Raw genomic sequence first — 72089 nt, forward strand, 5'->3', positions numbered from 1 at the left:
TCAGTGACCCATTGATTGTTTAGTAGTAGCACTTTGTTTAGCTTCTATGTGTTTGTGTTTTTGAAGTTTTTTTCCTGTAGTTGATTTCTAGTCTCACAGTTTTGTGTTCAGAAAAGATGCTTGATATGATTTCAATTTTCTTAAATTTACTGAGGCTTGTTTTGTGTCCTAGCACGTGATCTATCCTGGAGAATGTTCCATGTGCACTTGAAAAGAATGTGTATTCTGCTGCTTTGGGATGGAATGTTCTATATGTATCTATTAAATTCATCTGCTCTAATGTGTTGTTTAAGGCCAGGGTTGCCTTATTAATTTTATGTCTGGATGATCTGTCCATTGATATAAGTGGGGCGTTAAAGTCCCTTATTATATTGTGTTACTGTCAGTTTCTCCTTTTATGTCTGTAAATATTTGCTTTATGTATTTAGAAGTTTCTATGTTGGGTGCATATATATTTACAATTGTTATTTCTTCTTCTTGGATTGATCCCTTGATAATTATGAAATGTCCTTCTTTGTCTCTTGTTACAGTCTTTGTTTTAAAGTCTACTTTGTCTGAGATAAGTATTGCTATCCCATCTTTATTTTTGTTGCCATTTGCATGGAATACCTTTTTCCATCCCCTTCCTCACTTTCAGTCTTTGTGTGTCTTTAGATCTGAAGTGACTCTCTTGCAGACAACATATAGATGGATCTTGGTTTTGTATCCATTCAGCCACTCTATGCCTTTTTATTGTAGCATTTAGTTCATTTACATTTAAAGTTATCATTGATAGATATATACTTCTTGCCATTTTGTTATTTGTTTTGAGGTGGTTTTTGTAGTTCTTTTCTGTTTCTTCATCTTTTGCTCTCTTCCCTTTAGATTTGATTACTATCTTTAGCTTTATGTTTGGATTCTTTTCTCTTTTTTGTCTGTGTATCTATTATAGATTTTTGATTTGTGTTACCATGAGGTGTGTGTGTGTGTGTGTGTGTGTGTGTGTGTGTTTTAAGTTGTTGATCTCTTAAGTTTGAACACATTTTAACAACCTTGCATTTTCACTCCCCTCACCCCCACATGTAATGTTTTTGATATCATATTTTACATATTTTGTGTGTGTGTATCCCTTAACTACTTATTGTGGATATAGATGATTTTACTACTTTTGCCTTTTAACCTGCCTACTAGCTTTATAAGTGGTTTGTCTACTACCTTTACTGTATATTTGCCTTTACCAATGAGATTTTTCCTTTTGTAATTTTCATATATCTAGTTGTGGCTTTTTCTTTTCTCCTTAGAGAAATCCCTTTAACACTTCTTGTAAAGCTGATTTGGTGGTGCTGAACTCTTTTAAATTTTGCTTGTCTGTAAAACTTGATCTTTCCATAAAATCTGAATGATAGCCTTGCCGGGTAGAGTATTTTTAGTTGCAGGTTTTTTTTCCTTTCATCACTATAAATATATTGTGCCACTCCCTTCTGGCCTGCAGAGTTTCTGCTGAAAAGCCAGCTAGCTGATAGTGTTATGGGAGTTCCCTTATACATAACTAGTTACTTTTCCCTTGCTGCTTTTAAGATTCTCTCTTTCATTTTTCTCATTTTAATTACAATGCATCTTGGTGTGGTCCTCTTTGGGTTGATCCTGTTTGGGATTCTCTGTGCTCCCTGGACATGGATGTCTGTTTCCTTTCCCAGGTGAGGGAACTTTTCAACTATTATGTCTTCAAATTTGTTCTCTTCCCTTTTTCTCTCTTATCCTTCTGGAGACCCCTATAATGTGAATGTTAGTATGCTTGATGTTGTCCCAGAGGTCTCATAAACTGTTCAAATTTTTTAAAATTCTTTTTTCTTTTTGCTGTTCAGCTTGAGTGATTTCCACTACTCTCACTTCCAGTTTTCTGATTTGTTCCTCTGTATTCTACTGTTGATTCCTTCTAGTGTATTTTTATTTGTTGCTGTATGCTTCAGCTCTGTTTGGTTCTTCTGTATATTTTCTTTTTGTTAAACTTGTCACTGGGTTCATCCATTCTTCTCCCAAGTTTGTAAAGCATCTTTATGATTGTTACCTTGAACTCTATTGGGAAGATTGCTTATCTCCACTTCACTTAGTTCTTCTTCTGTGATTTTATCTTGTTCCTCGATTTGGAACATATTCAGCTGTTGCCTCATTTTGCCTAATTCTCTGTTTTTATTTCTATGTATTTGGTAGGTTGGTTACACTTCATAATCTTGGAGAAGTGGCTTTATGTAGAAGATATTTTATGGGACCCATCCATGCGCTCCCCTTTGGTCACCAGAGCCATATGCACTAAGAATGCCCTCTAAGTGGACTGCATGACCCTTCTGTTGTGGTGGACTGACTACTGTGGGCATGCTGGTAGGTGTGACTGGCCCCTGGTCTGGCTGGTTGCTAGTCCCTGCCTAATGCAGAGGCTGCCTGCTTCTGATGGGTTGGGCCAAGTCCTGGCACAGCTGGCTGCATGGCCCTGGGAGTCCTGGTCCTGAGGCCAGCTCATTGTTGGGCAGGTCTGTGGAGCACTAGGGGTCTTGGGGCTAGTTTTGGCCCGCTGATAGGCAGAGCCAGGTCCTGGGGTAGCTGGCTGCAAGTCTGGGGTTCCTGAAGCTAGTATCATCCTGCTGGTATGCGGGGCCAATTCCTGACATGCTGACTGTGGGGTCCTGAGCGTCCTGGAGCTGGTGTCAGCCCACTGGTTGGTGAGGCCATGTCCCCGGGGTTGTTGGGGGCTCAGGGGTCCTATGGAAACTGGCCTGCTCATGGATGGGACTGTTTCCCTGCCTGGCTAGCTGCTTGGCCTGGGGTGTCTCAAGACTTGTGCCTACTGGCTGGTGGGCAAGGCCAGGTCCTAGTGCTAATAAGCTACAGGGAGGATTCCAAAATGGTGCTTACCAGTACTAGTGTTCTCACTAAAATGAACTCTCAAAAATGGCTGCTGCCAGCATCCATGTCCCCAGTGGGAGTCCCAGTTGCCTCCTACCCCTTCTTGAGGCTCCCCAAGATCAGCAGGTCAGTCTGACCAAGGCTCCTTTCAAATTACTTCTGCCCTTGGTTTCAGAGCATGTCAGATTTTGTGTGTGCCCTTTAACAGTGGAGTCTGTTTCCCACAGCCCTCTGGCTCTACTGAAAATAATTCCCACTGGCCTTCAAAGCCAAATGTTCTGGGACCTTATATTCCTGGTGCATGAGTCCTGGGCTGGGGAGTCCAACGTGGGACTCAGACCCCTCACTCCTTGAGGAGAACCTCTGCAATTGTAATTATCCTCTCATTTGTGGTTTGCCTACCTGAGGGTATGGGTCTTGACTGTATTGCATCTCTGCCCCTCCTACCCATCTCATTGTTGTTCCTTTTTATATTTTTAGTTGTGGAAGATCTTTTCTGCTAGTTTTTTTTCTGTAGGTCATTTTCATAGATAGCGCTCTGTAAATAGTTGTAATTTTGGTGGGCCCATGGGAGTAGGTGAGCTCACTGTCTTCCTACTCTGCCATCTTGGTGACCAGAGATGTGTGTTGATTTTGTATCCTGCAACTTTGCTGAATTTGTTTGTTAGTTCTAACAGTTGTGTGTCTGTGTGTCTGTGTGTGTGTGATTTTCAGGGGTTTTACATAAAAGATCATGTCATCTGCAAATAGAGATAATTTTACTTCTTCCTTTCCAGTTTGGATGCCTTTTATTTCTTTTTCTTGTCCAATTGCTCTAGCCAGGACTTCTAGTATTATGTCAAATAAAAGTGGCAAAAGTGGGCATCCTTGTCTTGTTGCAGACCTTACAAGAAAAACTTTTAGTCTTTCACCATTTAGTATGTTGCTATCTGTGGGATTTTTATATATGGCCCTTATTGTGTTGAAGTAGTTTTTTTCTGTTCCTACTTCCTTGAGAATGTTTTCTTTATCATGAAAGTGTGCTGAATTTTGTCAAAGGTTTTCTATACATCATTTGAAATGATCATGTGGATTTTTTTCTTTATTCTGTTGGTGTGATGGATTACATTCATTGTTTTTCATGTGTTGAACCACCTTTACACTCCAAAAATAAATCCCACTGGTCCTAGTGTAAAATCCTTGTAACATGCTGTTGAATTCTGTTTCCTCATATTTTGTTGAGGCCTTTTATATCAGTATTCACTAGGGATGTTGGTCTGTAGTTTTCTTTTCTTATAGTGATTTGTCTAGTTTTGATATCAGAATAATGCTGTCCACAAATGAGTTTGAAAGTGTTTCCTCCTTTTATGGTTTTTGGAAGCTAGTTTGAGAAAGATTAATGTTAATTCTTCTTTCAGTGTTTTGTAGAATTTACCAATGAAATCATCTGGTCCTGGACTTCTCTTTAAGAGGTTTTTTGTCACGAATTCAGTCTCCTTTCTAGTTATTATAAGTCTGTTCAGATTTTCTATTTCTTCATGGTTCAGTCTTGGTAGGCTTTGTGTTTTAGGAATTTGCCCATTAAACAAAAATGTTAAAGGGGTAATCAGTGGTATAATCAGTGAGAAGTTTGCTCTCACTTTTATCCTCATCAATTCAGTTCCTACATTCCTCCACAGGTAACCAATTATATTTATTCCTTGGGTAGTGTTCCAGTGTTTTATATACCATTACTATGAATTGAAGTATATATTTACTTTTCCTCCTTCCTAACACAAAAGCACCTTTTGCTTTTGTTTATTTTCTATTTAAGAATGTATTATGAGGCTCTCTCCATTGTGAGCTTCCTTTGTGTGAATAAATCATAGTTTATTGTTGAATGAAAACATATCTTGGTTTAGAATTTTTAAATGACAGAACTGTTGCCTCAGCACTTTAAAGATAATGATTTCATTGTTCTGTGGCATGCATTGTTGCTGATAAAAAGTATTGTCATTTTGATTGTTCATTACTTTTCAAGTAATCTTTTTTATTTCTGGTTGTTTTTCATTGTCTTTGGTGTTTTTCATTTTCCTCACAAATTGTTTAGGTGTGAATTTATTTTTATTTATACTATCCAGGACTCTTCTGTACTTGTTCTGTCTGAGAACTGAGAACTTGTGATTTTCTTCAATTTTGGAAATTTCTTATTTATTATCTTTTTCAAATTATCACTTTATCCTGTATTCTCTAGTCTTATCTTCTTGAATTCCTATCAAATAAAGGATGACATGTAAAAATTCAAGCAACACCATTTATGTTGGACACCTTGTGAAGAGTAACCTTTAGAACTGTACAACACAGCAGCCCGATTTTATATCTGCTGGATTTTCTCAACCTACCCTCCATATTTTCTATCTGTTCATTTGTATTTGCCACCTGTTCTCTGTGATACAGTCTAAGCAGTTTCCTCGGTTTTATCTCACAATTCACTAATTTTCTCAGCAGCTTTGTCTAGCCTTCTATTAATTCTTTATTTTATTGACTGCATTTCCTTTCTGTTCTTTGTCAATGTATCTTATTTTACTGTCCTCTTCTTTCACTTTGGATCATAGTTCGTCCTCCCCTGCACTTCTTAAAACTTCTTAATTGTTTGAAACATACTTGCTTTGTTGTCTCTTTTAGATTGTTCTACTAGGTCCAGCTCCTAGGAGGCTAACTTTTTGTTTATGGTGCCTTATGACTCCTATGGTAGCTTATTTACTCACGTAGTTTTTCATTTTACTGCTTTTGATGTTGTGAGCTTGTCTTCAGCAGGAGGCCCATGTACTCTGGATTTTGGAAGAGGGCTTTCAATAGTTCTACACCAATTTTATGTTAATTCCTTGGATAGGATTTCTGCAAGACACAGGTAGTTTAAATCCAATCACCATACCCATGCTTTCTACAGTTTTGGAGTATTTATATCTCAAGTGCAAATTTATTCATCACCTATGTCCTTGACAAATGACAGGCTTCCTTTATCTTTTTTTTTCTTTTTCTTTTTTTAACTTTTATACAAATCATTATACTTTCACACAATGGATAAACTCTTGAAATTTTTCATGAATATCAAAATCATACTTTAAATGCAATGGTAGATGTTTTCAAAAAGTAAATAATCACTTTCTACTCTACCAAAACGTAAATAAGGACCCAGTAAGTAGGATGTTGTTTTAAATTAATTTGGTATTGCTCATTTAAAAAGTGATTGGGCCATCTTGATATATCCCCCTGTACCCCTCACACCACCCCGCTACAAAGCAGAAAATTCAGCAGAAATTTGAATATTGTTCAGTGACTCTCAGCTGTCATTAAATACCGTGGATAGAAATTCACCAAAAAAAAAAAAAATGAGGAACTAAGGGTTTTGGTTTGCATATGAATTCAGAAGTAGCCTGGGAATTTGGGGTTTCCTAACTGTGGGTCCCCTGAGCCCTCTTTTCGGTGGTACTGACAGCTTCTTGTGAAAAGTCAAAATGCCTGTGTTTTGGGTGTGGCTCCCAAATTTGCTTCTGTAACTAGTGTGACTCATTTGTTGGGCTCACTTAATATAAAGTTGTGGGAAGTTGTGGGAAGTGAGCTACTTACCAGGAGAAAAATATAGTACTTTGGGGGTTTCTAATGGCTTTCCTGAGACAAGGTGTCTGCTGAAATGAAATGGCATTAACACTTTGAAGGGTGTGTTCTGTGCCTGGCAGAAGACCTGAAGCTGGTATCATCTGATAACTTCTACTGGGAAGGAAGGAAAGTGACACTGATTGAGCACCCATCATATGTAGGATCCTGAGCCAGGTGCTTTGCATTAAAAAGTATTGTTTTTTAATCCTCTTAAAAACTTCATTTTATAAATAAGGGGATTAAGGTTTAGAAAGTTGACAGTCTTGTTCATGGTCACACAGCCAGCAAGTAGGTAAGGGAGCTGGGATTTTAAAGTTCATATTCTTTCTGAGTCCACTGGGCCTGGAAGGATGTACAGTAAAGTCATAAATTCACTGCTGGGAAAGTAGGTAAAGGGCTGAAATTAGCAACTGTGCCACCTTAAGAAAAATTAAAGAGAAACTGTGTGTGGTGAAGGGAAATTTTTTCCTAGTAAAAATTGTTACCACTTTTTTGGACTTCCTGTGTCTGATGCCCTGTCTTCATAGTGAGGCCGGGCCCAGCATGAAGTCCTTGTGCTCCATGAATATTACTCGTCTCTAATGTATTCCCTTGGTCCTTGTATGAGGCTGAATTCTGACACCTGGGATGAGCCTCAGCAGACGTCAAACTGGTGTGTCATTTTATGAGTGAGAGCTTCTGAGCTAACTCCCATGAGCTGTGACTCGCTGGGCTTCTAAGTATAACTTGTCATGGCTTCTCAGATAATGGGTTTGTCTCAATGGCTTCCAGGGACGGATTAGATCAGTCCTATATTTTGTGGGTCTTGGGTGTTCAACCAACTCGTGATATTCTTTGTGGAAATAGAGAAGAGTCTGACACGCTGTCCAGAATTTGAGTGGTGTCTCCAAAGTTTTCACAGTGACTTGACAATGCCTCTTAGCAAGTGCTCCCAGGGTTCAGATGTCAGTGGTGGAGTTTGGCAGTCTTGCTTCAGGTCTCAACACAGGAGTGTACAAATCCTGAAAGAGCTTTGGCATCACAAGGACATTAATACCCCATGGCTGTGATGGTGGTGATGGGCGATAGACTTTACACCCCACAGATGCAGCAACTCAGGGAACAACAGAGGCAATAGCACTAGAGAGGGCGAATAGAGGGCAGGTTCAGAAGAGGAAAGAGTGTCATCTGACCTGTGGAAACTGACAGAACGTGTACTTGTGGGGCACCTCCTGGTGACTTTTGGGAGTAACTGGGGAGACACTGCCAGCAGTTAGTAGCCCTGCAAAGCAGACAGCAACAGCCTCTGAAACACAGGCTACATTGCCACACACTGCTGTGTCTGAAAGGGACCTGAGAGGTCCAACATTTAATTGTCACCCTTTACAGATCAAACACACCTCACAAAGGCTAAATGATTTTCCAGCATTACACAGCTGGTTAGGAGCCACTACTTTTCAAGCCCCCAACTAGTTTTTTGTTTTACTGTGTGTTTTTTTGGCTGCACCGCGCGGCATGTGGGATCTTAGTTCCCCGATCAGGGATCGAGCCCGCACCCCCTGCAGTGGAAGCACAGAGTCTTAACCGCTGGACCATCAGGGAAGTCCTCCCAATGAGCATTTTTGATGCACAACAAATATCTAAGTTTTTCCTCCAAAATTAAAATATTTTTCTGTGTTTCTGATTCAGTTGACTAAAACTGGGTGGGGGGGAAGTTGGGGTCATTTAAAAAAACATGGACAGTGTAATTCAGTGGTATATTTCCAACTGTAGGATCTTCAGAATGTGACACCATGTCTAAAGCTCTGTATTTATATGGTTCACGCAGAAATTTTTATAGTGGGCTCAGAGCTCAGGATTTGGAGGATGAATCTGCACTGAGACTTCTCCTCTTCTGTCATTCGTATTGCCCCTCAGATGCCTCATCCAACCCTGACCAAATAGCTGAGACAGCTCATTATGGGGTGGGGATGAAGAGGAACCAGACAAAGGGCAAGAGGGACCTGGGGGCAAGTCTCAGCCTGAGTCAGACTTGAAAGAGACCAAGACCATATGCTAAGTGCAAAGGACCAAAGTCAAAGTCGATGCAAACTTGGGAGCAAGGCAAAGACAAGGTTCAAAGAGAATAGGAGCGAGCAAAGGAGAAGGGTCTATGGAGGGAAGAGCAGAGAGATTTCCTATCACTTCAGCAGAGAGATTGCCAACATTTATCAACTGATAGGAGCTACTAGAGCAATGGATTAGGGATCAAGCTTGGTGGGATTGTTCTGTAATTGACCAGTGATGTCTGCTCTGAACGTCAAGCACAGTGTATTTCCAGTATGTGGGAGTATAGCCAGCTGGTTAAAAGTGCGAACTCTCCATACTTTCTCATCTCTACCCCTTATGGCTGGTGACCTTGGACAAGTCACTTACCTTTTCAGTGTCTTATTTTCCCCATTTGTAAAATGGGAGTAAAAACCCATAAAGGTTTTGTGAACATTAAATGCAATAATGAAAGTATATTACCTAGCCCAATGCCTGAGATGGAGGCAGCATTCACTAAATGTTAACCGTTATTACAGTGCTATCCCTCATCTTGGACCACTGCCCTGAACAGGTTTGGGGTGTTCATAATATGTAAGGATGAGGATCAGACATAAAAGGCCACAAAGAACATGAGGTTAATTGGACAACTTCACTTTTTCTGACAATGCCTATAAGGCATTTTGAGTCTAGAGTATTTAAAACAAAACTTAAAAGTATGTTTTGGACCTGAATGCTGGACGGGGTTGGGTTGTGGGGATGCTCTTAAAACAATGTGGATTTCATAAAAGCAGCCTCCACCTAATCCACATTGGTGCTAAGTGTGGGTTTTTGTTTAAACCAGTCGTGACATTAAATTGGCTTGCTCTCTGGTTATCTTTAGTCTTCAAACTTTTGAAAATCCTCCCTCTGCACTGGAATTAGGGGGCCGGGGAGATGGGAGTGAAGAAGCTTTGACCATGCAGGCCTGGACCTCATATTGTGAAACAGATTTTGCTGTGTGCAGATGGGGCTTGAAGGTGGCGCAAGCTTTCCTCTGAACACTTGTTACCCTACTGGGACTGGCAGTCTGTGAGTCCACCACTCACCTCCAGGTCTCTCACCCAGAGATTTTGTTCACTTACACCCCTCATACTTCAGGTCAAAGAGGGAAGGAAGCATCCCGTTGTTCCCACCTGTCCTTTTTCAAAATTTTTATTTTACTTTTGGCTGCATTGGGTCCTGGTTGCTGCACGCAGGCTTTTCTCCAGTTGCGTTGAGCAGGGTCTACTCTTCATTGTGGTGCACGGGCTTCTCATTGTGGTGGCTTCCCTTGCTGCGGAGCACCGGCTCTAGGTTAGTGGCCTTCAGTAGTTGCGGTACGCGGGCTCAGTAGTTGTGGCTCATAAGCTTAGTTGCTCTGCGGCATGCGGGATCTTCCTGGACAGGGCTCGAACCCGTGTCCCCTGCATTGGCAGGCGGATTCTTTCTTTTCTTTTTTTGGATTCTTAACCACTGTGCCACCAGGGAAACCCTCCCACCTGTCCCTTTAAGATGTATGCTGTCGCGCTATTTTCTCTCTCTCTGTCCCTCTCTTTCTCTCTTTGCATTTCTCTGTCTCTCTGTCTGTCTCTCAGTATTTCTGCCCTCAATGCTGGCCATGCCTTGTTTTCTGAGGATGTAAACCTCTGCCTTCCTCTCTAAGTCAAATCCCATTTTTAGTCTCAGCGACGCAACTTTCAGGCGGACAGTTACCCTGTTCCTAGTTCCTTGGTTCCTTGAATCCCTCATGACCAATGACCACCCCTCCATCCCACCTCAGCCACCCACCCATCTTTTCACTGTCATCACCAGGGAGTATACCACCTCTGAAATCTGTCAATATCACTCTTTCTGACCATCACCTCTTACCTTCCATCTCACCTCCTCTACCTGAGATATCATACTTTATCTCAGAGACAAACCTTTTATTCCCTACCACCCCCTCCCTACTCAACAGCTCTTTCCTTTATTCACATCCCATCTTATCCTAGCTTAGATTTCATGGCCCACCATTTTAATCTCTCTTGCAAATACTCTCAAACTTCCTTGTCTCATCCTTTGTCCTATTCACCTGACACAACTCAAACTCCTTAACTAATCCAGCTTTCTATCTTCTGCCTTCTCTATGCTTATATGTGAACAATTGGACATTGCAGGAGAAAAATCAAAGAATGCAGTTCACTGGTTTCACTATAAATTCATGATCACAATTTTAAAAGATATCTAGTAATCCACTTTTCGAATAGAAGCCTGGCCTTCCCGGTTTCCAAGGTGACTATTTAGTATTCAAAACACACTGTCTTCCTTTCCTTATTTCTGGGGTCCCTCCCCCCAAACTTCACTAATAAAAGTGGCCAGACATGCACAACCTTTATTTCCCTAACATAACATAAAAGCTACAGTCCTGTCTACATGCTGTCCCTCTTCTCCAAACCTCCTGTTTCAGAGCACAAAGTGTCTCATCTAACCAAGGGCCACTCTTTCTGTCTTCTCTCATTTTATCAAGGATACTTTACTCATCTCCTTTCTATATTTCTAATGTATCTCTCTTCTACCATGTTATTCCCATCACTACATAGATATAATGTAATAGTATTTACCTTAAAAAACAAAGAGAAAAACTCCCATCCTTCATTAACTTAACAGTCCTCCACCAGTTCTGCTCTTCTTAGCCAAAATTCTTGAAAAGCTCCGACATACTCTGTCCTGTATCTTCTATTTCATCTTCAACTCGTTCTGGCTTCCATCCCCACTTCTTAAATGAAATTGTTTTATCAGAGTTACTGATGACCTTGAAATTCAAGAGATAATTTTCTAGCCTCTTCTTTATCAACCCAGTTGAGCATCCGCTCCTTGGAATGCTTCCTTTTGCTGACTTTCCTTACCTCATCACCTGACCCTTCTCATTCCCTCAGTATCCTAATGATAGGACCAAAGGTTCAGTCCTAGACATTTTCTGTCTACACACTCATGTCAAGACCTTAAGAGTCATCTATGTTGGCATAGCCATCTCTATGATGGTGGTTCCCGAATTCATATGCTCCACTTTGATAGCTCGCGTGAGTTCCGGGTTCTAACAATAACAATAATATTAACTACAGTAACAACAACAAAAGTAACTAACACTGGACTGTTGACCACATGCCAGCCCTGTGTGAAGCACTTATATGATTGAATCGTTGATCTTTATCACATAGCTTTGAAGTAGATCCACTGTGATCCTCACCTTATAGATGGGGAAACTGAGACACAGGTGCTTGTGTATCTTGCCACTCCCAATTTGTAAAGCGTAGATCTGGAATTTTAAACTAAGCAATTGATTTTATCTACTAGACAGAAATTTTAGTACCTATCCATCCAATGTGTTTTCATGACATGTTACACAAGACAGAAATCTGAAAGCCATCTTTGGATTATTTCTTTCTCTCACTCTCCACATATAATTTCTTTGGAATTCCTGGTAATTTCAGGTTAAACACACATCTTGAATCCAATTACATTTTCCCATTTCTCCTGCCATCACCTAGTCCAGGTTTTGTCTACCTTGGGACAATTTACATTAGGGGTTGGATAAATCCTTGTGGTGGGGACCTCTCATGTGCATTTGTAAGATGTTTTGCAGAATCCCTGGCCTCTCCCACTAGATGCCAGCAGCACCGGACCCTGCCCCCAGCCCCAGTCATGACCATTAAAAATGTCTCCAGACATTGCCAAGTGTCCCTGGAGGACTGAGGACCACTAACTTAATCTAAGTCCTCGCCATTTCTTGACTGAAACTACAACAATAGTCTTCTGCCTGGACTTCTTGCTTCAAGTTTTATTCCTATTTTTATTTTGTCGTCCACAAAAACAAACAGCAAATGAAAATAAGGTTACAGTATCCTTCTGTCTAAAATGCCTTAATGGTTTCCTTAATGGTTTCCTAGTGAACTTGGAAAAAAAAGTTTAAGGAAAACTATCACATTTTTCAAAGGCTTTGTGTGATCTGGCCTCTGCAAATTCACCAGTCTCACTTTATATTACCTTCCCCTTTGCTTCAGCCACGTAAGATTTCTTTCAGCTCCTTGAATCAGTTGACTTTTCTACCAACATGCTCTTCCATCTGCCAATAAAGCTGCTGCCTCTCTCACCACACACCCACCGTACACACACCACACACACAACATACATACCACACACACACCATACAAACACCACACACACCACACACACCCCACACACACCACGCACACCACACACACCACACACACCACACACACACCACACATACCACACACACCACACCTCCTGCACACCACTCCTACCCTGTCCTGTTTCAGAAAATTGGTCGTTGTCGGGCTTCCCTGGTGGCGCAGTGGTTGAGAGTCCGCCTGCCGATGCAGGGGACACGGGTTCGTGCCCCGGTCCGGGAAGATCCCACATGCCGCGGAGCGGCTGGGCCCGTGAGCCATGGCCGCTGAGCCTGCGCGTCCGGAGCCTGTGCTCCTCAACGGGAGAGGCCACAGCAGTGAGAGGCCCGCGGACCGCAAAAAAAAAAAATAAAATTGGTCCTTGTCATTCTTCAGGTCTCTGCTTTAATGTCACCTTCATGGAGAGACCTTCTCTATTTCCTCTATGAAAACATGCTCCCATTGCCCCTCCCGTTATTCCCCGTCCCTGCACTGCACCCCGCTTCTTTCGTTATTTCACTCCCTGTAGTTATGTATGCTTTCCGTCCCCCACACCCGTCTGGAAGTCCCATGCAGGCACAGGACCTGCCAGTCCTGTTTACTGTGGTGCTCCTGACACCTGGCACAGGGCCTGCCACACACAGACAATAGGCACTCAATGGAGAGACTGATAAAATGCATGGCACTTAGAATGACTGAATAATTTCAAAGACTTCCCCCAAACCCCGGATGATGGAGCGCAGTGCAATTTGGGAATAATGCTACGAGTAAAGGAGGGGAATTTAACCACAACCAGTTTCATCAGAACCAACATGGTTTGTCTTGGAAAAAAGGAAATCCTATCTGGGCCACCACTGTGCATTCCCCAGCACTGGTCTGTCCCAGGTCAGGCTTGTTATTTCTGGCCCCAGTTACCCACTGGCTAAGTCCTTGGGTAGCATGGTTTTTTCCCTTTCAGTTTGTGGTTTGTAACTTGGGGAAGTACCCCATTATCAGTTCTGCTGGGCCTCCCATTCAGGATGTTAGGAAACGGGAATCAAGTGTAACTCCCTTGGGACCGTTTTAACCGCTGTGGTTTTTGAGAAAGTTCGCCTCTCCCAGAACCAGCCTCAGAAGAGAGGAGATGCACAGCAGGGATAGTATTCTATGACTTCTGGGACTGTCGCATCACTCCCGCCATCATCCCTGGTGTGGTGTGTGTGTGTGTACACATGTGCGCATACACATATACTAGAAGTGGCCTCATCATTTCTAAAGCTGGAAGAATCTTTAGGCACATGTAGCATAACCTTCTCATTTGATGGAAAGAAATTTAGGCCTTGAGAAATTTGACTTGTCTAATGTCCTGCACCTAGTTAATGAAAAAGCTAGAGTCAAACAAAAGTCAGGCCTCTTTCCACCATATCTCACTGTCTGAAAGGCTCATTTCAAAACAGAATATTTGGTTATTTTTTCTGATGACAGAGTAACATGTGGAGGAAGATTCCGAGTGCTCTGGGTTCAGTTAACCCTCAGAAGAACCACCTCCAGCTTCCCTTCTAAGAGATGGCCCTTGGCAGAGGCATTGTCAGCAGGAGCCTGTCTCTAGGTGAAGTCCCAGCCTTGTTCTCTGACCTCAGCCCAACCCTTGCTCTCCTACCCTGTTGGTTTCTTTGTTTCAGCCATGAGTTATCAACCACCAGCCGGCCTGCTGGGGTTCCTCCTCTGGCCCGTTGTCAGTGGTCCTGCCTTCTCCACCTGGCCAATCCCCGCCACAACTCCAGCCCCCTTATCTGGCCTAGTTCTTGCTTATCCTGAGCACGTATTAGTCACACGCAACAACTTTGGACGCAACCCATCAGCCCTTTTCCTAAAAACACCTATCAACCCAGACCCTTGATCACCAAGGGAACACAAGAGCCCAGGCTGACACCCCCTTCCTTGTCAGCCTCCTGCTTCCCTGGAAGTACAGAGAGAGAGGCCACCATACAGAGCACAGGGCATTTTCCACAGGTACAAACTGATTTGTTTCCATTCTTCATTGAACTGTTTTACAGTGCGTGAAATTTTGTGAGCCGCCACAAATCCTCCTCGGAGGCGCCCAAGGGAATAATAGATGTGAGCATAAACAATTATTTATTGTGCCAGAATTTGCTAAAGGGCACCAAATAATGTGAGAGATAAGGGCTATACTCTACAGCTCAGAACGGGCCCTTTGATATGCACAATATCAGATCATAAGAAGATCCAACTGCAGAGACTGTTGTATAAGGAATAAACTGTAGCTTTGGCTGTTTTGGAGAAGATTGAAATATGTGGTGGACACTTACCCTTTTGTTTCTTTGGGTTCTCCACCTTTCCACTCCCTCTATTTTGGGGCATTTTCCCACCCTGATGTGTTTGTGTTGGTAGAACCCAGTACCCTACCTCTTCCTATAGAAGTTGAAAGAGGGAGCTTCTGAGTTCTGCCACTGGGGCTTGTAACCTATACTTATGCAGTCAGATGCTCCTCTGTAGGACATGGAGTGTGACACAAGGCTGGGGGTGGGGGGACACGTAGAAAAAGTTTATCACAGCAGGAGACAAGAGCTGCACCACTGGCAGTATACACAGCATGTCTTAGAGGAGTTCTTCCTCAGACGTGGTCTTGACAGTGCTTACTGTTCCCTGAATCTCGGGAGCTGCTCTTGTCTTTGCCTTTTTCCAAACCTCACTCTCTCGCCTTCCTTTCTATTCTGTGAACTTCCCTGAACTCTTCTGCTTCTGTTAATTCAGAGTTGATTTCTGTTGCTTGTGCTTAAGGACCTTGGATCGTACAATGCAAGTGAGGTGAATTCACCCTCCCCAGAACTCTTCTCTATGGAATACTAGAAATTCTCAAAGGCACACTTAAGTCACTGGTTTTAGAAAAGGAAAAGGGCGGCGGTACTAGAGAGATGCTTGTATGATCTATGCTTTCCAAAGAGATAAGAGAATTGTGGGCATCAATAACAGTTTATCCTCAGATCTACGTGACTACAAACATAATATTAATTGAATGAATGAATAAATGAGTGAAATCTGTCTCCAGAGAAAACTTGGCTCATATTTGAGTTTCCTGCCCAGTTGGGAATGACTGTACCTGGCACTCTGTATCTTTATAAGTGCCTCAGAGTCTTACTTTACAGCAAAAATGCTCTTTATCTGATAAATGTCTTGAGATGCAGAAGGCAACTGGATCCTGGAAGTCCTGATTCCTTAAGCTCTGCTTCTTTCATATGTTCTAGAAGTAAGTCATCAGAAGAGGGATTGATTTGCCTATGTTTACTTGAATCATTGTCATTATCTAGCACCAGGCTTATGACACATTCATGGATCAACCCTGAAACAGGCTTCTGTACTCCTGGGAAACTCTCCCGAGTTGGAAGCTAATTCCTAAATATGATTGAACATGTTTCCAAAAGGACATTAGATGACCTGCAGTGTACCATCTGGAAGCCACATGGAATACAAATTCTTCTTTGAGACCTGGAGACTAGGCAAGCAGGCTACCTCCAGGGGCTGTACCCCAAAAATAACCCCACCAGCATCATTTCTGGTGAAATGTCTTATTTCGTTCATAGGGGACTGTTTCACACACCCTCCTTTTCTGTTTGTTTTGTTTTATTTCAGTGGTCTTGTAATGGGCATGTGTGGGAATCCCTTACTAAAGGCGAAAGATGGCATTTTCTCTAAAATCTAAGCCAAGACATGAAGAAGTTCCAGAATATAAGAAGGCACTTCCTTTTCTGGAAAATGAAGGTGTGGTGGGCTAAAGAATTTCTCAATACATTCCTGCACAAAGGCTGGTGCACAGCCACTCATCAGCTCTGAGGAGTTTTAAAGGCACAGGCTGCTACACATGCTTCCCTCCACTTCCCAAATCAAAGAGCCAGGTACATCCTGGGAGAGGCGGAACCTGAGGGCATGCTGGGGTCACTGCTGGAATCACTAGGGAACAGGCTTGGTCTTGATCAGAGAGGCAGGGGTGTGAGGGAGTATGCTGAACTAATTCTGAGTCATCAGGAGGTTGACTTCTCAGCTGGGGAGGGATCTAAAGAATCAATCCAGAGAAAAGGGAGTGTCAGAAGGTAGGAGCACTCAGTTCAAGCTGCTTCGAGAGGAACCTGGGAATAGTTAGGAGGACAGCCTGACTGATTTTGCTGGATAGCATCTTTCTCATCTACCGACATGCTACTCTTGAATCCATGTCTTAGAGGGGCTGCCTTGTGTGGATCTGATAAAAGAGCATGTACACTTATTTAACATAAAAATTTGAGAACTTTCATCTTCAGGTATCCACATTTAGGTCTCTTGCTGCTTCTCACTGGGGCTGGGAGAATAGAGTCAAACTCACTTAGCTACCCAATTCACGGGAAGCCTTGGCTTGTCTTTAGCTTATATTACTTAGCTTATAAGATGGAATTGACCGTGTTCTCTCTATTTTTACTGTGCCATTTCTCTAAGGATCTCTGAGTCTTATTTTAACAGCAGAAGTATGTTTATCTTTGCTGATCAAAAAAAAAAAAGTCTGAGATACAAGAAACAATGGATCCTGAAGAGTCCTAGTTCCTTAAGCTCTGCTTCCTTCAGAAATTTTGGAGGGTAGGCATCAGAAGAAGGATAGAGAGTGAGAGGGTTTTGGGAAGGTGAGGAGGGAATCCCCCATTAAGAGTCTGTTTACGCACATGGTGGCCCAGACCTACGGAGATCTGGGTAGAGACAAGGGTGAAGTAAGACTGTGTTTTGGAAACTGTGGTAATAAAGAATCGATGAGTCAGGGCTTACTATCCCCAGAAAAAGATACTGCTCACTGGGGAGGCTTTGGGGCAAAGCCTGTACATTTATCTGGGGGTGGGGTTGGAAAGGCAGATTGGCAGGTGGGAATTTGGAGGGAAAGGAGTGGGAGGAGAGAGAGTGTGAATGAACAAAAAGTGGAAAAACACATTGGGGGAATAGTACTGAAAGTGGGACTCCAAGCGGAAAGAGCTGTCAAAACAGAAACAGAACTCCTGTGTTGTGCTGACAGTATAGGGAGATTTGTAGGTTGTATGGGAAACCCACAGACTTAATTTCATTTTTTCTTCATGCTTCTAATTTTAATTTCTTTTCAATCCAGCATGTGTGAAATTATTGTTGTTTAGAGCAATGTTGTCTTGGTCACCTTAGGGCTATACTTAATGTCCAAGTTTAGGGGTTAACCAAATATAGCATACCTGGAAACAGTCCTTTATTTATCGGTAGCTGAAATAGAAGCTGAGTCACAGAAGTGACACAAACACATCTGGTGCCTGTCTCAGACCTCCCAGTTCCCAGGGGTGCTGGTGAGTTTGCTCTTCACTTGCTTGGGTTTTCAATTCTCCTCTCTGTTGATATCCGCACACCTGGCTCAGGGATAATCTCCCTTACACTGGTCTTTCTCTAGTTATTCTCCCAGACGTCAGTGACTAGATATTTATGGGTGACTTTCAGAGTTGAGCTATAGGGCCTCTGATAGACTAATGTGTCAGCAATTCCACTCACTGGTCTAAACATGGGTGATGGAATAGAGCTCAGCTTTGAAATTTCAACTTTGCTTAAACTGGATTTCATCTGTGCTTGAAGGGAAGGAGGAAGCAGAATCCATCTGGCTTGGAAAAAATGTGTACCCTTTTCCCACCTGGTAGTAATCAACTACAATCACTGTAGTTGATTATCCCCCCAGGCCCTAGCGCTGGTACAGAGGAAGGAATAGGCTGGGATGGAGAGTACCACTATCTCAGTGGCTCAGAGTCCATTAAAAAAAAGTGGGATGGACTTACATCTGTAAGTCGTGGTAGGTCATCTCCTTATTTCCCACACAGTCTTTCTATCACAGGTAAGACTGTGAGAATGCTCCAGTGTAAGATTTGCCTACATCAGGGGAAATCAAGATGATCCCCTGGGTGCAAGAATATACTAGAGCCTCTATTATATTCATTTTTATCTTACCCTTTAAAATGTTTTCTTTTTGTGTATATGTTATAATATGCATTGCATACTACTATATTGGTAGATGTATGTTATCTATCATCTAATATCTTTCTATCTCATTTGTCATCTATCTATCCATCCTTCTATCACAAGGTTCGTTGAGCAGCATTTTTGGAAGGTCAAATTCATGTGAGATTCTATTTTAGTAGGCTTCAGGTAAGACCTAGGAAACTGTAGTTATCTGATTCATTTATTTTCATTAAGGAACCTTTCCTTAAAGGTAACCTTACATAAAATCCTACCATGTAAAGGATAAAGCTGGGACCACTCTTTTGAAGGGGGGCTGAAGGCAAGGGTAGGGGATGGTCCCACCCTCCAAACTTTCCCTTCCATTTGTTCTCCCCTCTGCTCTCCTTGGTCTGTGTAAACTCCCACTTGGAAACCACCTTGGTAGCTCCTGAAAGATGCATCCTTGGAGATTAACTGGTTCAGTGTTTCAAACTGGACTAACAGGACATGGTTCCATTCTCAGGTTTGATCTTGTAAATATTTCCCACTAGCCGGGTCCATCCCAGTCTGTCTTTCATGCCACGTGCCAAACACCCCCTCACAGCCCAGGCTAAGCAAAGGGACTGACATCGTAAATAGACTCCTTCTTCCTCCTAAGAGAAGGCCCCTCCCCAGGTAATTTCCTGCCTTGCAATTACTACTTCATTTTTCCTAACATAGTGACTTCCCCACAGTAAACAGCCAATGTATTCATGAAGAGTCATGTTCAGTGCAGAGTATGATCAGACTTCTGCAGCAAACATTTCTCTGATCTTATTTCAGACTTGCAATTAGCTCCCTCTGCAGAAGGAGATTCTGCTTAAACTAAATGCAACCCCCTATCCGAGGAGCACCTCATCCTGTAGCTAATGCAATGATGCTTATGCATGGTTATAACTCTCTTTCTGATTTTATTTAGAGATTGCCTATTTCCCAAGGGCAATTCACACTGTCATTTATAAAGTTATGTTGTCTTCATGTTTAACCTTGAGGGAGAAAATTGCCTATAGAAATAGGGGAAAACGTACGGTGTAGCAGGTGCAGATAAAATACTCAGATCCCCTTTCCAGAAAGGACTCACTGCCCAGCTGCCAGGAGGATAACGAGGTGACAGCCTCTCCTGTTAGCAACTTTTGAGCTAAATTCACACTCTGCTCAGAGTGGCCCTAGCCCATAACTGAGCAGGGCCATGGGATAAAGTCATGGCCATTTCCACCTGATGGGGATGCGCTCCAACAGGTAATCTTGCTCTGGAGCAACCTTTGGGGCTAACACAGCCTGTACCACAATCAAGTGGCTTCCTCGTGGCCATTCCTGCTACCTCATATTTCCTTTCACAGGTGTTACTCCCCACAAGACCTCATGCTTCCTAATTCTGTGTTACAGTCTGCTTCCCGGAGAATTAGAGGTTGAGGGGGAGGGGAAGGAAGCAAGAACCAAATACAGGTTGCAATGTTCTCCCAGATTCCTTGAGTTTACTATTCCCAGCCTGTGGATATGAATGGCTCCTGGGGAACCTCAGAGTTATTGCAAGGGGTCTGCAAATATACCCACGTGCCCAACATTGCCTATAGCCCGAATACATAATATGTCCAGGTATTTTGAATAATATATGTGCTATTTTTCAAATAACAATTCACTAAAATAGCTTTTTAAAATAGTGCATTTTTAGATCAGTGGGCTCTAATAGTTATACACACATACACATATGCACATCAGGGGAATTTTTTGCATTGAAGAGGTGTCTTCATGTTAAAAGGGCTGAGAACCACTGTGTTAGTTGATGCGGCCCTCTGGTCTTCAGACATGAACTGGGAATTTCCAATGTAATTTCCGGATAAACTTTGGGAAAGGCTGTGTAATTCTCAGATGGAATAGCTGTAATTTGACAAATGTTGATGGCTCAGGGGTGCTAGAATGGTCAACTTTAAAGGGTAATGAGATATCGCGCGGCCTCTTGGTACGATATCAAATCTCCTAAAATGTGCTTATGTTCTGACCTTCCTGTTCAGAGACATGACTAGGTAAAAAGTGTTTGACTTGGGTTCAACATCTCTATTTGTTTTGGGATAAATTGCCTTGTCTTAGCATACAAGAGTCATCTTTAGGGAGCAGGTACCATGTAATTTGGGATTACTATTTAGGTAGAATCTTACAACTGAAAGAGACCAGCCTTCCTGTCCTTCCTGTTCTCAGAGGAGAACGCTGAGACTTATTCTGGGGAAATATAATAACTTGTCCAAAGCCACAGCTAATAAGTGGCACATGTCTCTCTTAACAGTAGATAGGAGCCAAACTATGGCTTATGATTTGAGGTGTGAAATGTATTAGCTCTAACAGTCAGGATGTGCTGAACTATGCTGCTATAACAAATAATGCCAAATGTTAGTGGATTAACATGAAGGAAGTTTATTACTGTTTCAGCTGAAGTCCATTGTAGGTCTGAATGGTTCTCGAGGACACCTGTGCCCCAGGGATGCAGGCTGCTCTGATCTTATGACACTTCCATTTCAACAAATGGCTCCACAGTTGCCACAACAGAGGAAGAGCATGCTGCAAGATCTCTCACTGGCAGTTAAACACCTTCGTCCCTCATGACACAGGTGATAGACCGTATCTGTAATAAAAGGTGAGGAGAGCTGCATAAAAATAAGCACTCGACTTCCCTCGTGGCACGGTGGTTGAGAATCCACGTGCCAGTGCAGGGGACACGGGTTCGAGCCCTGCTCCGGGAAGATCCCACATGCCACAGAGCAACGAAGCCCCTGCGCCACAACTACTGAGCCTGCGCTCTAGAGCCCACGAACCACAACTACTGAGCCTGCATGCCTAGAACCTGTGCTCCGCAACAAGAGAAGCCACCACGATGAGAAGCCCACGCACCACAACAAAGAGTATCTCCTGCTCGCCACAACTAGAGAAAGCCTGTGGGCAGCAGTGAAGACCCCACACAGCCAAAAATAAATAAATTTTAAGAAAAATCACCACCTTGAGCATTCTCAGAGAAGAAAATGGCTAGGTTGTTTAAAAAAAAAAAAAGCACTCAACATCCCTACCATACCAGCCTCTCAGAGTGCCAGAAAAATTTCATTAGTTATTTTTAGGGTAAATTTCACAAGTTCTCTGAGAATAATAATTTATTAAGTCATTATCACTCCATAGCATACATCATAAATTAGTTTATCAGTTTAGGTTTAGTCACTAATACTTTGAAAAACTGGACAGCTGTGGTGGAAATACACTTTAAGAGCCTCTCTTAATAAAAGACAGCTGAGGGGTTTGGGCTGGCCAGACAGAGTTGTGTGGGAGACACTTGGGAGGCCCCAGCTCTGGTGATGGATGGTAGTTGAGGGCAATGAGTGTCTGAAGGAGAAGACTTTCTAAGGGCAGACGGGGCACTGAAAGGTGGTAGAGGCTGCCTGTGACCAGCTTCCTTGAGTTCAACACTTTGCCCCAGGCTGCTCAGGTGAGCAAAGCAACATGCGAATGTCCGTGGATGTATTTGAATGATACCAGGTCTTATCAAACTCTTGATATTATGTTTGTCTCCAGTCTGCCTTCCCTCCCTGGCCGCCAAACACTGCTTTGAAAATAAAACTTTGCTGACCTAGACTATTGGGCTTCCTGCCACATTTTGGTGTCTGCAGTGCTAGGGAGACCAAAGTGGCAGAGAGACACTGCAGAAGGAAGCCAAGCTTGGTTTCAGCGTGAATTACTCCTTGCCATCTTCCAGGCTACTACTTCCATGGGCCTGGCTCACCGGGCTGAGGTCACTGGTCTCCACTGGGAGCTTTGAAGTCTTCGAGCTGAGTGTTTACTTAAGTTCTTTAAGCCATCTGGGCCTATGGAATGGACTTGGACACCATCTTTTTTGAGATCTTCTGCATTTTCACTTCAAGCTGAAAATATTAAAAAGTGAAGAGCCACTTCTGTCCCTAGCGGATATGGGATGTTTTCTCTCAGACTAAGACGTGTTACAAATGAGGGTCAGATTAGAATAGAACAGAGTCTAAGGGTCTGGCCAATTTACTCTAATGGAATTTTTCTTCAAACATGGGCTAATAGACATGTGACTTTCTAGTCCAGTTCATGACTTTGGAGGCAGTCTGCTTGGGCTCATACGCTGACTCAATCATTTACTAATTATGTGTTTGTAGACAGATTACTTAATCTTTATGCACCCCAGCTTTTCTTAAACTTTAAAATAAGAACAACTGCATCTACTTCAATAAATTTGAAGGCCATGGGGCACTCAATAAATATGAACTATTATTGTTTTTGTAGTGCTTTAGAGAGATTTGGGGGGAGAAGTGTGATAATTTGACATCTAAGACCACCGTTGTTATTGTCAGTAATAATACTACAAGGTCTAATGTGATATGCTGGCAGGTACTTCAGTTTCCTCATCCATAAAGTGGGACTGACGTTGCTGGCCCTTCCTACCTTAGTGGATTATGTGGTGCATCAAATGAAGTGAGAGATACCTTGAAAAATAAACACATACTATGGAGACAGGAGATCTTGTCCATGCTGTGCAAGTAACAGCAGCGATGGCAGTGGTAGCTGTCGAGTGTCTTTGTCCATCCTGTTGCCACTTAGGTTGATGCAATCTCTGCATGTGGCTGTGATTGAAGAGTTGGCTTTTGCTGGGGTAGGTGGGACTAGTTCTTACTGCACTGCTTTGACAGAACCTCGTGCTGATGAGAGCGTTGCTTTCTTTTTCTTTTTTTCATTTTCGAGTAGTATTTATGGATTTTTTCCAATTTGAAAGTAACACATAATCATTATTGAAAATTTTAAAAATATGGAGAAGCTTAAAGAAGGCAATTAAAATCACCCATAATCCCATTACTAAGAGACCCGACGACTTGTGTGCTCTCCCACTCTGCCCTCCCCTTCTGTTTCTGGTTCTGGTTCTCCGTGCATGCACACACATGTGTATGCACGTGCACACACACACACAGACACACACATACACACACACAGAGGCATCGTACTGATGGTGCGCTTTTACAGGCTCTTGTCAATTAACAGCATGTCAGGGGCATTTCTTACCTTGCTTAATATTTTTCACAGCATTCCTTCTCCTCACCCACTCTGAGTATACGGAGCCCTACCTCCTAAGGAAGGTCCTCCCACCACCACCCCATACCTCCGTCCCACCCCTCTGGACTTGCACGCATATGAGGGCATTGTTTTCTGACACCCAACACTTCTATCCATGCAGTCAGAGGTGCTTCTGCTAGGAGTTGTCTGTCTCTGAGAGGTCAATGCCAGAGCCTGGCTTCCAGTTCAGAAAACCACAGGATGAGCAAAGCCAAGTCCTGCAGCAGCAATATACCAGGCTCCGGCGGTGGGCTGGCCCTCGCTCTCTCTCTCATCTAAAGAGTCTTTTTGAGGCTGGATTTGCTTGGCTGCCCCTGGTTGGGAAATAGTAAGAAGCTTGCATTCGTGGAAAAAGGAAGGAAAAAACAATCACCAATGCTTTCATAAAACTCAGCCTGTCACAGTTCCTGTTTAAGGAGGAGGACTCATTTTCCCCTAAGTTGAAAATATTTGAGCCAGGATGGGAGGTGGGGGGATGGGGGGAGAAATTGCCCTCTGGCCAGAGCCAGGCAGAGCTTTGCATATACAGTGAAATATACTGGGGCTCTCATTTTAGGGGGAGTTCTTTGCTTCCAAGCAAAAGAAACCAACTTTAGCTAATTTAAGCAAAAAAAAGAAAAAAACCTAAAAATACACACACGTACACATCATGGCACGCACACATACATGTTAGAAGGCCACAGAGCAGCTCACAGAATCAAATAAAAAGCTAAAAATTCTGGCTTTGTATGGGACAGGAAACTAGGTGATCTAGGTGGGAGAGACTAACGGACTCTCCATTAGTTAGGGATCCCTGTGCCCCTTCACCCAGGATTTCTGTTCCCTGGAGAGAGTAAACTGGCCTTGCTTGGTGACATGCCAACTACTTGACCCGCAGAAGGTGAGACGCCTCGCTTCAGGCTCTGTTAGAAGGGAGGATGGGCTGCTGAGCAGGCCGTAGAGCAGATGTCTACCAGTCTGCTTTTTATCATCAACCTCTTTGCTATAATTAGTTCCCCAAGGCTGCCTGAATTTACATTCATGTAAATGCAATTAATGTGTTTCTGTTTTATAGCATCCTTGATAAAAATTAAACCATGTTAAAAGTGGACTACAGTCTTCTCACTCAATACAAGATCTCTGCCTTGTCTTTGTGGTCCACCTGGAGAAAAGGTGCTTAGGGCTTCCTGAAGCCGTCTCTTGCTTCACCTGGCTTCCCTTTGATAGCTCCATGCTCTGGATTCTGGAAGTTTGTGCCCCAAGAGCCCTGGTTACCCAGCTTAGTTCTTGCTTTAGGCAGCAAACTAAAAATAAGTGTCCACAGGACCATTCTTGTTGGCAATGACAGTTGGGCTGCCACCTCACCACAGAGACACTTGTCATTTGGGGGTTTGGAAAAGGGAAACACTTAAGTGCTAGTTTATCAGCCAAAAGAAGCTACGACCAAAAAAACACAGCACCCATCCAACCCACAGACTTCTGGTCAGAGTATCAACTTACAGGGGAAAGTTTAGCCTGTTATAAATTAAAGACATAGAGGTGGTTCTTTATTTACACATTTGCGGGGGGAAAGGGGAGACAGTGTGAGCCCACAGCAGCTGGCTTTTAGAAGTTTCCAGGGAAACTTTAAGAGAGAACAACACTTTTTAAAAAAGTGTTAGAACATTTTCAAAGTATCGAGGAACAAAGAAAAGCCTGCAACAATGTACAATATTAATATTTTGGTGTGTTTCCAATCCCGGCTTTTAGACTGTGAGGATGAACTTAGGGGTCAACTTGCTTCCACGCCTGTCATATCTGCTCTCACTTGGGAATGAAGCCTGGAATCAAGTAAAAGTTTAATCAGTGTAGCTGGTGTGCTGACAGGTTTTCATGCATGACATTCATAAGCCTCCTTTATCCACTTAATATAACATAAGGTTTTCCCCATGTTTGAACATTTCTTTGCCAGTTTTTTCTCAATGGCTTTATAATATTCCACCAAGCGGTTGCTCCATAACTTGCCGAAGCAGGCCTTTGACATTGCACATGAAATGTCACAAGCAATGGGTATTTTTGTGCCTAAACTGGGGCCACCATTTGTCAAAGTCCAGCCTCACAACTTCTTGGGTGTGAGGTTTTTATACTGTCACTTTTTTTTCTCTTAAAAGGCAGCTCTTCACTGGACAAAGTCTAATTATCCAGTTCATAGGTGATTCTACCCTAATTATTCTTCACTCTTTTCCCTCCTTTTATGTTTCTGGAAGTCATTTCCTAGATTGTTAGCAAGGGTACTAGAAAATTAAAGAGAGGACAAACTTTAAGTACTTATTGCTAAGTCATAGAAAAAACTTCCTGGGGGACTGTAAGAGCCAGAGGGAAACTTACTTAGGAAATCCATCAGACAGGTCTAGACACTGCTTTAAAAATATGGGAACTGCTCTTATGGTTTTTCAAAATATATTTTATATTGCTACGGTAAAACATGCTTCTGTTAGGCACATGGTAATTGTGTGTGTGACAATAATAGCAATAACTTTTTTTCTTTAAAGGCAGAGAAGAGGATTTACAAGCCCACATTTCTTTTCCCTCTAGAAGTATCTAACCTTCCTCTCTTAGAAGCTTCTGGGGGCTCAAATATTAATAGTGTCCATCTTTCCTACTCCATTTATCTAGTCACCTAGGCGTGCAAATTTAGAGTATTTACTAGAACAACAATGATCAAAACAAAAACAAGAACTATCATTAACTGAATGCTTGCTGTATGCCAGCCACTGGTCTAAGACTTTGAGAGAGAGACCTAACAGAGGGAGGATGTATACAGCAGGTTCAGTGGGCTTTTTGAGGTGATGACAGCCACAGGAAGAGTGGGGGGATAGGATGCTGGCAAGGGTGAAGGGTCCCAAGTGTGGGAGAGCATGACCTATTCTGCCATGGATGGAGATTAGCAATAGGGCAGGAAAGTGGCATCAAACATAGCTGGAAGAATATTTAATAAGAGAGGGACAAGATCCAATTCATATCTTAAGAAGAACATACACATCTATATGGAGATAGATTGCAGGGGAAGTAGGGTGTGCACAGGAATGAACTGTGAATGTGTCTGGGGCAGTGGATGATGGTGGCCCGGACTCAGGGGCTCTGGTGGAAATGGACCAAAGCAGATGGACTTGGGATGCATTTTGGAGATAGAATTGACAGAGCTTGCTGGTAAATTGCAAAAAGGAGGTAGGGTAAGGGAGACATAAAAGCCAAGTCCTGTGTTTTTCTATTTGAGCACCTAGGCTGTGGTGGTGCCATATACTTATGATGTGAAATCTGGAGGAGTAACTGATTCATGGGTAGGAAAATGGAAGTTTCTATTCTTACCTTGTCATTTGCCAAAATAGACATACTGACCAAAGATAGAAAAGCAAACAAAACAAAGCTAGAAACTTAATGCTTTAATCGTTTTTGTGTAGTAAAAGGAGACCAGACAGACCTAGAACTGCTATTTTCAAGTTGTACAATTTAAATTACCTAGCCACCTGCCACTGGATGCTTTAACCTCTTAATCTTTAAAAGGGAATTAATATTGCCCATCATGCATTTTTGTTGACGTAATGTATGTGCAGCTCCTAGCCCAGTCTCTGGCACATAGTAATTCCATTTCCTAAATGTTAGTTGCAGTACTTAAAAACAGCCTGCACAAGATAGAGCTGTCATATGCAATAAATCCCTCCTTGTGAGGGTCTTGTACACACCTTAGCCTGGGTGACAGGATATATCCCTGTTACTTTCTATCCAAAGTCCCACATTTAAATGCTTTATTCCTTCCGTGGAAGGCTTTTTGTCCTTACTGAAATACCAGTGGCCTTGAAAAGAGAATAGTTTAAGGCATATCTGTCAATAATAGAAAGCCCTCCTAATGTAGTGATTAAGAGCATCGATTCTGGAGCCAGACTGCCTGGGTTTGAATCTTATCTCTGCCACTTATGAGCTGTGTGACTTTGGGCAAGTTACTTGACTTCTCTGTAGCTAAGTTCCCTCATCTGTGATATTGGGACATTAATGATTCCTACCTCATAGGGTTGTTATGAGTTTTGATGGAGGTAATACACATAAAATCATAAAACAATGCCTGGGAAATAGTAACCATAGTGTAAGAATGTGTTAAATAAAATACAAATAGTTAAGGTGTTAGAAAACATGGCTTTGAGAAGGTGAGGAGAGAAGGATGAGGTCAGGGAGGAGAAGGAGGGCTGGGCCTCTGGAGGAAGCAGAAACAGTAGGACACGGTGGGCAATCACGAGAAGAGCTAAACACAGGCTTTTCTGCTTTTTGGTTTTGTCTTGTCAAGCCCCCAGGGAAAGAAACTTCCAGAATGGCCCCAGCCCCAAATATTAGATCTAAGTTTTTCCTTCTTAGAAGCAGCCTTTAATCCATGTTGGGCTCACGCAAGGTAACACGCACAGAAACATGCATTTCTGCTGTTGCTGCTTCTGTCGGCAGAATCTCTCTGCCTGGCCTTCATAAAGATCGTGTGAAGGTGTCCCCTACCCATCTGATTTGGCCTAACTATGTGGTTTCTTATGGCTTACCAAGGTCTCAACTGAAATCCGGCCACAGACTGCTCCTCCAGAGACTCAAGGGATGGCTCATCATTTCTGGCGTTATTATAAATGGACTGGGGAGTCCAGGAAATGTGTAAGTTTCCTTTCTTATCATCCTTTCTTCAAGGAAAATGTTTCATGGACTGTTGCATCTAGATGGCTGTTGGCTTTTATCATTAATTCCCATCTGAGCCAAACTAGGGACAGAGCATCAGCCTTTTTGAAAAATGGGGCAGCGGAAAGGATGTTAGTGAATCCCAAACTCACCTGGAACTCTAGCAGCATCTGAAGACTGTCCCTCAATTTTTCCAAGTGTGGCGAGGATGCAGAGAAACTAGGTCACTCATACATTGCTGGGAGGCGTACAAAATGGTACCACTATTCTGGAAAACACTGTGGCACTTTCTTAAAAAAAAAAAAGATACGCCAACTACCACACCACCCAGAGATCACACTCTTGGCCATTTATCCAGGTGAAATGAAAATTTAGTGTTCACACAAAAACCTGTACTCAAGTGTAGCAGTTTTATTGGTAATAGCCCCAAACTGGGAACAACCCAAGCATTCTTCAGTGGCTGACTGGTTAAGCAAACTGTGGTCCATCCACACCATGAAATAGTACTTGGCAAGAAAAAAGGAATGCACTATGAATTATTCGTATAAGCAACAACCTGGATGAAACTCCAGAGAATTATGCTAAGTGAAAAAAGCCAACCCCTAAAGATTATATACTGTATGATTCCCTTTATATGATATTCTTAAAATGACCAAACAGTTGAAATGGTGAACAGGTTAGGAGCTGCTAGGGGTTAAGGAGGTGGTGGGAACAGGAGAGAAGTAGCTGAGGCTGTAAAAAGATGCCATGAGGAATCCTTATGGTGACGGAGATCTTCTGTATCTTGACTGCATCAGTGTTAATATCCTGGTTGTGATATTGTACCATGGTTTTTACAATGTACCATGCGGGCAAACTGGGTAAGGAAGGGTATCTGCATCATTTCTTAAAACTGGATGCGTGTCTACAATGATCTCAAAGTAAAAGTTTAATTTTAATAAATAGAGACAGGATAAAGACTGTTAACTGATCCCCAAATTCATCCTGAGCTCTACCAGGACCTAAGTAATGCCCTTCACCTTTCCCACATTCCTTGCTCTAAAAGAATTTTTAGTTGTCGAAAGATGTAACCAGATGCAAAATTAGGTAAACATTGATACATTGTTAGATACATTGCTTGCCACACACAGTTAGGCCCTCAGCCCACCTACTGTTCATTTTATCACTCATTCATTCAACAAACATTTATGGTGCCCCTCCAATGTATCAAAGACTATTCTAGGTATTGTGGATACAGGGAGACAGATAACAGACTCTGTACCTGAATGGAGCTTATATTATAATGGGGAAGACAGATAATATATAGCACATACATAAAAAGATGATTTTAGAGAGTGGTAAGAACTAAGGGTGCAATAAAACAAGGGGATGTGGACAGTGTCAGGAGAGGGGAACCTCTTTCAATAGGGGAGTGAAGGAAAGGCTTTCATAGCGGACAATTTGATCTGAGAGTAAATGATGGAACAGGGCCCCAGAGCTGGGGAGAAGAGTATTGCTGCGTTACTTTTACAGAAATCACTCTTGTGATATGAAGAACACACTGACAGGAAAGAAAAATGAGAGTGAGGGGACCAGTTCACAGCCATTTCAGTGGCCCATGCCTGTGGTGATGGTTTCCTCAACTAAGGTTTAGCAGTGGAGACAACGGTGCCATTTTCCAAGATGAGAAAAACTGTGTGGGAAGAGGAATGCGGTTGGTTGGGAAAAAGAAATGGAGAGTTCTGTTTAGTCATGTTCATTTTGATATGTCTAATAGACATCCATCTGCACTGGGCCATGAACATTGTTCAGCCTCATTCTTTGTCTGTCTCCCCCCAGCCAGTGCTAGAAAGATGCTTTCTAGTCCATATTAAAGTAAGGTAGGGATGCAAAGAGCCGTGAATAGCCAAGACCACCTCAAAGAAGAACTAAGTTGGAGAGCTTACTCAACCAGATATCAAGATTTATTATAAAGTGACAGTAATTAAGGCAGTGTAGCATTAGCACAGCAATAGGCAAATAAAGCAATGGAACAGTGTAGAAAATCTAGAAACAGACCCACAGGCACTTGCTTTATGAAAAAGGTGGTACCTCAGAGCAATGGTACAAACTTATCAAAAAATAATCTTATCAATAAGTGGTGCTGGATCAAATAGATATCCAAATGGAAAAATAAGAATAAAACCCTACCCCTGCCTTTTACCAGAGCAAAAAATATCAATTCTATGTGGTCCATAGATTTTAAATATGAAAGCTTTTAGAAGATAACACAGGTCAAGAATAGCTTCTTTAACTTGAGTTGGCAAATATTCTTAAATAGGACACAAAAAGTACTAACCATAAAGAACAATATTTACATACTGAACTTTATTAAAATTAAAAACTTGGATTCATCAAAAGATACCATTAAGAAAGTAAAAAAAAAAGAGTCAAATTACAGAGTGAGAAAAGATATTCACAGTACATATAACTGATAAAGGGCTCAATTCAGAATATATAAAGAACTCATAAAAGACAGATCATCCAATTAAAAACAAATCAGCATCTCACAAAAATAGAATGGCCAATGAACACAAGAAAAGGTGCTCAACTAGTCATCAGGGAAATATACATGAAAATTACATTGAGAGATCCCTAACCACCCACAACAGTGAAAATAATTAAAATGAAGACCAATACCAAGTGGCTGTGAGGGTGCGGAGCAACTAGGACACATACATTACCAGTGGGAATTTAGAGCGATACAGCCATTGGGGAAAGTTTGGCAGATCTACTAAACCTAAACATAATATGTTCAAAACCTGTCAGGTCTATTCCTGGGTATACATCTGACAGAAATGAGGGCTTATGTTCATCAAAGACATGCACAGAAATGTTCAGCGCGACATTATTCATAATAGCCTCAAGACAGAAAAACTCACATGTCCATCAAGAGTAGAACAGATAAATACACTGTGACATATTCATAGAGTGGAATACTGTACACGACGAAAATAAATTAACCACCGCTACACACGACATTGATGACTCTCACAAATATAATGTGGAATGAAAGAAGCTAGTTACAGAAGAATGCATATTGTCTGATTCCATTTATACGGGGTTTGAAACCAAACAAAATTCACCTGGGATGTTGCAAGTCAGGAGAGTGGTCCCTTTAAGGAGCAAGCAGGAGGTAGTCGTGTGAAGGGGTAGGAGGAGGGCTCTGGGTGCTGGTAATGTTCTATTTCTTGACCTGGGAGGGGAGTACATGGGTGTGTTTACTTTGCAATAACTCATCAATAATTCATTTAAGGTCTGTGCGCTTTTCTGTGTGTATGCTCTACTCAAAAAAAAGTTTATCTGAAAAATGAAATGGGAAGGCTGATCTTCACTTTAAGAAATGATTAAAATGTTTCTCCCCTCTGTTTCTGACACCACTCCCCCATCCAAGTTCCCCACTGCATGGGAACTTGTTCTCACCAAATGAATCAATCATAATGGAACAAATTTAATGGATTTCCAAAGATTGTTTTTTTTTAAGTGTAATGTCTTCCTTGTAAGGTCATTAAAAAAACCCTCTGCCTTTAAATAAAACCCTCACACCTCATCCTCCCTCCCTTTATGGTGAAGAAAACTGAAATGCTACATCCAAGAACAATAGTCATTCTGGGACCAGAGCGTGAAAGTGGATCAGAAATTCATTTGATATTTATTAGGCAGTTGCTAAATGCCAGGCATTATTCTCGGCACAGCAGACACAGCAGTCAACATGAGAGAAAAGATCTTTGTTCTCGTGGAACTTAAAATATAACCCCCAAATGAGCAAATGTCATGGAGAGAAACAAGTGAAGGGGCGTGGGATAGTGGGGGCCAGGGGTAAGTTTTGCTGTTGTGTAGAGGGTGGTCAGAGAAGGCCACACCCAAAAGAGAGAGACCTGAAAAAGAAGAGAGGTGGCCATGCAGGTGACAGGGAAGAGTGTTCCAGGCTGAGGGAGCCTGAGGTGGGAACAGTTTCTGCGTTTGAGGAACAGCCGGGAGGCCGGTGCAACAGGAGGGGAGTGAACAAGGACCAGAGCAGCAGGAGACAGAGACAGAGTCCACTAGGGCCCCCCAGGCCATTGTGAGGGCTTTGGCTTTCCTTCTGTGTGAGATGGAGCCACTGGAGGGTTTTGAGTAGAAAGAGAGACATGATCTGACTTAGATTTTAAGAATCACTCAGGCTGCAGGGGGAGAATAGACAGAAGGGGAGGTGGGGGTAAGAGCGAAAACAAGGAGACCAGGAAGTCGTTACAGGGATACAGGTGGGAGACCTTAGCACCTTGGAGGGCCAGTGGAGATGGGGAGAACTGGGTGTATTTCATGGCAGAGACAAACAGGGTTCAGCGTTTGGAAGTGGGTTGTGAGACAGAGAGGAGTCAGGGTTTTGGCCTCAGCAGCTGGAAGGACAAAGTTTCTGTCAACTGACATGTGGGTGGAACAGGTGTGGGTGGAAGGTTCTGAAGTGCTGTTTGCACACTTCTGGTTGGAGACGTCTGCTAGACATCCCAGTGGAGGCTGTAAGGAGGCAGCTGGAGATAACGAAGCCAGAGCCCGAGGGAGAAGCTGGGACTAGAGGTGTAAATGTGGGTGTTGGTGCTTCAAGCCATGAGACTGGATGAGGTCACCTAGGGAGAGGATATCGCCAGAAAAGAGAAGTCATGGTCTGAGGAATGGCCCTCTGAGGTCAGTCCTGCCCCAAATCCTGCTTCCACTGTAGGAAGGGGATGTCGTCATGTTGGAGGAATTGGCCCCCATTCGCCTGGTGCCAGATGGCTGATGTGTTGCAGGTGTGAGGATACATGGGGCAACACTGTGACCCAGAAACTGGTCCTCAATGGAGACCAAACATTGTGTGAGGGAAACAAGCAAACATCTTTAGCATCCCTCCTCTCCCTGTCCCTAGCTCAGTTGGGATTTAAAATAGTGACCTGGAAGGCAAACTTCTCCATGCTAGTCCTGGTTTGCCACGTGCCCATGGCCTTCTCCTCTGGCATTCTCTTCGTCTGTCTGCTAGTCCAGCTGAGGGCATTTTACTCTCCTGGAAGAGTGCTTGGTCCCTGGGCAAGCAGAGCATCCTTTCACACTGAGCCAGAGATTGCAGGCTGGAGGAAGGCGGCCTTCGAGGCAACAGGGGCTTGGAGAGGAGCTGCCCTACACATTTTACCCATTCGCTGAAAATCTCTCATAACGTTTTCCATTCCCCTTCTAATGAATCGTCAGATCAGCAGGGCCTCTGCTAGAAAGTTTATAAAAACCTCACAGGATTTTGAGGTCTGAACAAAGAGAAGAAATGGCTGACTGGGGCCGTGGCAGGCTCGAGTCAGAACCTCTTTCCCTGGCTGGTCTTTATTCCTAAAACTGGATTACAAGGGAAATGAAGAAGAGTGTTGGGGAAGAAGCTTTTGAAATGCTTCTGTTTTCTCCCTTCCTCGGCTTTACTGTCACCGTTCAGGCTCCCTAGGACTCATCTGAGGAAGTCCCAGCCAAGAAAAGCATCAACAGAGAGGAGGAAAATTGGAAAAAAACCAATAGCAGCAGGGATGGTGTTTATTGACCTCAACTTTCCAGTGTCCCATCTCACCTTCCAGAGACTCCCATTGTTTCCCCACTTCCATTACCATCCTTTGGAACGATTCTAACATAAACTTGATTTCCGTACCCACTCCCTCCCACTCGCTGCGTGATCCATCTTTTCCTTCTTTTTCCTCTCTCTGTGGCAAAGGAGCAGTGGACAGACATAGCTGTTCTATGGTCTCCTGAAGTCTCCATCAGCTGGTGCCTCTCTGAAGACCTTCCACCCTGCCTCTCCTCACACAGTCACTAGAGACTCTACTCTCCGCTTTTCCACCTGAGAGGGAGAGTGGTCCAAGGAGCCCTTTACCTGAAAATGAGGACGGTGTTTACGCAGCTGTGCCCACCTGTTTCAGGATGGGACTCCCTCTGGGTCAGCTCTTGGAACGTGGCACACAGCGGTGAAAACTGGGGAGTTTGAGATCCCTGGAGAATTGGAAAGATGGAACTCTCTTTCTCTTACTTTCAACCAGGATCCTAGAACACAAAAATGAATTACAAGTCACTTTCTGCTTCTTGGAGGTGGTGAGAAAGTAACTGTGTTCGGTGTAGCTACAATCCACATACAAACACTGATGGAAGTCAATGGAAAGGGTACATTTCTTGCCCTTCTTCCCCATAATGTTCCCGAATAGGTATCAGGCAAGCACTAAAAATAATCTTTTGTGCTCAACAAAAATTAGTGAAGACATTGATAATACTAGGTGCCTTTTCCATTCCAAAGGCCTCCCTCATAGTTCCCTCACCCAAATTTTTCATTTGCTCATTTATTCATTCAATATATTTTTATTGAATGACTACTGTGTCCCAGGCTGGCTGCTATGTGCCTCAGAAAGAATGGAGAACAAGGTAGATAAGTCTTACAGTAAAAGTGATGGGAGTGGCAAATAAATAAACAGATACATCTGAATAATTACGTATTTTAATAAGTGCTATGAGATCTTTGTGGGCTGCTAGCCCAGAGGGTGAGGTTCGAAGAACTACAGGCTAAACATAGAAATAAAAGGAAGTTGCATTTTTTAATGACTTGCTTTTACATGTAAATTAGGAAATATTCTTTGGAGAGTCACAGCAGAATTTTAAAATGGAATTGCTTTCCCTGGAACTAGGACATCAGCAATACCCATGATCTCATGAAGGCAGATTGCAGCTCCTAAAATGCCTTCAAATGATGTGGCTTTGCCTCTTTGAGGGAAATAAACCAAAGGAACAACCCAACTGCCTCAGCCACAGACACTACTGGTTGTCTACCGAACGGCTGTTCTCTACTTGCCTGCCCCCTTTTCCATAATCTTGTGGGGAGGTCTTTGTGACCTTGTCCCTGCGAGAATGGTCTAAAACTCACTACTGGTCACCTATTTGGGAGAAATGTGTATCACGCCATCTCCTTGAGAGAGATGATGTTATGAAGGTCCAAAGGAAGTGATGTGGGTTGATACTTTCTCTTCTCACCTTGCTTTCCTGGACTTAGAGAATGAAATCTATACCATAGCCCTCTGCTTTCTCAGCTCCTCTTAAAAGGACCCAGAGCCACCAATTCTCTTCTGTGGCAACCTGGCCAGGTGGCAATTTTCCTACTCTCTGGTAGCTTACAGCTGAAGTTCTGCTTGGTAGATGGGGATGAGTAATCCTATTTTCCAGAAACCCATAAACCTGGTTGCCTTCCCAAGCCTTCCCATTTCTGGAAAGAGGATGGAGATGATTCTATGGTAAGTCAGGGTAAGAAAGCCAAACTAAAGCTTCCCTCTGTTAGGTAGGGAGATGGCCTCTATCTCCATCCAAAAAGATGTATCTTTTTTCTACTCTTTTCCTGGTCCTTAAAACTGTCCCACCAGCTCAAACCACATCTCTCTGCCTTCTTGTCCTTAGATCCTCACAAGCAGCACCCCGTGATGTTTGAACAATTTGACCATGACCCTGTCTTACTGTTCTCAACCTGCTTCTATTTGAATCCCATCAGACCTGACCCTACAAGTTCAGTCTCTAGTCCTTCTCTGGCCCCTCCAGTTCTGTTATTCTTCCATGACTCTACTTGCCCTTATTTGAGCCCCCTGCTTTAGTTCTAGGGAGAGCTCTATACTTGACCCCGCTTGACACAAATCCCATCAGCCCAGGACTTGCTAACCAGCTTCAGCTCTTTCCTTTCTTCTATGACACCACCGCTAGATGTGAACTTAACATGGGTGTTGCTTTCCCAGACCACGCACACCGAGCTGAGCATAAGAGGGATGCCACAGTGGTTGAGTCATGCTTGTAAAGTTCACACCTGAACTGGTTTTCAGGCTTTCCACTTCTCCCCATATCTCCGTGGTCTCCTTACTGTGTTGGCTGCCTACCAGTCCTGTCCTGGGAACCTCTCTGCCAGCTAACTTGCTCCTCAACCTGCAAGCTCTGCATCTCAGACTCAGACTAGCATGTTCCCTCCTGACCTTGTGCAGTGGGCTTTTGTGTTTAGCTGTTCAGCATCCTTTGTTAGAGAGAAAACACTCCTCATTTCTTGCTCCCCTCTGTCTCTGTCTCTGTCTCTCTCCCCGTTGGTGCTTAGTTACAGGGTCTCGTCCACCTTTAGCTATAAGAGTGGGAATGAGGACAATTATATAATTCAAATTTGAATCTCTCTGACTTCAAAATTTAACCAGTATACAATCCTGACTCTATTGGTGAAAACTCGATAGAAATGGTTAGAATAGGGCTGTGCTGATAAGCTCTGTGGCTGAACTAACTGAGAAAGTGCCCACTGAGTGCTGTAGATGACACGGCAGCCAGTGGCCACTTCACCCGGAAAGGCCACTGGGGCTGGTTCTCCACTGTGGAGTAATTTTGTGTTTGGATAGAAGCATCTCTTTATATTTCCTGCTCAACTATAACCTGATCTAGAATCCGCTGCTGAACCACAGTACTGCTAAGGATGAGCTCACATCTGAACAACTGTCCTGTAAAGAATCATCTCTGGGGAGTGACTATGCAGCTATTAAAGTACCTCTTAGAGTACACTGTCATTGAAGGAACTTTTTTTTCTGGACACGTGTAAGTAAAACTTTTTTCTTCTAGTTTTATTGAGATATAATTGACCTGCAACACTGTATAAATTCGAGGTGTCCGGCATAATGATTTGACTTACATACATCATGAAACGATTGTCACAATAAGTTTAGTGAATACCCATCATCTCATATAGATACAAAATTAAAGAAATAGAAAAAATTTTCCTTCCTTTTGATGAGAACTCTTAGGATTTACGCTCTTAACTTTCATATATAACGTACAGCAGTGTTAGCTATATGAATCATGTTGTACATTACATCCCTAGTACTTACGTATCTTACAGCTGGAAGTTTGTACCTTTTGACCGTCTTCATCCAATTCTCCCTCCCCCCAAACCCTGCCTCTGGTAACCACAAATCTGATCTCCTTTTCTGTGATTTTGTCTATTTGTTTTTGAAGTATAATTGACCTACCACACTGTGTTAATTTCTGTTATACAATGTAGTGATTTGATGTTCCTAAATTCTCATTTCAAAATGATTACCATGATAAGTCTAGTTATAATCCATCACCATACAAAGATATTACCTAATTATTGGCTATATTCCCCACACTGTACATTTCATACTCACGACATTTATTTTTCAAGAGGAAGTTTGCACCTCTTAATTCCCCTCACCTATTTCTCCCCTCCCCCCAAACCCCTCCCTTCTGGAGACCACCTATTTGTTCTCTGTATCTATGACTCTGTTTCTGTTTTGTTATATTTGTTCATTTGTTTTGGTTTTTAGACTCCACATATAAGTGAAGTAATACTGGGTTTGTCATTCTCTATCTGACTTACTTCACTTAGCATAATACCTCTAGGTCTATCCATGTTGTCACAAATGGCAATATTTCATTATTTTTTATGGCTGAGTAATATTCCATTGTGTGTGTGTGTGTGTGTGTGTGTGTGTGTGTGTGTGTGTGTATGTATGTATATACATATATATATTTACCACATCTTAATGCATTCATCTATTGATGAGCACTTAGGTTGCTTCCATATCTTGGCAATTGTAAATAATGCTGCAATGAACATAGAGGTGGGTATATATTTTCTAATTAATGTTTTCATTTTCTTTAGATAAATATATCCAGGAGTGGAATTGCTGGATCATATGATAGTTCTATTTTTAATTTTTTGAGGAATCTCCATACTGTTTTCCACAGTGGTTGTACCAATTTACATTTCCACCAACAGTGCACAAGGGTTCCCTTTTCTCTACATCCTTGCCAATACTTGTTATTTGTTGTCGTTTTGATAATAGTCATTCGGACAGGTGCAAGGTGATATCTCATTGTGGTTTTGAGTTGCATTTCCCTGATGGTTAGTGATGCTGAGCACATTTTCATATGCCTGTAGGCCATCTGTATGTCTTCTTTGGAAAAACGCCTATTCAGATCCTTTGCCCACTTTTTAATGAGGTTGTTTGGTATTTTTCATGTTGAGTTGTGTGAGTTCTTCGTATATTTTGGATATTAACTCCTTATTGGATATATCATTTGCAAATATCTTCTCCTATTCAGTAGGCGACCTTTAAAATTTGCTGATAGCTTCCTTCTCTGGGAAAAAGCTTTTTAGTTTGATGTAGTTCCATTTGTTTATTTTTCTTTTTTTTCCCTTGCCTGATGAGACAGATCCAAAAAAAAATATTACAAAGAACAATGTCAAAGAGCATACTACATATGTTTTCTTCCAGAATTTTTATAATTTTAGGTCTTACATTTAAGTCTTTAATCCATTTTGAATTTATTTTTGTGCATGGCTTGAAAAAGTAGTCCAGTTTGATCTTTTTTGCATGTAGCTGTGCAGGTTTCCCTGGACATCCTTAACTGAAGAGGCTGCCTTTTCCCCACTGCATATTCTTAGACAGATTAATAGCCCATATAAGTGTGGATTCATTTCTGGGCTCTCTATTCTGTTCCATTGATCTATGTTTCCATTTCTTGTGCCAGGACCATACTGTTTTGATTACTCTAGTTTTGTAGTATAGCTTGGAATCAGGGAGCATGATTCCTCTGGCTTTCTTTTTCTTTCTCAAGATTGTTTTGGTTATTTGGGGTCTTTTGTGTTTCCATACTAATTCTAGAATTACTTGTTCTAGTTCTGTGAAAAATGCCATCGGTATTTCAATAGGATTACAGTGAATGTATAGATTGCTTTGGGTAGTATGGTCATGAGCATGGTATATCTTTCCATCTGTTTGTGTCATCTACAATTTCTTTCATCAGCATCTTATAGTTTCCAAGTACAAGACTTTTATCTCCTTAGTTAGATTTATTCCTGGGTATTTTATTCTTTGTGATGTGATGGTAAATGGGATTGTTTTCTTAATCTCTTTCTGATAATTTGTTGTTAGTGTATAGAGATGCAACAGATTTATGTATATTAATTTTGTATCCAACAACTTTACTGATTTCATTGCTGAGTTCTAGTAGTTTTTTGGTGGCGTCTTTAGGATTTTCTATGTAAGGTATCAATGACAGTTTTACTTAATCCTTTGCAATTAGGATACCTTTTATTTCTTTTTCTTGTCTGATTGCTGTGGCAAAGACTCCAATACTATGTTGGATAAAAGTGGTGAGAATGGGCATCATTGTCTTGTTCTTTATCTTAGAGGAAATGTTTTCAGCTCTTCACCATTGAGCATAATGTTAGCTGTGGGCTTCTCATATATGGCCTGTATTATGTTGAGGTATGTTCCCTCTATACCCACTTTGTTGAGAATTTTTTTTTTTATTATCATAAACAGATGTTGAATTTTGTCAAAAGCTTGTTCCACATCTATTGAGATAATCATGTGATGTTTATTCTTCAACTTGTCAATGTGGTGCATCACAGTAATTGGATTTGCAGATACTGAACCATCCTGTCATCCCTGGGATAAATCCCACTTGATCATGGTGTATGATCCTTTTGATGTACTGTTGAATTTGGTTTGCTACTGTTTTGTTGAGGATTTTTGCATCTATGTTCATCAGAGATATTGGCCTGTAATTTTATTTTTTTGTGATATCTTTGTCTGGCTTTGGTATCAGGGTGATACTGGCCTTGTAGAATGAGTGCAGAAGTGTTTCTTCCTCTCAAATTTTCTGGAATAGTTTGAGTAGGATTGGTATTAACTCTTCTCTAAATGTTTGGTAGAATTCACCTGTGAAGCCTTCTGGTCCTAGACTTTTGTTTGTTCGGGTTTTTTTAAATTACTGATCCATTTTTATTACTGGTAATTGGTCTGTTTATATTTTCTATTTCCTCTTGTTCAGTCTTGGGAGATTGTACATTTCTAGAAACTTGTCCATTTCCTCTAGGTTGTTCATTTTATTGGCATATAATTGTTCATAGTAATTTCTTATGATCCTTTGTATTTCTGTGGTGTCAGTTGTAACTTCTCTTTTTTCATTTCTAATTTTATTGACTTGGGCCCTCTCCCTTTTTTTCTTGATGAGTCTGGCTAAAAGTTTATCAATTTTGTTTATCTTTTAAAAAAACAGCTTTTAGTTTTATTGATCTTTTCTATTTTTGTCTCTATTTCATTTATTTCTTCTCTGATCTTTATTATTTCTCTCCTTCTACTAACTTTGGGGTTCTGTTTGTTCTTCTTTTTCTAGTTCCCTTAGGTGTAAGGTTAGGTTGTTTATTTGAGAACTTCCTTGTTTCCACCGGCATCCTTGTGGTAGAATGATCTCTGAAAAATGGCTGCTGCCAGTGCCCATGTCTCCAGGGTGAGCTTCAGTTGCCTCCTGCCTCTCCTGGAGGCTCTCCAAGATCAGCAGGTGGGTCTGATCAGTAGGCCCCTTTCAACTTACTGCATCTGCCCTAGGTCTCAGAGCATGTGAGATTGTGTGTGCGCCTTTTCGAGGGGGCTCTCTATTTCCTACAGCCCTTTGGCTCTCCCAGAATTAAGCCCCACTGGCCTTTAAAGCCAAATGTTCTGGAGGCTCATCTTTCCATTGTAGGACCCCCGGGCTGGGGAGCCCAATGTGAGGCTTGGATCCCTCACTCCTTGGGGAGAACCTCTGCAATTGTAATTATCCTCCTGTTTGTGGGTCACCCACCTGGACATATGGGTCCTGACTAGTTTCTTCCCCTCTTACTGTCTTGTTGTGGTTCCTTCTTTATGTCTTTATTTGTAGAAGATAATCCCTGCTAGTCTTTAGGTCTTTCTTATCAGTTGTTGCTCTATAAATTGTTGTAATATTTATGTGCCCATGGGAGGAGGTGAGCTCAGGGTCTTCCTACTCTGCCATGTTGGCCACTGCTCTGGTAAGTAACACTTTAAGAAAACCGAGTTAAAAGATTTCATCAGGAAAAAAGTTACTAAACTAAGTGACTTTCTGCTTTTAAAATGGGAGTACTGTGTAATTCTTTTAAACCTGGAACAAAAATATTACCTGCTGGAGCATATTATTTTTCACAATAAAATTTGAGAATAACTCCAACAAAACAAATGAGTGATTCCACTTATGGGAAGGTAGAATAGATGTAATTTTTCCCAGTTCTTCCATTAAGTGCGAGAGAAACCCTGAATATTACATATAAAACAAGTATAAGGAGCATCTGAAAGGGGAGAGAAGAAGATTGGTTAGGGATATTGGGACCCACAGAACTGAAAACTGGTGAGTTCCCTGGGTTTTCTTGCTGCCTCGTATGTCCCAGACTTGGAGCTGATGAAGACAGCAACCTGGGAATGCCAACAGGCACAGACGAAAAAAGTCACAACAAAAGTCTGCTCTCTGTAGCCAAAGTTGTAGGAAATGGGTAGCCTAGTAAGATAGAGAACTTTGAGATAGTAACAGCTCTGCTCTAGCCAAACACCACAGAGAAAGCTATGGCCTCACTCTTACTCATTCCAGCAAAGACCTAGGGGGAAACATAAATTTCCACCTTCGCCAGACTGTAACAAGGCCCCCTAACACTGCAACCCCCCACCTCACAAATAGGGTGATGTTTAAAAAAAGCTAAGTTGGAAATGTCTATGTAGAAGATACCAAGGAATATACAAAAACTTCCTGGTATGTTCAGCAAGATCACTAGGTACAAAATAAACATAGAAAAGTCAATTGCATTTCTATGTACTAACACTGAACTCATGGATATTAAATTTTTGAATATAATACCATTTACAGTTGCTCAAAAAAATTAAGCACTTAGATGTAAATTTGACAAACCATGTACAGGATTTGTATGCTGAAAACTACAAAATGTTGATAAAGGAATCAAAGAAGACCTAAATAACTGACAGGCATGTTGTGTTTGTGGACTGGAAAACTCAACATAGTTAAGATGTTAATTCTCTGCAAACTGACATTAAGGTTTAACACATGTCCTGTCAAAATTTTTCTAAGGTTTTTTGTAAATATAGACAAGATTATTCTAAAATTTATACGGAAAGGCAAAGGAACTAAAATAGTTAAAAGCAATTTTTTAAAAGAAGAATAAGCAGGAGGAGTAGTTCTACCCCCATTTCAAGACATTATACAGCAATAGTAATCAAGACTGTGTGATATTGATAGAGGGGCAGACATAGAGATTAATGAAACAGAATACAGAGCCCATAAGTAGACCAATACATATATGCCCAGCTGATTTTTGACAAAGGTACAAAAGCAATCCAGTGAAGGAAGGGTAGCTTTTTTAACAGGGAGGAAGGAGCAATTAGACATTCATAAGCAAAAAAAAAAAAAGGAAACAAGTCTCATAATTTATATGACAATTTAAATGGATTGTGGATTTTTAATGTAAAATGTAAACTATAAAACTTTTAGAAAAAAATATAAAAGAAATTCTTTGGGATCTAAAACTAGGCAGAGTTCTGACACCAAATGCACTATCCATAAAAGGAAAAATTGAGAAATTGGACTTTATAAACAATAAAACCTTTTTAACCATGAAAAGCCTTGTTAAAAAAATGAAGACTGGAAGAAAATATTTGTAAATTATATATTTGTGATATGATTTGGATCCAAAGTATTTAAAGAATTCTCAAACTCATTATAAGAAAACAAAACAAAAAAAAACAATAAAAAAAATGGGCAAACTCTTTGAACAGCCATTTCACCAAGAAAATATCAGATGTCAAATAAACAAATAAAAGGTTCAGATCTGAAAAATATCAAATGTTAAGAACATAAAAAGTTCTCAACGTCATTCGCCATTAGGAAAATGCTAATTAAATCATAATGAAATACTACTACATGCATATGAGAATGGCTAAAAAAAATTTTTTAATGGCTATACCAAGCGTTGGTAAGAATGCAGAAAACTGGAACTTTCCTATATGACTGGCGGGAGTTTCCAAAACACTTTGGAAAACAGTTGAAATGTTTTTTAAAAGTTTAGACAGATCCAACATATGATCTAGCCATTTTATTTCTAGGTATTTACCGATGGTAAGTGAAGGCATATAATCATATAAAGACCTATTTATGAATGTTCATAGCAGCTTTATTTTTAACAGCCCCAAACTGGAAACAGCCCAGATGTCCATCAACAGGTGAATGGATAAACAAATTGTTTTCAGACAAACTGGAATATTATTCAGTGATGAAAATAAATGAATTGTTGATGCACATTTCAACATGGAGCAATATAAAAATAATTTTGGTGAATGAAAGAAGCCAGACAAGAAAGAGTGCATAGTGCATGGTTCAATTTATATAAAATTCTAGAAAACACAGAAAATAGATCAGTGGTTACTCAGGGATTGGAGTAGGGGAACATATGGGGAGAGGTAGGAAGAAGAGATTTAAAAGGAGCATGAGGGGCTTCCCTGGTGGCGCAGTGGTTGAGAGTCCACCTGCCGATGCGGGGGACGCGGGTTCGTGCCCCGGTCCGGGAAGATCCCACATGCCGCGGAGCGGCTGGGCCCGTGAGCCATGGCCGCTGAGCCTGCGCGTCCGGAGCCTGTGCTCCGCAACGGGAGAGGCCACAACAGTGAGAGGCCCGCATACCGCAAAAAAAAAAAAAAGAGCATGAGGAAATATTTGGAGGTAATGGAATATGTTCATTATTCTGATGGTAGTGAAGTTTCATGACAAATTTATACATATGTCAAAATTCATCCAATTGTATGCTTTAAATATGTGCAGTTTTTGTACAATTACTCAAAAATACACCTATTAAAAAGTTCATGCTAATAAAGTTTTGACCATTGGTCACAATTATTACAGAAACATTTACCTCAGTTAGTATTTGTTGAGCACCCATTTCACGCAATCAGCTCTAGTCAAACCACAAAACAGCAATAATGTGAAGATCTGATAGTTTTAGATTTATTCCAAAGTCATAACAATTAAGTTACAATTGTTGACTGGTTTGAAGGAGTTCAGATAATTCAGAAAGTATTCTTCCTAAGCAAGTATAGACAGTTTCAATTTGGGGATATAATGCTTATTAAAAATTTATTATAATGAAAGAAAATAAATAGAAAACAACATTTTTTTAAATGAGGGAAGGAAGACTCCAAAATTAAAGAATAAGTTCTCTATTTAAAATAGAATTTGATTTATAAAGTCTTCAATTTCACTCAACTTTTGAGAGAAATACTTATCCCATAAAATAAAAAGATGTGTAGAACACGGTGGTCAGACTGATCCAGAGCAGCAGCCTATGTCAATTAACATTATTTTAAAAGGCTTGTGGAGAGTTGTTTCAAAACTGTTGGTTTTTTCTAATTTAAAATCTTGTTTTTGAAATTTATGAAATAGTTCCCAAAGTCCTACCCTTGTGAAGAAGTGGATTTAGTCATATCCATATTGAATTGCTTGTGAAGTTTGTTTTGCATTTTCATACCATAGTAAGGTCTTTCTAAGGTCATAGTGTTACTTTTAATAACAGCATCAATATTATTCATAATGTTGGTTTTTCTTCATCCTGAAGCACTCAATGTGTAGTCTTGAAGCCATGCACTGTGGCTGCCTTTACCTGGTTTTGTCAGGGTTTTTTAATCATCTAAGAGAGAAGGGTTTTCTCTAAATCCATAGGTATTATAAGACAAACCCTTCCTAGCACTGGCAGGGTAGTCCCATTGACTTTTATGCAACAGTGATGCACAGAGAAGATTTCTCAGGCAGACGTCCAAAGAGAAGACAGACCAGTCCAAAGTGTTGGCAACAAAATCTTGAACTAAGATAGTGTTTATGGAAAGAAGGAGAGTGAATCCTGGCTGCGGTGTGGAAACAAAAGCAGATGTTGGCTTACTTACGTGTACTCATTCTCTAGACATGCTGGGACCTCAGTGGCTGACAGAGGGCAAGATAACAAAGCTGGGAACTGCCAGGTCCAAGACGAGCGCACCACGATTGTAAAATAGGACTGGCCCCCAATGGGGCATGGAGCCTCCATCAAAATCCTGTCTAGTAGAAAAGGCTCCCATGAGCTAATAGGTCAGCATCCACATTTAAGTGGAAACTTTTGGGCAGGAAGAGCAATATCATAGGATTTTCTAGAACAGGGGTCAGCAAACTATGATCCGTATGCCAAATCTGGCCCATGACCTGTTTTTGTAAATAAAGTTTTATGGGAACACACGTCTGTTCATGCTACAATGGCAGAATTGAGTAGTGACAGAGACTTGGGGTTTACAAAGCCAAAAATATCTTCTATCTGGCCCTGTACAGAAAATGTTTGGCAACCCCTGTTCTACAAGAGGGTGAGGCTTGGAATCAGTATTGTCCAGGTGACATGTTTGGTTTGGAGACATACACCAGGCATGGGCTGAGAGGAACCCATGATCAAGGCAGGATGTCAAAACCACAACTGAATGGTTTGGAGTTCAGGACCTCAGGTACAGGCAGAAACCAAGGCAAAAGCTCGGTCCTATTGACTGGACAAACATGGTGGTGATTAAGGAAAGAAAAAGGCTCAGTAAACTTGAGGGATCCAAGTTACCTTTAGTCATAGAAGATACCAAGTCTAGGACAGCAAGTCCAATTTCAGTGACCTGCTGATGGGTTCGAACCAATGGTCAGTTTGAAATGCTCAGTGTTGAGCAGAGCTGGGAAGGCAGAGGCTGACCCAGAAGGAAGGAACTTTCAAGTCCAAATAACCTGGCTCTTTCTGCTAGAAAGTAGGAGTATGGTGTTATACTCTCCATTTCCTCTTCAATATGTAGCTTATCACCCTCACCAGCCCAGCGTGATGAGATTGAAATGTCTCCTGGCTTGGGTTGCCATATTTAGCAAATAAAAATACAGGGGGCCAAGTTCAATTTGAATTTCAGACAAAGAAAAAATTTAATGAATAAAAGTATATCTGAAATATTTCATTGGACATGTTTATGCTAAAAATTGACTCATTATTTGAAATTCAAATTTAAGAGACTTCTCTGGTGGCACAGTGGTTAAGAATCCTCCTGCCAATGCTGGGGACATGGGTTCGAGCCCTGGTCCAGGAAGATCCCACATGCTGCGGAGCAACTAATCCCGTGTGTCACAACTACTGAGCCTGCGCTCTAGAGCCCACGTGCCACAACTACTGAAGCCCGCACACCTAGAGCCTGTGCTCCGCAACAAGAGAAGCCACCACAATGAGAAGCCTGCACACCGCAATGAAGAGTAGCTCCTGGGCTTCCCTGGTGGCACAGTGGTTGAGGGTCCGCCTGCCGATGCAGGGGACACGGGTTCGTGCCCCGGTCCGGAAGGATCACACATGCCGCAGAGCGGCTGGGCCCGTGAGCCATGGCCGCTGAGCCTGAGCGTCCGGAGCCTGTGCTCCGCAACGGGAGAAAAAAGAGTAGCTCCCGCTCACCGCAACTAGAGAAAGCCCATGCGCAGCAACGAAGACCCAACGCAGCCAAATAAATAAATAAATAAATTTATTAAAAAAACCAAACAAACAAATTTAACTTGAGTCCTATAATTTTTCTGACAATGTTATTTCCAGGAAACTGGCCATCTTTGTGATAAATCATGACTAAACTAAGCAATATTTTGACTCCTGGGACAGCAAGAAATTTCTAGTCTTTTGGTTTCTCCTCTAGTCACTTTTGCTTCTCCCTTTCTCCACATACAGACTTCTTTCCCACCTCCTTCCATCTCTTCTCTACCACTTCCTTTCCAAGGGCTGTCCAGGAGAGGGGACCGATTGCATTTATCAACACTTCCAGTAATTATAATATAGCTTCAACTGTCATTGATTAAACCAGAAAAGGGCTGAAAACTGAGAAAGAAGAAGTGAAGCTTTTTAAAGTGACTCACAGGAAGGAAACCTGGTGAACAGACAGTTAGATGATTGGCTTCTGACTCATAGGAGCTTTCTTTTTCTTTTTTTAATCTAATCATGCTTTTGCCTGTTTCTTTTATCATCCATTGATGATTTTTTAAACAACCATGATTTATTTTATTTTATTTACTTTTTATACAGCAGGTTCTTTTTAGTTACCTATTTTATACATATTAGTGTATATATGTCAATCCCAATCTCCTAATTCACAGGAGCTTTCTTTGCTAGAGATCTGTAGTCCTCTATCACCATTAGTTTGCTATCAACAAACCACTGAAATTTCCCCAGCAGCACACAGATCACTGTCTTGGTAGAGGACTTGGGTTTAGATAAACGGCGTGGCACTTGCTGGTTCCAAATGGTGAATTAAAATGGACATTTTTTTAAATTTACAAAGAGCCTCTTAGATTAAAATCAGAGGGCTCTGTAAAAGCCATGCTCATGGTTTTAAAGCATTACGCCAGCGCCGTGTTCTGTGAAGATGTTCTTAGGAAAGTTTCAAGAACAGTCAAATCGTTTTATGCTGCGGTCACAGTGGATTAAAGCTCACCTGCAGGGAAAAGGATGTGGGCTGAGATTGTGCTCAGTGATGACTTGGGTAATATATAAAACATGTAGAAAATACCAGTCTGATGTGATATGCATTATTTCCCCCATCAGTCATTTCTCTAACAACCTTCCCCCCATTGTAGCAGCATTAGAGGTGCCCATTTGGGTCTCCCTTCAAGAAAGAACTTGCTGTTCAGCAGTAAAAGATGCAGTTAGCTTACAGCCTCCAGCTGTCAGTACCTTAGGATCCACCGCACCTTTAGAGCAGGGGCCATGCTCTTCCTGGGGCAGCCCCCAGCCAGTGACTGAGCACAGAGTAGGTACTAGGCCTGGCCAATTCTTCAACATGGTACTCCTCTGATGAGCAATCTTTGTTCTGGAATCCCTCATTGGGTTGGCCAAAATGACTCAGATCTGCGTCGTGATCTGAGGCTTTCCCTGTCCAATTGTACTTTCTCCCTCTTTTATCTTCACAAGTGTTACTCCCCCAAAAAACTCTTGCAATCTTAATTCTGCCTCAGTGTCTGTTTCCCTGAGGGCACACTTGACCCAACCATGATGGCCCCAGGGAAGTGGATGGAACAGATACCATTTTAGCAAGGAAAAAGATATCTTTTTTTTTTTTTTTTTTGCGGTACGCGGGCCTCTCACTGTTGTGGCCTCTCCCGTTGCGGAGCACAGGCTCCGGACGCGCTGGCTCAGCGGCCATGATTCACGGGCCCAGCAGCTCTACGGCATGTGGGATCTTCGCGGACCGGGGCACGATCCCGTGTCCCCTGCATCGGCAGGCGGACTCTCAACCACTGCGCCACCAGGGAAGCCCGGAAAAAGATATCTTGAGGGATACATTCTTACCCAAAAGGAAGAGGGGGAAAGGGCACACTCATTCCTGTCCAGCAGAGCACAGGAATGAAAAAAGAGGTGGACGCAAGCTAAGACCCTCACACATCAGAGTCTTGCCTTGCCTCTTCCTTGAGGCCAAGCCTTTTTTTGGGGAGGGAACTATGAAAACATTCAGAAAGGTATGGAGAGACTAAAAATATTAGGGCAAGTGACCTACTTTCCCACGCACAGCCTGGAAGAGGCTGAAAGCAACTAGGTGAAGCCCAGCATGTATCTGGTACCATGTCTAACATGGCTTGGGTGGGACAGTGCAGCATTAGCAAATGGAGGGACCTTGGTAGAAAACGATGAGATGTATCCCTGTATTCCCAGGTGCCCTGGTGAAGGTCAGGGAGGTTCAAGATGGATCAATGGAAATGCAGAGACCTGAAGTTGGAAAGTGGAGGCCATTGACATCAAGTAGTTTGACTTCCAGAGGCAATAGCAGTGTCAATGTCCTATGGCTAAGTTTGTCCATTGCATGCCAATGAACAAACTAGACCGGGAGTAACTCATGGGACACCAGCACAGGACCCAAACACCCAGCAGGGATGCCCCTCAAGACCAGAGGTCACCATGCTGGTTTCCACACCCATAGCCACATGGTAGCCACACCCCCACCAGCCAAAGAGCCAGGTGCTAACATCAGGAGACCAAGGGATACAAGAAGAGGCCAGGATATACCGGCTGACCATGTACGTTCAGTCTTTTCCTACATGTTCCATAGGGTTGAGGGGATACAAGGAAGATTTGATCAGTTCTGGAAAACAAAGGAGCTGCATGTGTTGGCATGTCTGAATGTGTGTTAATCACTCTGTGACCCCACTGCTCTTGTTACATTTTGAATTTTAGTCCAAGCTATGGAGTTAAGGAGGGTCAGACTTAGTGTCTCTAAGCCATATCTGAATAGCAGGTTCGAGCTGAGAACCTCCATGGGCCAGATAAATTATAGCATCCATGTATGGGAATGTTTGGTTTCTCTCTAGACCTCATTCTCCAAGGGGTGGGAGATAAACCACTGGTGATAGCCAAGATGATTTTAGGTTGTGTGCAAACACCTTTCATTAACACTGAATCACACCCAAAACATCCCATTTCCAGTTTTTCTCCATCCTCCTGATCACATAAGAGGAAGTCTGGGTGCCTGTCTCTACCCTCCCCCAAACTTGCCAATTCCACCTGCTAACAAAGTGAGAGCAGATTTCAGATTCAGAGTATCAGCCCCCCTCCACCCTCAATCTATTCTTCATGAAGCAGCCACAATGATCCTTTAACAGAAATCAAATCACACCACTTCTCTGCTGAAGACCCTCCCATGCCTCCTCATTTAATTCAGAGGAAAAGCCTGAATCTTTCTAGTGGCCCCCAAGGCCCTACCTGATGTGACACGTCACACTCCAGCCTCACCCTCTCTCCTCCCCTCTGGCTCACGCTGCTTCAGCCACGGTAGCCTCCTGATTGGTCTCGGGATGCTCTTTGCCCAGAAAGCAGCCCAGCTCAAGTCCTCGCCTGCCACAACTTGACTCAGAGCCACTTCTGTAGTGAGGACTCCTTTGGTTCTCCTCTCCTGGACTGCAGCTCCCTGACCTCCATCTTGCTTTATGTCTGTGTGTGCACTCAATACGTTTTATGTGCTCATCATGTTTTGTTGTCATTTTGTCATTTGAAAAACTAAACTTGTCATCTTTATTTCCTGCCTCTCCCTTGAATGTAAGCTACATGAAGTCAGGAATTTCTGCCTGTTATGTTTACTGCCATATCTCCAACATCTAAAACAGGGCCTGGTAAGTAGTGGATGCTCACTCAGTATTTACTGAATGGATAACTGAATTCTTGGCTTATTCCTACATGTTATTATCAGTATCATATCTTTCCTTTCTCAGCCTCCCTTTTAATTCTCCTTCCTTTCCTGGCAAAGCAAACACAAACGAATACAAACAAAACACACAACAAAAAAACCCACAAGATGCTCTTCGTTACCCCTTCTCAACTTCATGGAAGTTCTAATAATCAAATATATTTTATATACACATATATATTATAAATACATTATGTTTTATATATACATTTTATCTATCTAGATACATACACACACATTATATTTTCCTTTCAGATGGGAGATTTGGGGTGTGGAGTGCCAAGGGAAAAGAATTTGGGGAATCCTTGACCTGGCTGACTTCTACCCTTCTCCCAGCTCCCTTCCATCCTCCCTCCGCCCCTGGCCCCCACCCTCCTCTCACATTCCTGCCTGCTGAGTTCTGCTCCCCAGCAGCCCTTAGCATTTGGGCTGGGATGGTTGGAACCCGCGCGGGCTCAGCATTTCCAGGATCCCCTCACTGGCTGAGTGGGGAGCACAAGGAACACATGTGTCGGGCTGCTTCTTCTCAAGACCAGAATTTGGCGTGGCTGTTCTGTGTGACTGAATGACAAATAACGAACACACATCTAGACCTCCGGAATGGAGAGCGAGCTAGGTGGAAGGGGAAGCAGGCCTAGCTCCCCACCGCTGACTGATCCTGTTTACTCTGTTTCTTGTTGTCATCACAGCACCATGTCGGGTTACCAAGGAGATAGAAAGAAACAGACCTGTGAGAAGCTCTCCGCTGGAGCGTGGGCGGCAGCTGACTGTCAGTGAGGGCAACGCCCTCATTCTTGGCTCCGCCTCTCCTCCCACACCCCGAAAGAAGCCACACAGGAGCTGGAGTTTCAGGAGCTGTCTTTAGAATGCAGACCAGAGCTTGCGCACACCTACTCTCTGGCCCTCGTGCCCCTTTGAGCAAGAGGGTCTGCGGGCTTGGGTCTTGCTGCTGGATCTGCGGGCTTTTCCAAGCCTTGGGGATGTATTTGTGTTGTAAGAAAACACCTGGGTTTTTTCAGGGGTCGGAAGAGATTGGTGGCTGAGCTGTTCTGCTCTCGTGTGGATGGAAGGCTGTGAGATGGGGCCCTTGATCACCACGGAGCCCCTGGACAATTGGAAGGAGAGGTGCCAGGAGCCAGGCTCCAAGGCCTGGATTCCTCATCTGAGCTCGCCTGCCTTTAGCAGGACAAAGTAATAGCATGGGGACATCCACACCGAACTTTGAGAAGGAACAAGGCTAACTCTGATGGTGAGCCGGCCCCGTTTGTACATGCCAAGGCCTAAAAGACCATGTTTGCTTTTGACAAGCCTTTGGGAATAGCCGGTAATTCCATAATCATGCTACTAAACGCACCTAATGCTTTCATCTTTACAAAGCTTGTGTCCATTTTCCGCCTTCTCCCCTAGAGAAGGGGGCTTTATTTCCCCTACTTTACAGATGAGAAGGTAGAGGTGGAGGAACTTTCTGCTACCATAAAAGTAGCAGGAAAGCATTTCAAACCCAGATCTCATGACCCCACATGTGGGGTGTTTCCACTCGTTCCTGGTAGAGGAGTTCCTGAAACAGGAGCCTCACGAGTCTGAGGCCTGAAACTACAGGGCTTACTGATGTAGCTGCAAACTGCAGCGCTCAGACAGCAAGAGAAAAGTCAAGAAGAGAAAATGCATTGCTCTGGAGGACCTTAGCGTGTCTCACACAGGCGGAATATTTACATGTGTTCCCCACACGGTCTCCGTAGCAACTGTCAGAGGTGCAAAAATGTGTCATCAGTATTTGTTAGAGGATGAGAAGAGATCCTCTTTCTCTCAGCGGGCAGGGCTATTTCCATCCACCGGCTTTGTGACTTCTCCCAGCAGCCAGTTGGCAGGAAGGTTTCAAACAACAGGGAACCCGTGGATCAAACCAATCGGCATCTGAAACTTGCAGGATGGAGGGACCTCATCTTCTGCTCCCTCTTCCAGGCAATTAAACACGGAGTCAGGAAGGAATTTTGTTATTCAGAAGTCTCAATAGAAAGGAGCTGAGAAGTTGTGGTTTCCAGCTTTTAACCACAGCATTTAACACATGGCTCCATTTTCCTTATAGTTTCCAAGTGCACATCATTACCTAATTCTCCCTGGAGAATCGGTATTGCTTTATGATGCATATGTATCAGTGATGTGAGCTAAGGCTCAGAGCCAGCGAACAATGTCTTTCTCATAAACCTTCCTCCCCAGCCTCCTTTCCCATGTTGCACCTTGAAATGATGCCTTCTACCCTTTCTACGTCACATGCTCCATGGGCTCCTTGGTCAGGAATGAAGTCTACATTGCTGCAATGAAAACTATAATTCAGTGCCCCGTATGTGCCCCAGAATATTTCATCTCCAACATCTCAGTTTGTGACTTGTCATATGTGATTTATGTGCTGTTGTATCATGTGTATCATGTGTCAAAATCTTCCAAGTGCTTTGGGAGAAACAGGAATCAGAGAATTCCTGATCCCCAAAGATCTTACAGTCTAGTTTACCTAAGCTCTTATGTAGCATTCAACCCAGCTTTACACACTCAGCATGAGACCAAAACATCTATTAAGCCCTATATGAAAAACTGAGCCCCTACACAATTGTCCCTGGCGGGTCTGGACTCATGGCCGAGCAACTGGTGTTGTTGACCAAGACTCATGCTCAGAAGGACTTGTTTGGGGTTTAATGTCCTATCACTGCTGTCTCACATTTCTTAGTTTATCTTCGTATTTGTGTCTCATAAGTGAAGTCTGATGGGATAATGAAGCTCAGCTCACTGGTGGAGCTGCCCCCTATCTCCAGCCCCTGGTGTCCCAGAACTCGACCTTCTCTTTCCCACCCCCATCCCATGACCGCTGCCACCCTCCACCCAGGGTGGCCACCAGGTCTTGTCAGCATGTGGGGAGCTCCCTTCTACCTCTGCTCCCTGTAGGAGACCTGGGAGCCGATGCAGGAAGGTTGGTGGTTGGGTGTGTACACCATGGCGTCTTGGGAAACAGCATGACAGTGCTGTCCCTGCCCTGGCCTGTCAGTGCCATAGTGCATTTGACTTGGTGGGGGTCTCTCACCCACACCCATTGGTGTACCCAGTGTGTGCTGGAGGTTGTAATCCCTTGGGGGGCACAATGGCAAGCAGTGGGAAGGGGAGATGGACTTCCCTGCTACATTTTCATTTTGTGCTTGAAGCCCACAATTATGTAGCCAGACCAAATGGACTCCAGCGACTCTCTCCTTTCAATCCAAGCAGGTTTCGTACAGCTGTCATGAGCAAAGCTCGTGTAAGCCAATCCTGCTTTCCGTCAGTTCAATGAAAAACAAATTGTATTCTGTTCCTCAGAACCCATGTCAACCACAAAAATACCAAATTATGGAAATGAGATGTGATTACTGTGAAGTCACCTCCTAGGCGTATTTAATAGATTTGATGTATTTAATATACGCAAAATAATCATGATCTTTAGAATTTACTATTTTAAGATATGACCCACACCTTAAGCTTTAGCAAGCATTTGTTTGTTATGGAAAACCAAGAACCATTTAAAGTTTACATCATAAATGTGTCTTGTGGGGGACGTTCCTGCAGAGACTGAACTGACTGAAGCTTTGTTCTCTAAACTCAGGCAGACATTTTAAGTGTTGAAAAGTGTCATTTTGACGATGATTTCTTTCAACGCTCGTCCAGCTTTGGAAAGGAAGAGTTACAAATAACAAGGCATGAGATTCCCCTCAGGTATATTTTTAGCAAAATAACACCTTGTAAAATTTCCTGTCCTTGTACCCAGCTGCCAGGCGATGGCATAGGAAGTTGATCCAAGCTGACACACATTCATTGGGCATCTGCCATGATATGAGCTGAACCCTGGGCCCTGGGCAACATGGAGGATGTAGAGATAAATAAGATGGTCCCTGCCTCTAAGAAGCAAGTAAGACCCTCAGCTGGGGAAGAGATATAAATTTATAGCTGCTGAAGGGAGCTGGCTAAGAGCTCACAGGCTGCTGGCAGGCCTTTCTTCATGGCTTACCCCTCCCGGAGCACCATATTGTTGGCAGAAGGCTGCTTGGCCCAGACTAACTGTGGACAGGGTTTGATCACTTACAGGCCATTGGGAGTTGCTGTCTACAGCTTGACACATTGAGAAGCCTGGCTTTCTGTTCTGTCTCTAGCATAGGAATTGCTTTTGGAAAAGCACCGTTTCTTGGGTCAACATGAAGATTACCCCGTGGAAGACCCTGGAAATATGAACTATTATTATTATTGAGGGCTTGTTATATGTGAGACACTGTGCCAGATTCCAGGCATATAGACCCTGCTTTCAAGGTGTCATGGTAAGTTAGAAGAGATACAGATGTAAGCAAATGACTAAAGTGTGCATGGACATTGGGCATGGGGAAATGACAGTCAAAAGACCTAATATGAAATCTCAGCTCTGACCAGCTGGCTCTGTGACTTTAGTCACATCCTGTAACATCTCTGGGCTCTGGTTTCTTTATTTGCAAAATCTGCCTGGGGGAAGAAGAGTTGTCTGTTTGGTCTCCAAGGTGCCTTTCTGTTTTAAAATTGCCTGTGTCTTTTAACATCCTAGAAATAATCTGTGCTCCATAGGCAAGATTCTTTCTGAACTTGTATTAGTTTTCTAGGTCTGCTGTAACAAAGTACCACAAACTGAGTGGTCTAAATAACAGAAATTTATTGCCCCACAGTTCTGGAGGCTGGAGTCTGAGATCAAGGTGTTAGCAGGTTGATTCCTTCTGAGGGCTGTGATAGTCTTTTCTATGTCTCTTCCTTAGTTTCTCGTGGTCTGCTGGCAATCTTTGACATCCCTTGGCTTATACAACTCTATCTTCATGTTCATCTGGTGTTCTCCTAGGTGCATTTATGTCCACATTTCTTTTTTATAAGGACATCAGTCGTACTAGATAAGGTCATATAGCTCAGCATAACCTCATTTTAACTGTGTAATCTCATGTTAAGTAATTACATTTGCAATAACCCTATTGCCAAAGAAATTCACATTCTGAGGGATAGGACTTCAACATATGAATTGGGGAGGGGGCGGGACAAAATTCAACCCACAATAACCTGTTTTACTAATTTCTACCTTGGAATCTTTGGTCCATCCTTATCCAAGTTGGTAAATCTTTTTCATCTTAATTATCAGCTCTGATCAATTGTAGTGATTACCTGGAGTGCTGTGTTGAGAAGGGTTGTGAGTTGACATCAAGGATTAATGGGAAAGGTGACTAGAATTGGCTCAGATTTTTTATTTCCATGGGTACAGGATTTAAGGAATAGGGTTTTGTCATGTGCCTGCTCACTCAAGGAGCAGGAGATTTAAAAGTCTCGCTACTTATCCCTAAAGCAGAAACCTCACCAAAAAGTGAAGGAAGGACTGCTTTTTTTAAGATCTCTCCATTTGAGATGGTATTCAAAAGGTGATTGCCAATTTGTAGTCTCACTGCATTTAATCATCCTTGTAGGGCCTTTCAGCCCAGCCCATGAAGATGATTTAGTCTTCAATAGGACTCAACTATTCCATAATGAGAGTGAAGGGAGTTAAACTTTTGGGAAGACATGATCAGTCTGGGCTTTGTGAATGTTTTCTTCCTTTTTTTTTTTTTTTTTTTGCTTTTAATTGTTTTTAATTTTTAAAAAATGTAGGAGGGGAACGTTTGTGATTTTTGTTTCTTTGTTTTTTAATTTTTATTGGAGTATAGTTGCTTTACAGTGTGTTAGTTTCTACTGTACGGCAAAGTGAACCAGCTATACATGTACATATATCCCCTCTTTTTTTGGATTTCTTTCCCATTTAGGTCACCACAGAGCATGAGTAGAGTTCCCTGTGCTATACAGTAGGTTCTCATTAGTTATCTATTTTATACATAGTATCAATAGTGTATACATGTCCATCCCAATCTCCCAATTCATCTGTGAAAGTTTTCTGGAACCAGATTGGAAGCACCAAAAATAAATCCTCACTCCCACTCTTTTTTTTTTTTTTTTAATTTTTATTGGAGTATAGTTGGTTTACGATGTTGTGTTAGTTTCAGGTGTACAGCAAAGTGAATCAGTTATACATATACATATATCCACTCTTTTTTAGATTCTTTTCCCATATAGGCCATTACAGAGTATTGCTCACTCCCACTCTTTACACCTATAACATCAAAACCACCAGATGACAACAGTTGCTGTAGAAATCTAAGCACGTGGAGAAATGCTCACCTTGAACTAGCTAAGCTTGGTATGGGAGCCAAAAGATGGGAAATGACAGGAAGCCAGTTGTCTGTGTCATTGTGGCTACAAAGGAAGTACTTTCAGGGAAAAGAGGAGAAGTGACTATCCAGGGAGGCCTTCATTTTTGTTTCATCTGCTGAGTTCCTTAATGAAAACCTGGCAGATAGAGATAGAGCCAAAGCCTGCTCACTTCCAGAGAATATTTCTATTGAGGCCTTTGTACTCAAGACATTCATCTGAAATATGAAGTCACTGATTTGAAGCTTTTCGCATCATATGAGGGGCTCAGGGTCTCACCCAGGCACTGTTTCAAATGTTTCCCACTAGTGAAGGCTATATTCTCTTCTTGTCCAAAACTACATTTTTGCTTCTCCCTGTTTGACCCTGGCCCTCATCATGAGAATATGCCCAGGCTAGTCTGCTGGAAGTAAGTCAGAGACACATGGAAGAGAGCCAGGTCATCCAACCAAGGCCATCCTAGTTGAGCTATCCCAGTCACCTAACAAACTTGTCATAGGCACATGAGTGAGCCCAACCACCATCAGCCAAGCCCAGTACAAACCAGCAGAACCACCCAGCTGAACTGTAGACTTGTGAGAAATAAGGAATGTTTGTTATTTTAAGCCATTAAACATTGGGGCGGTTTGTTATGTGGCAATAGCTAGCTGCTACACATGGTCTCCCTCATGTAGGGGTAAAGAGAAAGGGTAATAGATTAGGCATAAGCTGTGTCCAGTGTTGGAGTTCAGTTGTGACTAGGAAACTGATGGGGCAGGTCTGTTAGAAGGCTATTTGCATGAGATGCCTTCCCAGGAGAGAATTCATCCCAAGGAATGAACAAGTCAAGCAGAGAAGCTTAGTCTGGGAATAATGACTTAGTCATCAGAGACTGAGAAAATCCACCACAGTGTCTGTTACTCTAATGCATCTTCTGACTTAGGGTCAGCGAATTCTTGTTTGACTTTTATGATTGAGGGTACAGCTCCCCAGCTTTGGGATAAGTGTAGAAAACTGTAAAGCTAAAGCAGCATTGGAGGAACATGTGAACAAAGCACCAATTTGGTACCCAGAAGATTCCAGCACCTCAGTCAAAGATAGGGCAAAGATAGGGTACCCAGAAGAGGACTGAGTCACATCTGTCTAAATAGCTACATTAATTCATTCATTTATGTGTTCAACAAACATTGAGGGCTATCCAGATTACACTGTGTTAGGTTATGTTAAGGGGAGACAAATGTTTTCATAAGGTGGGATCCCTGCCTGTAAGGAGCCCACAGACCAGTTCACATTTAAAAATAGGTTTTATATTGTGTGCTCTGATTGATTGATAATGGCTGCCTAGAGTACTCGAGGGGCATTTGAGAGGCCAGATCCCAATTTAGAGGAGTACTGTGATTGACTAGCAATGTCTGCTTTGGTCACATAGTTGTAATCCTGGTGGCCTAGTTTTATGTCCTGGCTCCATTTACTCATAGATCCACAAACTAAGCTTCTTGCATGTATTATATGTAAAATTCATCTCTCACTATCTCTTCATGCCTTGGCTGAGTGACAAAGAGCTGATGCTAAGGAAGGTGGTTCTGAGTTGGCATTCTTTTTTGACAAACAAAGGAGCACGATATTTTCTCTGTATGTCTTTTTACTCCTCCCCTATAAGTCAGAAACACAGTCCTCAGAATGGGGATGGGGTAGAATGGAGTATGGAGGAAAACCTATGTACAGTGACAAAAAAGACTCCACCATCCTCCAGCAGAGTGATAAAGGGTTTGGGGGTGAGAAGACCATAACCCAGCTTTGAAAAGAAGCACTGAAATAGTACCAAGCCATCCTGACTTGGCATCATATGGGCAAGGAAATAAAGACGATCCAACCAGTCACGTTTCTTGTATTTATCTAGTATGAATGTGGCTAATCTGTTGACAGCCTTGCCGAGCCTGCAGATCCTGGAGAGGGCCAGGCAGCGCTCCCAACGGGCATTTAATGAACATCATGGAGACTTTTCAGTAGCCCCTCTGGAGACCCCAGGCTGGATTGGATGCGCAATACTGGACAACCATGGGGAGGTGAAAGATCTTAAACTCACCACTCTGCCCTGTTCCTGAAGGTCTGTTCATTTTGTGAGCCATCTAGAACTCAAAAGGCTGAGTATTTAATAAGGATTTAATTAAATATGGCTTTTGTCATCTGCAAGACCTGTTCTCAAGTCTGCTCTGCCCTTCTCTACTCGTGTGACTTGGAGCAAATGCCTTAACCCTCAGTGTCTTCATTTGAAAAACAAGGGATAAAAATAGTACTTATTGCAGGGGTTTTGTGAAGACAGAACAAGTATGTAAAGCGCTCAATAGAATGCCCAGCATATAGTAAGTGCTCAATAAATGACAGCCATGATTATTAGCAATTAAGTTCTAGACTCTTTGGGGGCATCACCCACACCCCATCCCCTTTCTGCCTTCTCCTTTCTACTCACAAGCGGTAGTAGGCTCTAACACCCTGTGGCCAGAAGCTCTGGGTGCAGGCTCCCAGGGGGCCTGGGTTTCCCCTCTTCTTTCCCCGGGCCCAGCCTCAAGCCACCCTGCAAACACAAGTCATGTGGGGGTCACTTGATGCCCAAGGGAGATGCTGCTTTCTAAGCAGCTCAGCTTCCATTTTCAGGCCTCTTTGGCTTATGTCTCTGCAGACAAAGCCTGGTGTGTATGTGAGGCTCCAGCCATTGTGACACTGAGTAATGAGAGGGCTGCGCAGTGGATGAAGAAATGAAGCCGCTGAGCGAAAGCCAGCAGTGCTCCTGGCTGTTTACACCCGGCCGCAGACAGCGCCTGCTACCCAGGACCCAGGAGGACGGTTTCAACACCAGAAGCCACAGGGCCCAGCAGAGCCACCCCTGTCAGACTGCCCTGCTGGGTCACCTGACCTGGACAGGGTGGTGGGGCTAAGTTTTAGAGGAAGTGACACTGGATAGGGAAGTGGGGAAATTACCCTCTGGTTCTTGCACTCTGGGCTTCGGTTACCTTTGGTCAACAGGAAAATAAAGCACATGCCCATCATGTCCAACGTGGGACAGAGTGGTAGGAACACAGGGCTTGACAAGGCAGCTTGGCTTCAACACTTGCCCCTACTACCTTCCACCCACATATGCTTGGACAAGCCTCATCACCTCTCACGCAGCCTCAATTTCCATATCTGTAAAATAGGGACCGTCACAAAGTTGACACAAGGATCGCGTGAGATCATGTATGTCTCAGCCTTTTTAAGGCAGGCAATTATGTGCACAAATATTGCTTTTGCTTACTTGTCCTTCTCTCTGTGCCTTCTCTTTTCTTTGCTCTGCCTCCCTCCTGTCTTCATTTATTTCCTTTTTACCAGGCTTATCCCTGAGGCCAGGGATTTTCAAACATTTCCACCAAAATGCCCTTAACAACCAAAAAGGGTGAAAAAGATTTAGCCTAAAGTGCCTATTATAGTGTGAAATTTCTTTGGCATCTCATGTTTATTGTTAAGATTCCTGTGACTCTCGTGTTTGGCTCTATAATCTATCCATGTGTAACAGTTACTGTTGTTCTTGGATGAAAACAACAGAGCCTGCTCTCAGTAGCTCAGACAGAACAGGAATTGAAGGGCAACTGTAGATTTTGTAGGGGAACCAGAGAGTCGAGCCCTCCCTGTACAGGAAACATGCCCAAACCACCCCTCAGGGGCTGCCCCGGTGAATCCCCAGTGGGGTTGGCCTTGAACACAAACACCACAGCTGCCAGATGGAGCTGTGCACACTGAGCCCACTGGAGACTGGATACTGAGGCACCGCCACTGCTGCGTATGGAAATCGGTGCTTCTGCCATGATACTGCCAACACTTGGATTCCTCAAGGCCCCATCCTCAGTGGCTTTCTGCCAAATTGAGGTCTTACGTGAATGTCTGTACAGCCTGGCCTAAGACACAGCCCATAGTTCAGCTAAAAGAGAAGATGGAAGAGCCAGTTCCGGCAGGACCCACCATGTGGGACGTTTTCCCAACAGAGAAGGGGCTTTCAGAACACACTAAGTGGTCATAAGAGACCTCACCTATACACTATCTACTTTAACATTATGTTTTAACCACCAATCAGCAAGTGCAATGAACGTTCCAGAAACATACACTCTGTTTTCCTAAGCTTTGTGTACCTGTCGCAGTTTGTGTATGGTCTCAGGGGCACAAGGGCTCCAGCCTAAAAAGCCAGGCCTTAGACCCTCCAAAGGCATTCCCCAGCCTCATCAAGTGTACCCGGGGTTAAAGAGTCATCACTGGGGCTTCCCTGGTAGCTCAGTGGTTGAGAGTCCGCCTGCCAATGCAGGGGACAGGGGTTCGTGCCCCGGTCCGGGAAGATCCCACATGCCGCGGAGTGGCTGGGTCCGTGAGCCATGGCCGCTGAGCCTGCGCGTCCGGAGCCTGTGCTCCGCAACGGGAGAGGCCACACAGTGAGAGGCCCATATACCACCAAAAAAAAAAAAAGAGTCATCATTGCCAGAAAGAGAGCGCACTTCCTATCTCCTAGGAGCAGAAGCATGTTCGAGACATTTGAATAATGCTGGCTACATCACTGTCATATTGGACCAATGGAGCTGACCTCCTTTCACTGCGTTGGTCACCATTCCCACTGTGAAGATCAACTAACGTTTCAGTTGATGTTGGTTTCCTTCCAACCTTTCCCATGGAGCCTTGGCTCCTATCTGGTGAAGGTGAACAGGCCCACTCAGCCCATCTCATGTCCATGTCTCAAGCCCCTCCCCTATTCCGGTCCATAATTCCTATTGGGAATGGAACCCACTGGGAGAAAGCCATGAAAGGACTGTGCCTCTTTTTCTTAGAACCTTGACTTTTCTTACTTATACATCCCGACCTCTCATCACCTTCATTAGCAGAAAGCCCCAAGGCCATCAATGAATCTTTGAAATAAAACATGATTCAAATCTCCCTGTGGCTGAAGGTAGCAGGGTTGGTGCCATGGAGGTTCACATCTTCTCTGCAAAATGCAGGCCGACATTCTCCTAAAGACAAAGGCCTGTCATTGTTTGGAACTGATTCACTGTGCAAACCCTCTCCAGGGAGTGGACTCTGAAACCACTGGCCAGATTTCAAATATGAAAATGCAGAATGAGAGGTATTTTCCCAGTTGGTCACTAGAAATAGAGTCCAGGAAAGAGCCCTAAAGTTGGAAAGTACATTTCATAGCAGTTTTTTCCCCTAAAAATAGAAAAGTAGCTTTGCTGTGCAAGAGGCGGGACTGAAGCCCTAGCCCAGGAAGGAAAGGAAGGCTGCCTTGTCTTGACCTGGTAAGACTCGCTTCCCTGCTCGGCAGGAGCCCTGTCTCCTGAGATATGACCTCAAGATCCTGAGCTCAGCCCTCCTGCTGCCCAGCCATGCTATATTCCACATGAAAGGAGTGACCGTCCATCTCTCGCCATCCTGCCCAGACCTGTGTGCTAGGTTGCCAAAGTTTGCCTTTGGCGCGGATCTGGGGTCATTGATAGTAGGTGTATCAGCTCCAAGAAAGAGCAACCTGTTGGAGGTAGTAGGTAGACATTTAAGGTGGTGCTCGTGTATGTGCTGAATGGACTGGGATAGGTGTCCTCATCTTCTCGCGTGACTCTGGAGCGTGACTTGTGTTCCCTGGGAGCACCCCAGACTGGGTGACAAAAATGGGTTGCCGCTGACAGCAGTAAATCACGTTTCACTGGCCTCAATTGCTGTCACACACTTCAACTTTTCTCAAAGTGGCACTCGAGGGTTTCTGAGCTTTCTTGGGGTTCTATCAGATGCTCTCAGAAAAAGCCCTTGTCGTTTGCACTTGGTGCCTGCCATTGTCATCCTGTCCCCCTCTGGCCTCTTCCAGGGGAGTCCCATGTCCGTGATTCTTCAGTCAACAGCCACGGTGAGAAGGGTCATGCCCAAGACTTCCTCTGTGCACTCAAGGCCACCGCTTGTTCCCTTTGCACCTGGAAATCTTTTCTGCTCAGGTTTTTCTCATAACTTGTCTCTCCCAGGAACTCTCACATTGAGTCCCTGTGGGGCTGGACGTGCCGATATGGCCAAGTGACATCACCATACAGGATCCAGAATCATGCTGCCCTTCCCACCATGACTGCTTTGTTATCAGGCCAAGCTTCTTGCTCCTCTGGGTTCTAGACCAGCTCTGCAGCCGACTTGCTGAGTGATCTTGGGTAAAGCATCTAACCTCTCTGGGTTTCAATACACTTATCTGTAAAACACGAGAGACATGCTACCTTGTTTCTATAGCCCCTTCTATTCTAGGATTTGGTGACCCTTTGGAGGCACAATGCCTTAGCGACCAATACCCAGGAAGGTATTAGCTACCTCTATGAGCCAAGTGGTGGCCAGGTGCTCTGTAAATAAGGGATTGCTATTTTCTTTCCTCTCTCTGACAAGAACAGGTCTCTCTGCTTATCGCTCTGTTCAAAACCCTCCAGTGGCTTTCTGTCATAATTAGAAAAACTCCAGACTCAGTGGCATCCTATTTTGGTGACATCACCTCATACTCTTTCTACCCTTGTTTAACACACTCCCCTACCCCCGGCCAAGCTTGCCCTATCCCAGGGCTTGGCAAATTATGGTCCAAGGGTCAAATCTGTCCACACCTACTTATTCACATGTTGCCTATGGCTGCCTCCGTGTTACACCAGCAGAGTTGAGGACTATGTCTGTGTAGCAGCAACAGAGACCATATGGTCCATAAGGCTGAAGCTATTTACTGTCTTCAGGAAGAGTTTGCCAAACCCTGCTTTTCCCATAGCCTCTTTTATCCGCAGCACCTATCAGTATCTGAGTTGACGAATCAATCTGCTTCCTTGCTTTTTGTTTTTCTCCCCCCACTAGAATGTAAGTGCCATCCAAGTCCAAGGACTCATCTGTCTTGATATGAGTGGTTTCATTCTTTCTTAGCACAGTGCCTGACACAGAGGCAATAAATAACAGAAGCCCAGATGGAGTTAGCTCTATTTCCTCTTGCTTTATTGCAGCAACAATGCACACAGAGGGTATCATGTTTTGAGATCAGTGGCTGTGCTTCTTAGTCACTCTGATGACAATAGTGATTATTCAGATTGTGGTGCCGGCTGCTACCTCTGGAGACCCTAAAGAGTATTCACAGAGAAAAGAAGAAATTAAAAGTTTTGAATATCCAACTCAGAATGCAGATAGAAAATCAGCAAGCCTCCATGGTCTGGAAGGCACAGTGCCTTGTCTAAGCAAGTGGCTCAGACCCCCATGGCACTTACACTTTCTCCTTACAGCCATACCTATGGCTCCATGGAAGTTTCTCATGGCTAGTTGAAGAAGAAAAGACAATAACAGACTAGGTGTATGGGTGGATCTACATAGTATCCTTGCACCAACAAGAAGTGGATGCCACTACTTACGGACCTACTCAGGGGTGGCCCTAAAAGATAGTGGTGATGGAAAATCGCCTGAGTGGATAGAACTTTTGGCAGTGCAAGGACTTTGGCTCTTGCAGGATTAGAAGACTGGCGACAAGGAGGTCTGGGGAGATGGATGTAGATGGATCTCTATGAGTGGGTACAAAGTGTAAAGAAATCTATATGTCCTGTGAATATACTCACCAAGGGCATTAACTGCAGACGAGGTTCCAAACAATCAAATGGACAAGATGATCTGTCTGAGGGATGTCAGTCCTTTTTCCAGATGACCCTGTGCTCCCTCCATATGCAAAGTGGTCATGGCAGTAGGGGTGGGTGCCATACATGGGCCCAACAACACACATGTGCCCTTACCAAGGCTGCTCAAGCTATCACCACTACCAAGTCCATTCTGTCAAAAAGGAAGCCGATATAAGCCTCTAATGTGGCACCATTACCCAAGGAACCGACAGCCACCTGGTAGCAGAATAATTACATTGGACCCCGTTTATTATGGAGAAGGCAAGGTTTTGTCCTAGTGGGAAGAGATACCCAGTTCATTTATAGAATTTGCTTTCCTTACCCACAATGCTTTTGCCAGCTCTATTGTTTAGGGATGTATAAAGAGCTTTATCTATTACCATGGTGTTCCACACAATATTGGCTCCAAACAGGGAACTCATTTTTTAAGAACAACAAAAGCATAGCATAGGGCTCATGACTACAGAATTCATTGCTGTTTCCATATACCCTCTCATCCAGAAAGAGCTGACTGGATATATTAGCTATCTACTGCAAATTACCCCAAAACTTCACATTTTAAAACAACAAACGTTATCTCCCAGTTTCTTGATGGGTCACGAATATAGGCATGGTTTAACTGGGTACCTCTGACTTAGGGTTGCTCACAAAGCTTCTAGCAAGATATGGGCCAGGGATGTGGTCTTCTCAAGCCTTGAGTAGGGGAGGAATCACTCACTCGCACACACAGCTGTTGGCAGGCTTCAGGTCCTGGCTGTCTATTGGCTGGAGATATCAGTTTCTTGCCATGTGGACCTCCTCAAAGAGCAGCTTACAGCTTAGCAGCTGGATTCCATCAGGGCAAACAAACAGAGAGCAAGAGAAAACCAGCAAGAGAGAAGCCAGAGTCTTTGCAATCTAATCTTAGACGTGACATCCCATCACTTTTGCTATATTCTATTCATTGGAAACAAGTGACTAGGTCCAGCTCACGTTCAAGGGGAGGGGAATACACAAGGATATGAGTACCTAGAAGCAGTGATCTTTGGGAACCAGTTTAGAGCCTTCCTATTACACTGCAAATAGCAGTAAGACAGCCTGCTGAAGCCTCATTTATAGTCCTGTAGGCTAGGGTGCTGTCCTACAGTCTGTAAAAATGACTAACAGCTAACATGTGGTACCACCTCTCCCACCAGAGGATTCACAGGTCTGGAAAACCAGGGACGGAGGTAGAAGTATCCCCTCTCACTATTACAAGAAATAACCTACTTAGAAAATTTTTTCCTCCCTTCCCTGTGTCTTTGAGTTTAATGTGTTTGGAGGTCCTAGGGCCCAAAGGTAGAATGCTTTCCCCAGAGACCACAGCCTTGGTTCTAATAAATTATAAGCTGAACCTCCTGCTGATCATTAGGGGTGCCTCGTATACATGAACCAACAGAGAAGATAGTCACTATTATTTCTAAGGGAAAAGTGGGGTGCTGATACAGAATGAGGGCAGGAAGGATGTTAATTGTTCCTTTGCCTCTGTTTTCCTCACTACCTTATCAGAATAGCTCTGGTGGTGACTAACGTTTTCGATTTCAGGCAACAGTGTGATGGAATTCATCACCCTGGAATGATGCAATATTTGAAGGACTTGGAAACTGCTGAGAGACAGAAGGTGTGGGCTGAAGTGAATAGTTTCTATTTTCCTGTCCCAATCCACTCTGCCCTTCTTCATCTTTCCCTCTCTGTTCCCTGTGAGACTGACTTTTAGAGACCCTATCACTGGCTTTTCTTGCCTCTGGCTTCCGAGATGCCCTGGCAGGACATCACAGGGTTGAAGGAGATAGGTAGGGTTATTTATTCCTCCAGTTCCTGCCAGGTCAGTTCTCAGATTGGCAGTGACCCTGCTTCTCTGGCAAAGATTGGTTTTCTGTGTTTAATTTTGAGTGCCCTTGAAAGCAGCACCTGAGAAGAGAAGTTGAGTGTTGGAACTTTACTTGGGAATTGATCTCAGGAGGCAGAAGGAACAATAGAGTGTTTATTAATAATCTGGTTATTGCCCTTGGCAACTGGGGCTCAGTCACTTTGGGGATTCCCTGAGGAACTGTTAGCCTGTGTCCCAGAAGGATTTCCATGGAGACTGAGAAGTTTGGCCATTTATCCATTGACTCCTAGTCACTATTGATTGAAATTGCTCCTGCAAATACCAACTCCATGACTGTCTGTGTTGTACCTATGTTGGCTAAGTGGCCTTCGGCAGCCTTGGAGAAAGCCCCAAGCAGCAAAGCAGAGACACTTCTTAAACAGTCTCTCTTTCTCTGTCTGACTTACTTCACTCTGTATGACAGTCTCTAGGTCCATCCACGTCTCTACAAATGACCCCATTTCATTCCTTTTTATGGCTGAGTAATATTCCATTGTATATATGTACCACATCTTGTTTATCCATTCGTCTGTCGATGGGCATTTAGGTTGCTTCCATGACCTGACTATTGTAAATAGTGCTGCAATGAACATCGGGGTGCATGTGTCTTTTTGAATTATGATTTTCCCTGGGTATAAGCCCAGTAGTGGGATTGCTGGGTCTATGGTTATTCTATTTTTAGTTTTTTAAGGAACCTCCATACTGTTCTCCATAGTGGCTGTATCAATTTACATTCCCACCAGCAGTGCAAGAGGGTTCCCTTTTCTCCACACCCTCTCCAGCATTTGTTGTTTGTAGATTTTCTGATGATGCCCATTCTAACTGGTGTGAGGTGATACCTCATTGTAGTTTTGATTTGCATTTCTCTAATAATTAGTGATGTTGAGCAGCTTTTCATGTGCTTCTTGGCCATTTGTATGTCTTCTTTGGAGAAATGTCTATTTAGGTCTTCTGCCCATTTTTGGATTGGGTTGTTTGTTTTTTTAATATTGAGCTTCATGAGCTGTTTATGTATTTGGAGATTAATCCTTTGTCCATTGATTTTTTTGCAAGTATTTTCTCCCATTCTGAGGGTTGTCTTTTCATCTTGTTTATAGTTTCCTTTGCTGTGCAAAAGCTTTTAAGTTTCATTAGGTCCCATTTGTTTATTTTTGTTTTTATTTCCATTACTCTAGGAGGTGGGTCAAAATGATCTTGCTGTGATTTACGTCAAAGAGTGTTCTTCCTGTGTTTTCCTCTAAGAGTTTTATAGTGTCCAGTCTTACATTTGGGTCTTTAATCCATTTTGAGTTTATTTTTGTGTATAGGGTTAGGGAGTATTCTAATTTCATTCTTTTACATGCAGCTGTCCAGTTTTCCCAGTACCACTTATTGAAGAGGCTGTCTTTTCTCCATTGTATATCCTTGCCTCCTTTGTCATAGATTAGTTGACCATAGGTGCATGGGTTTATCTCTGGGTTTTCTATCCTGTTCCATTGATTTATATTTCTGTTTTTGTGCCAGTACCATATTGTCTTGATTACTGTAGCTTTGTAGTATAGTTTGAAGTCAAGGAGTCTGATTCCTCCAGCTCCCTTTTTTCCCTCAAGGTTGCTTTGGCTGTTAGGGGTCTTTTGTGTTTCCATACAAATTTTAAGATTCTTTGTCCTACTTCTCTAAAAAAATGCCATTGGTAATTTGATAGGGATTGCATTGAATCTGTAGATTGCTTTGGGTAGTATAGTCATTTTCACAATATTCATTCTTCCAATCCAAGAACATGGTATATCTCTCCATCTGTTTGTGTCATCTTTGATTTCTTTCATCACCATCCTATAATTTTCTGAGTACAGGTCTTTTACCTCCTTAGGCAGGTTTATTCCTAGGTATTTTATTCTTTTTGTTGCATTGGTGAATGGGTTTGTTTCCTCAATTTCGCTTTCTGATCTTTCGTTGTAAGTGTATAGGAATGCAAGAGATTTCTGTGCATTAATTTTGTATCATGCAACTTTACCAAATTCATTGATTAGCTCTAGTAGTTTCCTGGTGGCATCTTGAGGATTATCTATATATAGTATCATGTTATCTGCAAATAGTGACAGTTTTACTTCCTCTTTTCCAGTTTGTATTCATTTTATTTCTTTTTCTTCTCTGATTGCTGTGGCTAGGACTCCCAAAACTATGTTGAATAATTGTGGCAAGAGTGGACATCCTTGTCTTGTTTCTGATCTTAGAGGAAATGCTTTCAGTTTCTCACCATTGAGAATGATGTTTGCTGTGGGTTTTTCATATATGGCCTTTATTATGTTGAGGTAGTTTCCCTCTATGTCCACTTTCTGGAGAGTTTTTTTTTTTTTTATCATAAATGGGTGTTGAATTTTGTCAAAATGTTTCTCTGCATGTAATGAGATGATCATATTGTTTTTATTCTTCAATTTATTAATATGGTGTATCACATTGATTGATTTGCATATATTGAAGAATGCTTGCATCCCTGAGATAAATCCCACTTGATCATGGTGTATGATCCTTTTAATGTGTTGTTGGATTCTGTTTGCTAGTATTTTGTTGAGGATTTTTGCATCTATATTCATCAGTGATATTGATCTGTAATTTCCTTTTTTGTAGTATCTTTGTCTGGTTTGGTATCAGGGTGATGTTGGCATCATAGAATGAGTTTGGGAGTGTTCCTTCCTCTGCAATTTTTTGGAAGAGTTTGAGAAGGATGGGTGTTAGCTCTTCTCTAAATGTTTGATAGAATTCATCTGTGAAGCCATCTGGTCCTGGACTTCTGTTTGTTGGAAGATTTTTAATCACAGCTTCAATTTCATTGCTTGTGATTGGTCTGTTCATATTTTCTATTTCTTCCCGGTTCAGTCTTTCTTAGAATTTGTCCATTTCTTCCACGTTGTCCATTTTATTGGCATAGAGTTGCTTGTAATAGTCTCTTATGATGCTTTGTATTTCTGTGGTGCCCATTGTAACTTCTCCTTTTTCATTTCTAATTTTATTGATTTGAGTCTTCTCCCTCTTTTTCTTGATAAGTGTGGCTAAAGGTTTACCATTTTATTTATCTTCTCAAAGAACAAGCTTTTAGTTTTCTTGATCATTGTTATTGTTTTCTTTGTTGCTATTTCATTTATTTCTGCTCTGATATTTATGATTTATTTCCTTCTAAAATTTCGGGTTTTGTTTGTTCTTCTTTCTCCAGTTCCTTTAGGTGTAAGTTTAGATTGTTTATTTGAGATTTTTCTTGTTTCTTGGGGTAGGATTGTATTGCTATAAAATTCCCTCTTAGAACTGCTTTTGCTGCATCCCATAGGTTTTGGATCATTGTGTTTTCATTGTAATTTGTCTCTAGGTATTGTTTGATTTCCTCTTTGATTTCTTCAGTGATCTCTTGGTATTTAGTAATGTGTTGTTTAGCCTCCCTGTGTTTGTGTTTTTTCCCTATAATTTATTTCTAATCTCATAACGTTGTTGTCAGAAAAGATGCTTGATATGATTTCAAGTTTCTTAAATCTACCAAGGCTTGATTTGTGACCCAAGATGTGATCTATCCTGGAGAATGTTCAGTGTGCACTTGAGAAGAAAGTGTAATCTGTTTTCAGATGGAATGTCAATTAAATCTATCTGGTCTATTGTGTCATTTAAAGCTTGTGTTTCCCTACTAATATTCTGTCTGGATGATCTGTCCATTGGTGTAAGTGAGGTGTTAAAGTCCCCCACTATTATTGTGTTACTATCGATTTCCTCTTTTATAGCTGTTGGCATTTGCCTTATGTATTGAAGTGCTCCTGTATTGGGTGCATATATATTTATAATTGTTATATCTTCTGCTTGGATTGATCCCTTGATCATTATGTAGTGTCCTTCCTTGTCTCTTGTAACATTCTTTATTTTAAAGTCTATTTTATTTGATATGAGAATTGCTACTCCAGCTTTCTTTTGATTTACATTTTCATGGAATATCTTTTTTGCATTTTTCCATTGCATTTGCATGGAATATCTTTTTCTATCCCCTTACTTTCAGTCTGTATGTGTCCCTAGGTCTGAAGTGGGTCTCAGCATATATATATATATATATATATATATATATATATATATATGACACCATATATATAGGTCTTATTTTTGTATCCATTCAGTGAGCCTGTGTCTTTTTGTTGGAGCATTTAATCCATTCACATTTAAGGTACTTATCAATATGTATGTTCCTATTACCATTTTCTTAATTGTTATGGGTTTATTTTTGTAGGTCCTTTTCTTCTCTTGTGTTTCCCACTTAGAGAAGTTCCTTTAGCATTTGTTGTAGAGCTGGTTTGGTGGTGCTGAATTCTCTTAGCTTTTGCTTGTCTGTAAAGCTTTTGATTTCTCCATTGAATCTGAATGTGATCCTTGCTGGGTGAAGTAATCTTCATTGTACCTTCTTCCCTTTCATCACTTTAACTATATTGTGCCACTCCCTTCTGGCTTGTAGAGTTTCTGCTGAGAAATCAACTGTTAACCTTATGGGAGTCCCCTTGTACATTATTTGTCATTTTTCCCTTGTTGCTTTTAATAATTTTTCTTTGTCTTTGATTTTTGTCAATTTGATTACTATGTGTCTCGGTGTGTTTCTCCTTGGGTTTATCCTCCCTGGGACTGTCTGCATTTCCTGGACCTGGATGGCCATTTCCTTTCCCATGTTAGGGAATTTTTCGACTATAATCTCTTCAAATATTTTCTCGGGTCCTTCCTCTCTCTCTTCTCATTCTGAGACCCCTATAATGCAAATGTTGGTGCATTTAATGTTGTCTCAGAGGTCTCTCACACTGTCTTCAATTCTTTTCATTCTTTTTTCTTTATTCTGTTCCGTGGCAGTTAACTCCACCATTCTGTCTTCAAGGTCACTTATCCATTCTTCTGCCACAGTTATACTGCTATTGATTCCTTCTAGTGTATTTTTCATTTCAGGTATTGTATTGTTCATCTCTGTTTGTTCCTTAATTCTTCTATGTGTTTGTTCGTTAACTCTTCTAGGTCTTTGTTAAACATTTCTTGCATCTTCTTTTTTTTTTTTTTTTTTTGCGGTATGCAGACCTCTCACTGTTGTGGCCTCTCCCGTTGCGGAGCACAGGCTCCAGATGCGCAGGCTCAGTGGCCATGGCTCACGGGCCCAGCCGCTCCGCTGCATGTGGGATCCTCCCAGACCGGGGCATGAACCTGTGTCCCCTCCATCGGCAGGCAGACTCTCAACCACTGCGCCACCAGGGAAGCCCTCTTGCATCTTCTTGATCTTTGCCTCCATTCTTTTTCTGAGGTCCTGGATCATCTTTACTATCATTATTCTGAATTCTTTTTCTGGAAGCTTGCCTTTGTCCACTTCATTTAGTTGTTTTTCTGGGGTTTTATCTTGTTTCTTCATCTGGTACATAGTCCTCTGTCTTTTCATTTTGTTTGTCTTTCTGTGAATGTGATTTTTGCTCCATAGGCTGCAGGATTGTAGTTCTTCTTATTTCTGCTGTCTGCCTTCTGGTGGATGAGGGTATCTAAGAGGCTTGTGCAAGCTTCTTGACGGGAGGGACTGGTGGTGTGTAGAGCTGGGTGTTGCTCTGGTGGGTAGAGCTCAGTAAAACTTTAATCCACTTGTCTGCTGATGGGTGAGGTTGAGTTCCCTCCTTGTTGTTTTTTTGGCCTGAGGTGACCTAGCACTGGAGGCTACAGGCTCTTTAGTGGGGCTAATGTCAGACTCCGGGAGGGC

Source organism: Monodon monoceros, unplaced genomic scaffold (assembly GCF_005190385.1).
Source record: "Monodon monoceros isolate NGI ecotype Baffin Bay Population unplaced genomic scaffold, NGI_Narwhal_1 Super_Scaffold_7, whole genome shotgun sequence".
Classification (NCBI taxonomy): domain Eukaryota; kingdom Metazoa; phylum Chordata; class Mammalia; order Artiodactyla; family Monodontidae; genus Monodon; species Monodon monoceros.